We start from the raw sequence: 69,382 nt of genomic DNA, 5'->3' as shown, positions 1-69,382 counted from the left end.
CTGTGGTCTGTGGTGGTTTACTCCGTGGTCCGTGGTGGTTTAGTCCGTGGTCCGTGGTGGTTTAGTCTGTGGTCTGTGGTGGTTTACTCCGTGGTCCGTGGTGGTTTACTCCGTGGTCTGTGGTGGTTTACTCCGTGGTCCGTGGTGGTTTAGTCCGTGGTCCGTGGTGGTTTACTCCGTGGTCCGTGGTGGTTTAGTCTGTGCTCTGTGGTGGTTTACTCCATGGTCCGTGGTGGTTTACTCCATGGTCTGTGGTGGTTTACTCCGTGGTCTGTGGTGGTTTAGTCCGTGGTCCATGGTGGTTTAGTCTGTGGTCTGTGGTGGTTTAGTCTGTGGTTCGTGGTGGTTTACTCTGTGGTCTATGATGGTTAGTCTGGGGTTTGTGGTGGTTTACTCCATGGTCTGTGGTGGTTTAGTCCATGGTTCGTGGTGGTTTACTCCGTGGTCTGTGATAGTTTACTCCATGGCCTGTGGTGGTTTAGTCCATGGTTCGTGGTGGTTTACTCCGTGGTCTGTGGTGGTTTAGTCCATGGTCTATGGTGGTTTAGTCCATGGTTCGTGGTGGTTTACTCCGTGGTCTGTGATGGTTTAGTCCATGGTCTATGGTGGTTTACTCCACGGTCCATGGTTTACTCCGTGGTCTGTGGTGGTTTAGTCCGTGGTCTATGGTGGTTTAGTCCATGGTTCATGGTGGTTTACTCCGTGGTCTGTGATAGTTTACTCCATGGCCTGTGGTGGTTTAGTCCATGGTTCGTGGTGGTTTACTCCGTGGTCTGTGATAGTTTACTCCATGGCCTGTGGTGGTTTAGTCCATGGTTCGTGGTGGTTTACTCCACGGTCCATGGTTTACTCCGTGGTCTGTGGTGGTTTACTCCGTGGTCTGTGGTAGTTTACTCCGTGGTCTCTCAGCTGCTCGTTTCCAGTAGAGAGCTAGTGGAAACATTCATGGTAAAGACTGGGAGCCCAGCAGACCAGAGAGAATGTTCTCTGGAGGTTTGGTTTGTCCCCCATGGTCAGAAGGGAGAAACAGAGGTGGGTAGAGCCCCAACCATTGGATTCTGAAGCACATGCTGATGACTCTGGCCATACTCTTGGGCTTAGCTATGGCTTGTGAGAAAATTCATCTTTCAGAATGCTAAGGCCCTGGGGCCCCTGGCCTCCTCGGTGGGGAAGGGTCCAGGAGGAGCCACAGAGGACAGAGGCGCTGGCCTCTCACAGGCCCTGGACACCTGGCAGGTGGAGAGCAAAGGGACCACAGCACCACCAGGACATCAGAGCTCTTAAACAACCTGTGTGTTTCATAGAGGGGACTGTTTATCTTATTTATTTAAATATTGTTTTTATTTATTTATTTATTTATAAAGATTTTTATTTATTTATTTGACATAGAGACAGCCAGCTAGAAAGGGAACACAAGCAGGGGGAGTAGGAGAGGAAGAAGCAGGCTCGCAGCGGAGGAGCCTGATGCGGGGCTCGATCCCATAACGCCGGGATCACACCCTGAGCCGAAGGCAGACACTTAATGACTGAGCCACCCAGGCGCCCCTAAATATTGCTTTTAAGTAGGTATTTTTAACCATTAGAATTTAAGGGGGAAAATTTAAGAGGTTTGTTGGGAGGTGGAGAAAAACTGGAAATTTTATTGACTCAAAATATGTGCCATACCCAACATTTTTTTTATCAGAATCACTTTTACTCGAGTCTCTGTGTGTTAGTCAGGGTTCCCCAGGGAAGTAGAACCCCTAGGACATGTGTGCATATATAGATGACACAGATATTGCTACACAGAGACAGAGACAGACAGACAGAGACAGACAGGCAGACAGAGCCCAGAACCTCCAGGTAGGACAGACATAGTCTGCAGACCAGGAAAGAATGGGTCTTGCAGGTTCAGTCAGTACAGAGGCAGTGTCCCTCTTCCCCGGGAACGCGGTCTTCTCCTCTTAAGGCCTTCAAATGGTTGGGCTGATTTATTTGTCAATGGCATCTAGAAAACACCCTCATAGCAACAACCAGCCTAGTGTTTGAGCATCTGGGCACCAAGGCCTGGACAAGTGGACACATAAAATTAACCACTGAACTATACCGAAAATGTTGATGCCTTCATTTTCCCTGAAAACACGAAGTGCTGGGGGAACCCAGAGCACCCGCAGACGCTCGGGCAGCCTTGTCCTTGGACGTGTTTGCACTTTGGTGCAAGACTCACCCACAGCAAGGGCACGGCTGGGAAGCCACGAATTCCGGGGCTGGTGGCTCTGCAGGTGGCTGCAGGTGCAGGGCATGTGCAGAGGGGGCCCCCGCGGCCCATATGGGGCCCTCCCTCCGGCCTCCTTGGTGGTGGACTCTGATCAAGAAGCCTGGGTCAGGCGGGTGGCCCTGGGTGTGGAGGGAGCCCGGGCCCCAGGAGGGCTCTTTCTGGGCTGCTGGTGGTGCTTGGCATGCTGTCGTGCTCCATGTGGACTGCGTGTGGGGCTGGCCCTTCCACGGACTGAGGACACCTTTCTGTTCCCTTGCAGCACTGTGGCCACTTCCCAGCCTCAACTCCTGGGGACCCCCCTCTGTCCGAGGATGTGCAGCCTCCCCGCGCCCCACCTCTCTGTGCTCCAGCCCACTTCCTCCCGGGGGAGAAGCCTCCCCCCTACGCTCCATGACACACGGGGGTAGATGGAAAATTAATTTAGTTTTGGTTTGTTAAAAAACAAAGCAGCCTCTATAAACCCTGCTTCTGTGGCCAACCTCCTAGAGACATCAGGGAAATGTTCCTGAATTCTGTGCCCTCTTTCCCCTCCTGGGCACATCTGCCAGCAGAGGCCAAGACCAGTGGTGGGGACAGATCCCCAGGTGGCCGAGGCCCCCCGGCAGCACCTCGGCTCGGCTGCCCAGAGTGTAAGCCAGACCCCAGACATATCCCATATTCCCAGCCTCCCTGCGCTGGTATTCTGTCACCAAGTACTAGACAAAATTTGCTGTCTTCCTATCTCCCTAATGAGCTCATTGTTACGACTTTGCAAAGGGAATCTGGCCCTGCATGCCCGCGTGAGGGTCATGTTTTAAGGGGATGTGTTGTATGTGGACGCATTTATATGTGTGTCCCAGGGAAGCACAGGGGCTCTGTGCTCAGTGCTGTGCTCCCTCTGCATGCACTTGCCGGGGATGAAAGACACTTTGGCTCAAATATCAAATGCTGCTTGTAGGGCGTGTGCTTTCACTGAGGTCTGTGTGTGCTTCTTTTCCAAATCTGCCGTCACACCTGCAAAAAGACTTGCCCCCTGAGGCTACGTGCTTCCCGTTCAAGGTGTCTGGGCTACGAGCTGCCATCTTCCAAGGATTGCTTTAGAGGCTGCCCAGTCAGCTGTGCAGGGAGCCCCATATGGGGCCCCCCTTGCCTGCAGAGCAGACACCTGTAAGACCCAATCTCTCTGCTCCAAGTGACCACAGGGGCGGGTGGCTTCTGAGGCCCTTCAGCCAGAGCCTGGGGCTCAGCTCTGCCTCCTGCAGACCAACTGCCATTGACCGAGACACACCTGGGGCAGCAGGTGGGCACCCATCTGGGCGATGACCAAATCCTGGTTGAGTGACAGGCCAGAGTCCTAACTTACTGTCCTGGATCACTGGGGAAAAGAGATAAGGAGAGGTGGGGCCGGGAGGGGAAGAGGAGAGGGGAAGTGGGGAGGAGGGAAGAGGGGAGGAGAAGTGGGGAGGAGAGAAGAGGGGAGGGGAGGGGAGGAGAGGGGAGGAGAAAAAAAAAAAAAAAAAAAGACCCGGTAAGGAGACGCGGTCTCCTGCTCCCCCTGCTGGCGCCAAGGAAGGCCCAACAGCCATATTCTCAGCGCAGTGCTGACACCTCACGCTGCTGTCTGAGCACATCGAGAGCTTTCTCTGAAGAGCTGAACACACGTTCGCACGAGGAGGCTGTACTGGGACATAGGGCAGGCGGTGGGTCAGCTGTGCGGCCCCGCTAACTGACCTTAGGAAGGCTGTTTGTCACAGACAAGGACTCAAAGCCTGGTCTCCGGTTCAGTCACTAGGAGTGGGATCAAGTTAAACTTGGACTCCGGAGCCCTGACCGGGTCACTCCCGGCCAAGCCCTGGCCTGCGCACGACTTCCTCTTTGCAGACGTGGGCGGTGCCCACCCTGTGGGTTTGCACACGGGAAACAACAACACGCCTTGTCCTTCAGAGGAAATCCCTCCTCTTCGTGCAGGGCTGGGGTCAGGGAGCGTGAAGGCGACTGTCTGGGCACCGAGGGCTGGACCCCAGGCCGCGCCCTGAGTCCCCAGCAATCGCTCCTCTGTCCGGAGCTCAGGAACCAGCACAGTCTGGCCAAGATAGGTGGTTTGGGCAATCCAAGGGCTCGGATCTGTTTTGTGAGCTTGCTGTCCTGTGGGGGTCTGGAGACGGAAGAAGGGCCGGCTCCACGGCCTCCAGGGTGGGTCCCAAGCACCGCGGGCCTGCAGGGAGCCAGGTCCTGTCTCCTGGGCCTGGGGCTCCCGCCTCATCGGGGTCCGTCCTGCCCGAGAGCCGCTGAGCTGCCTGGCGGCCTGGGCCGACAAACCGCGCCACCAACCCTGGACGGCAGCCCGGCGCCAAAGCACAAGGACAGCTCCTGACCTCCACACTCAACCGGGGTCAGAGCCACGCAGTGGCGTCCATGTTTCCCAAGACTGTTCACACCACATCACCCAAACCCACTTCTATCTTTCCTGGGAGCCCAAGAGCTGATAAAAAATATTAAACTCCCAGGCCAACACTTTTGCTCTCGCCCACAAGAATGTCTTTATCCCTTGCCCCAGCCACAAAGAATGTGAACAATTCAACTCCCAGCCTGGTGGTGGCTCCAGGTCCCCTCCCCCCAGTCCCCGGGGCAGCTCCCCACACTCTGCATGCTCCGTGTGACCACATCTGACCCCCCAGTCCCCAGGACAGCCCCCCCACACCCTGCATGCTGCATGTGACCACACCTGACCCCCCAGTCCCCAGGGCAGCCCCCCACACTCTGCATGTGACCACACCTGACCCCCCGGTCCCCAGGACAGCCCCCCACACCCTGCATGCTGCATGTGACCACACCTGACCCCCCAGTCCCCAGGGCAGCCCCCCACACTCTGCATGTGACCACACCTGACCCCCCGGTCCCCAGGACAGCCCCCCACACCCTGCATGCTCCATGTGACCACAGCTGACCCCCCAGTCCCCAGGGCAGCTCCACCTCCCCTGGCACATGGCGCCTGCCCATGCCGGGCCTGCAGTGTGTTCTGGGTACTATTCCCTGAGGGAAAAAATCTCTGCCAAAGCCTTTGCCTTCACAGTGACAGACGCTGGCCAGTCTGTGCCTGAGTGTAGATGCTTTGAGGGCCTGGCTGGCAGCTCTGATGGGCACCACGCCGAGTGGGTCTCATGGGGGCTCTCCCTCACCCCTCCCTTGGCTCAGCTACCACACCTCTGTCTCGATCACTGAGTGTGGTTGGCACTCAGCAGACCCGGGCTGGAGGCTGCTAAGGGGACAGGGCTCCCTGTTGGTGGAAGGCAATGTTCTAGAAACAGATGGTGGTGATGCTTGCGCAGCCTTGTTAATGTACAAAACCCCTGAACTGTCCGTTGTTTAAGAGTGAATATTGTGGTGTGTGACTTGGCTCTCAATGAAAGGGGGGCAGAATACCATGATACCATGCGTGTAAAGGAGAACCAGGAGTATAGCACGTGTCCAGTTAACAAGAATAAGACCATCACCACCACCGTGAAGAATGACCCCTCGCTGAGTGGAGATGCCCCATGAACTTTAGGGCACATGTTGTCTGACCTACAGGAAGAAGAGAAAGTCCAGGAGGCAAGGCCCTTACTCAACTAGTGGCTTCCCAGGTGGCAACAGTTATAAATGTATGTATTTCCTTTTCTCGTGCCCTAAAGGGATTTAATTATGAAATTTAATACACACGCAGAAAGAATGTTTAAAGCAAAGGTATAAGGTGGTGCTACTGACAGAGAAGAGAAGGTGAGGCTGGCCAGGACGAGAGGCCCGCCCTCCCACCTCTGCCACAGTGCGGGATTTTGTGTGGATATGTTTTCCTCTCCTTTCGGTCGATACCAGGGAGCGTGATTGCTGGATCGGATGGTAAGAGTGTGCTTGGCTTTGTGAGAAACCACCAGACCGGCCTCTGGGCAGCCGCACGGTTCTCTACGCGCCCCCGGCCGTGCGTGAGCACTACTGCTGCTCTGCTCCCCAGCGCTGGGCACGTGGGAGACCAGGATTGCCAGCCAGCACGCCCCGCTGTCGTGCTCATCTGCAGTTCCCCGATGACGATGCGAGGAGCATTGTCACATGCTTATTGGCCAGCTGAGCAGCTGCTTTGGTGACGTGTCTGTTCAGGTCTTTTGCCCATTTTTATTTGGGCTGCTTGTTTTCTTGCTGTTGAGTTTTAAGAGTTCTTTGTATATTTTGGGTACCAGTGCCTTGACAGATGTGTCTTTTGTAGATACTTTCTCCTTGTCTATGGCTTGTCTTCTCCTTCTTCTGACACTGTCTTTTGCAGAGCAGAAGCTTTCACTTTGCTGAGGTCCAGCTTGTCCATTCTGTCTTTGGTACAGTGTCTACCACGTCATCACCATGATCCGTTCTGGGTTACTTGTGAAGGTGTGAGGTCCGCGTCTGGATGTCCAGTTGCTCTAGTGAAGGTGTGAGGTCCGCGTCTGGATGTCCAGTTTCTCCAGCACCATTTGTCGAAGAGATGATCTTTGCTCCATTGTATTGCCTTTGCTCCTTTGTCAAAGACCAGTCACTGCATTTATGTGGGCCTGTTTCTGGGCTGTTTGCCCCACTGATCTGTCTGTTCTTTTGGTGATACCGGTCTGTGTTGACCGTGGTAGCTTTGCAGTGGGTCTTGAAGTCAGATATTGTCTGTCTTCTAACTCTGTTCTTGAAGTTCTTGATTTTAATGCCACTTAATTTTTAAATCTTTTCCTTCATCATCGGAGCATTTTGTGTTTTATTTAAGAAATAGTTCTCTACCTTAGGTCATGGTAACTCTCCTCTGTCACAAGGGTCAGCAATGCTGGTGTGTGAAGGGCCAGATAGTAAATATAATTCGTTTAGAGGGCCAGTAAGTGTGTAGCAACTACTTAACTCTGACGTTGTGGAGCAGTCCAGGTGTAGACAACAGGTCATTAATGGGTGTGGCTGTGTGCCAGTGTGCTTTACTAACAGAAGGGGGGTGGATCCACGGGGCCCACAGGCTGTGGTTCCACATGATCTGGTGCTTTGTAGATGACTTTCAGATTTAAATAAATACTCTACTTGTGTCAGGTGAGGTAAGGCCAAATTTCCTTTATCTGTAACGCAGTGGCATTCAACAGTGATGATTTTGCATCTGGGGGACATCTGGCAACGTCTGGAGACATTTTTGATTGTCATGAGTGCTGTGGGGATTGGGGTATAGATACTGCTGGCCTGAGTCCCTAGACGGCAGGGATGCTACTAAATGACCCAGAAGAGCCTTTTTCATAAAACGCACATTCCCTATCAATAGTACTCTAAAAACAAACACAGGTACTGCGGCTCTTCTCTACAGCGTGTTCTATTCCCCACTCCACCTCCATAGCACAAAATCACATGGTCTACTGTCCTCCTTCATGAGGCAGAATCAGGATCCGCCAGCTCCTCCAGCACAGCGTACAGTCAGAATCACCCCAAATTCATCTCCAGGGTGCACAGTCAGAATCATCCAGCCCCAGCTCCGTGGCGCACAGTCAGAATCATCCAGTCCCATCACCAGGGCACACAGTCAGAATCACCCCAGCCTCAGCTCCATAGCGCACAGTCAGAATCACTCCAACCCCAGCTCCGTGGTGCACAGTCAGAATCATCCAGCCCCATCTCCGTGGCACACAGTCAGAATCATCCAGCCCCAGCTCCAGGGCGCACAGTCAGAATCATCCAGCCCCAGCTCCGTGGCACACAGTCAGAATCACCCCAAATTCATCTCCAGGGCTCACAGTCAGAATCATCCAGCCCCATCTCCAGGGTGCACAGTCAGAATCATCCAGCCCCATCTCCAGGGCGCACAGTCAGAATCATCCAGCCCCATCTCCAGGGTGCACAGTCAGAATCATCCAACCCCATCTCCATGGTGCACAGTCAGAATCATCCAGCCCCAGCTCCAGGGCGCACAGTCAGAATCATCCAGCCCCAGCTCCGTGGCACACAGTCAGAATCACCCCAAATTTATCTCCAGGGTGCACAGAATCATCCAGCCCCAGCTCCAGGGCGCACAGTCAGAATCATCCAGCCCCATCTCCAGGGCGCACAGTCAGAATCATCCAGCCCCAGCTCCGTGGTGCACAGTCAGAAATACTCCAACCCCATCTCCAGGGTGCACAGTCAGAATCATCCAACCCCATCTCCATGGTGCACAGTCAGAATCATCCAGCCCCAGCTCCAGGGCGCACAGTCAGAATCATCCAGCCCCAGCTCCGTGGCACACAGTCAGAATCACCCCAAATTTATCTCCAGGGCGCACAGAATCATCCAGCCCCAGCTCCGTGGCACACAGTCAGAATCACCCCAAATTCATCTCCAGGGCTCACAGTCAGAATCATCCAGCCCCATCTCCAGGGTGCACAGTCAGAATCATCCAGCCCCATCTCCAGGGCGCACAGTCAGAATCATCCAGCCCCATCTCCAGGGTGCACAGTCAGAATCATCCAACCCCATCTCCATGGTGCACAGTCAGAATCATCCAGCCCCAGCTCCAGGGCGCACAGTCAGAATCATCCAGCCCCAGCTCCGTGGCACACAGTCAGAATCACCCCAAATTTATCTCCAGGGTGCACAGAATCATCCAGCCCCAGCTCCAGGGCGCACAGTCAGAATCATCCAGCCCCATCTCCAGGGCGCACAGTCAGAATCATCCAGCCCCAGCTCCGTGGTGCACAGTCAGAAATACTCCAACCCCATCTCCAGGGTGCACAGTCAGAATCATCCAACCCCATCTCCATGGTGCACAGTCAGAATCATCCAGCCCCAGCTCCAGGGCGCACAGTCAGAATCATCCAGCCCCAGCTCCGTGGCACACAGTCAGAATCACCCCAAATTTATCTCCAGGGCGCACAGAATCATCCAGCCCCAGCTCCAGGGCGCACAGTCAGAATCATCCAGCCCCATCTCCAGGGCGCACAGTCAGAATCATCCAGCCCCAGCTCCGTGGTGCACAGTCAGAAATACTCCAACCCCATCTCCATGGTGCACAGTCAGAATCATCCAGCCCCATCTCCAGGGCACACAGTCAGAATCATCCAGCCCCAGCTCCAGGGCGCACAGTCAGAATCATCCAGCCCCATCTCCAGGGCGCACAGTCAGAATCATCCAGCCCCAGCTCCGTGGTGCACAGTCAGAAATACTCCAACCCCATCTCCATGGTGCACAGTCAGAATCATCCAGCCCCAGCTCCAGGGCACACAGTCAGAATCACCCAGCCCCAGCTCTGTGGTGTACAGTCAGACAGGATGGAGCTTCATCTGTCACAGACCCCTCTGCAGCCAGCCTTGCCTGGTTGGCCAGTGGTGAGGGTGCCTTCCTGCCTGGCTCCACTGGGGAATGGACTGCGGTATTCAGCTCTTTACAGGCCGTGAGCTTTTTCTTGGCAGTCGTTAGAATGACCCCTGGCGCCCAGTGGAAGTCTGAGGAAACCGCAGCAGGAAACACATTTGTGCCTAGCTTCCCTGGACGGAAGACGAACCCATGGTGGTCAGAAGGCCCTTGCGCCATGACCTCTGTTGTGTGTGCCCACGGGGTCCTGGAGCTCAGTGTGTGTGCTCTCAGCTCCAGCCGTCCTGGCCTCGAGAGATGGGGGCTGGCCAGGGGAACATTCCACAGGAACATTCCAGAGCTGCCTCCACAGTGAGGGAAACCAGACAACACCACGGGGAATGGTGCGGTGACAAGCTGAGAAACGGATCAGGCCCTAAAGCTGCATTGGGCTCCTGAAGTCTCATGAGGGTAGCTGGTGGGCAGCATGGGGCTCTCCTGGAGGCCACAGGCAGAACTCGCATCCCACACTTCTTGGACCTGTAATCAGCTGCTGCTGGAGGCTGTCTGGGTTGGGGTGAGGCTTCCTGCTTCTTGGGCAGATGGCGTGCAGGCCGTGGTCCTCCTGGTCAACACCAGAGCCCCCAGGGACCGAGCTTTCACTCTCCCATGGAGACCTGAGGCTGTGTCCTGCAGCTCTAACCCAGCTGCCTGCCCACCCCAGAGCCAAAGGAAGGGGCCTGGGTTTGGGGTCCCCAGGGTACAAGGAGGCACACACATCGGCCCTGGCTGCAGAGTGAGAGTGGGGGAGCCACAGGGCTGTGGGTGTCCCTTGTTTCTCATGCACCAGTGTGGAGAACCAGCTGAAGACCCTCTTAGACTAGTTTTCTCAAGTCCCGAGTCAACAGAACTTCCGTAAGACGTCGCCAAACGTTTAGGGAAACGATAGAAAGGACACAGCCAGGCAGGCGGTGGTGGTGTCCAGACGCACAGGTGGCCGTGGGCAGGCCCGGAAGAGCCGAGGACACAGTGAATGTGTCGGGGACCCCTGGTCGGCCTCAGTGGCCAGGTCTGCCGGGGCCTGTGGGACTTCCTGTGTCCTTGCCACGGCATCTGCAGCCTCCTGCCATTGTCTCCAAGGTGAGCAGGCCTGGGGAGGGGTCCCTCCTGGTGGGTGTCTGAGATGGCCAGCCCCTCCAGAATCCTGGAGACCCCTTGAAGGGTGGGCCAGCCATGGCTGAGGACGGTTGCTCACCTACTCCCGCCAGGGCACATTCCGGGCCGTTCCACTTGCCGATCCAGCCAGGCAGGGCCCCTCGTGCAGTCCTCGAAGCCATACCCTGCTTTCTAGAAATCCGGAAGGGAGTCTCTCCTCCTCCACGCTGCAGGGCTCGCTTTGATACTTGTATGCGTGTTCCTTAGCTCTGGGTGCTCTCCTCAGGCTTCTGTCCTTCCGGCTCACCTCTGGGTCAGGTTGTGACTTCTTGACTCATGTTCCGCTGCCTGGAGGGCCCCAAGGCACCGAAACCCAGACGGCTCCGTGCTTGCAAGGCAGCTTTCAGAGATCACTCTGTACTGGGAAATGGCAGCACTATGGGACACTTGGCCACCACCCGCGGAGCAACATCTGAGAGGAAACACACCCAGACCTGCCCCACAGCCTCAGAACATTCTCTGGGGTTTGGGATCTATGAAACAAGAATCTCCGTCTCGGAGGAGTCATTGAGCACAACCCCCAGTGGGTCCCGGAAACTTCTCTGGTGCGTTGGGCATGGACGCCTGCCGCGATGGTGGCCACCCGCCCTCCTGTGACTGTTGCATCAGGCAGACGGACGTGCCCGGCTGTAGCTCCAACCTCGACACTGGTCTCCCCCCACCCCTGCCCAGGCCTATGTGACCTCTGTGCGTTTTCGTAGGGTGGTCTTCCTGCGGTCAGAGGGCTAAGGGTCTGCCCCACCCTGTGACCTGCGTGTGCCCATTCCAGGGGCTCCAGCCGGAAGTGCCTCCCAGAAGAGAGAGAACAGGGATTTCCTTTTCATACAGAGAAACTGGGGCCTGCGAGGTGAATGGGTTTGTCTGGGAGAAAGGAGCCGGTGCCCACCTGCCTTGTGCCAGGAGGGGTGACCAGGCCCCCTGCCTCTGCCTGAGTCGTGTCCACAACACAGAGAGCAGGGCAGCGGCTACCAGAGCCAGGAGCTGGGTAGGGGTGCAGGGGAGGGTGCCTGGAGCTGAGGCTAGCGCTCAGGGCCCCACGCAGCCAACACCAGCTGCTGGGCACCCGCGAGCAAGGAGCAGAGCCCGCAGCACAGTTAAAAAGGGTTCTGTAAATATTTTATTTTTCCATATTTTTAAGCCAGAAAGAAGCATTCGGTAATAAAAATAACAGAGAATTATTTTCCTGGGTCTGCTCTGGCATGTGCCAGCCCCTGGCCTCCACGTGCTGGGCATGCTGGACGCGCGGGGGCTCATGGCTGAGGCTTTGGGGGGCTAATATCAGTCCCTCAACTATATACATATATGTTACAAGGCAAGGAACAGTCTCAGAGGAAACTCAGCCTGTGGGGGGCCCAGCATCCAGAGCTGCTCTTGCGGGCGGCTGGGGGTGACCGGCGCTCTTCATGCTGGCCTAGGGGGTGGCCTGCTCGACCGGGGGGCAGGAGTGGGATGTGATGTCACTGTGCTTGTAGGCGGCCTCGTCCAGGTCCAGCGCCTTCTGGTTGACCTCCAGTGTCATACAGCCGCGGTAGAAGGCCGTGACTGGTGCTGAGGTCACAGGCACATCTGGGCGGTGGGGAAAGAACAAACACCATCTTAACAGGCGAGCCACCCTGTCCGTCCGGAGACAGGGCTCCCCATCCTCCAAGGCCCCCAGCACAGGGCTCCCGGGCTCCCGAGGGCCCTCTCCATCCCTCTCTCTCCGGCCCTGGCCTTTCTCCTCGGGGACACGGATTCCTTTCTGCCCAGAACAGCAGCAGCTCAGCCGTGTGCCCGCAGGCCGGCCCTGAACACCTGCCCGGCCCCCAGGAAGCTCAGGCAGACAGTCGAATCAGTTAAATCAACCTGATCTCCTTCTTGGCCCAGATGAGTCACTCACGCAGCAGGGCTCCCACCCTCCCAGCCCCTCGTCTTCAAAGGTTTGTTTGTTGACACTGAATGGAGCTTGTGTCTGCTGGCCAAGACGGGAACCCTGGCCTGTGCGGCAAGTGGAGACCTGCTCTGAGCCGTGGGGGCCGTGGGGCTGAAGTCAGCGGCTGCTCTTGACCCCCTCTCTACCACTTTGCCCCGATCGCTCACAGCCACGGACAAGCGCCCTCCACCTGCTCAGACACGGGTCCCCGGTCTCTGGAGGTGGCTGTATGTCGCCCCTTCCTGGGCAGCACGGCGGCTGGAGGTGACTCTGTCCTCGGGACCAGGGCACCTGGACTCCAGCGCGGGCCCGGCTGCTAGGCCTTCCCCACGGGCTCAGCCAGAGCCTCTGTCTGATGCACGCTTGGGCGGCTGCTCTTGGAAGACGTAGGGACAGCAGGCTCGGGCCACTGCTTGTCCCCAGGAAGCGTGGCCACAGCCTCAACCCCTGAACCACTCAGTTGGCACCGACAGACACTAAGGCAGCATGATGGCAGCCAAGAAACGCCCCCGCATTGTCTCTTCCGCTAAAATACAAGTTCTTCCTCTACAGCCACGCCCAGGCTCAGTCTGGAGCCAGCACGTTGGGGGTGGTCAGAACCGCGGGTGCCCCCACCCCAAGGGCGCAGCCGCGGGAGCCCTACCTGGCAGCCCGCCCACGAAGGTGAGCACAGAGCCTTGCAGGTGCCTCGCGAGCACAGCCAGGCGCTCCTGCAGCCCCGCCGCGTTCACTTCGCTCTGGCCCTTGGTGCCGTCGACCTCCAGGGTGGCCTCATCCTTCCGCACGGAGACGGCCACTCGGTGCTCCTGGCCGTCACAGACCTTGATCTCCATCAGGGCCAAGGTGACACCCTCCACAGCCAGGATGACCAGCTGCGGGGAGACGCACACCTGAGCACGAGGGCCTCCGTGGGGGCGGGGTCTCCTGCAGCCGGGCTCTGCGTTCTGTGCGCACTGGTGTGGGACTCAGTTTCCACGTGTGAGAGGTGGACAGAGGACAGACAGGGACAGCAACACCATCCCAGGCCAGGCATCGGGGGCACCATACTCCCCAGCCATCTAAGTGCACGTGCTGCCCGAGTGTCCGTAATCCAGAACACAGGACATGGCCACTACTTCAACATGAAAATGCCACATAAGCCACAATGGAGGGGCCAGAGGTGCTGGGGCAGAAAGGCAAATACCCCAGGAGACCGTGCTGGCCCACGTGCACTGGGTGTTCATACCAAGCAAAACTCGCCTCTCATAACGTGGACCAGAAACACTCTGACAGCAGGGGACAGACATGCAGCAGGGGACAGACACACAGCCCGACAGCAGGGAACAGACATACAGCCCAATAGCAGGGGACAGACACACAGCCTGACAGCACAGGAAAGACATACAGTCTGATAGCAGGGGACGGACACACAGCCTGACAGCATGGGACAGACATACAGTCTGACAGCAGGGGACGGACACACAGCCTGATAGCATGGGACAGACACACAGCCTGACAGCAAGGGACAGACACACAGCCTGACAGCACAGGATAGACATAGAGTCTGATAGCAGGGGACGGACACACAGCCCGACAGCAAGGGATAGACACACAGCCTGACAGCATGGGACAGATACACAGCAGGGGACAGACACACAGCCCAACAGCATGGGACAGACATACAGTCTGACAGCAGGGGATGGACACATAACCTGACAGCATGGGACAGACACACAGCCCGACAGCAAGGGACAGACACACAGCACAGGACAGACACACAGCCTGACAGCATGGGACAGACATACAGTCTGACGGCAGGGGACGGACACACAGCCCGACAGCATGGGACAGACACACAGCACAGGACAGACACACAGCCTGACAGCATGGGACAGACACACAGCCTGACAGCATGGGACAGACACACAGCACAGGACAGACACACAGCCTGACAGCATGGGACAGACACACAGCACAGGACAGACACACAGCCTGACAGCATGGGACAGACACACAGCCCGACAGCATGGGACAGACACACAGCCCAACAGCAAGGGACAGACACACAGCCTGACAGCACAGGATAGACATAGAGTCTGATAGCAGGGGACGGACACACAGCCCGACAGCAAGGGACAGACACACAGCCTGACAGCATGGGACAGATACACAGCAGGGGACAGACACACAGCCCAACAGCATGGGACAGACATACAGTCTGACAGCAGGGGACGGACACATAACCTGACAGCATGGGACAGACACACAGCCCGACAGCAAGGGACAGACACACAGCACAGGACAGACACACAGCCTGACAGCATGGGACAGACATACAGTCTGACGGCAGGGGATGGACACACAGCCCGACAGCATGGGACAGACACACAGCACAGGACAGACACACAGCCTGACAGCATGGGACAGACACACAGCACAGGACAGACACACAGCCTGACAGCATGGGACAGACACACAGCACAGGACAGACACACAGCCTGACAGCATGGGACAGACACACAGCACAGGACAGACACACAGCCTGACAGCATGGGACAGACACACAGCCCAACAGCATGGGACAGACACGCAGCACAGGACAGACACACAGCCCAACAGCACAGGACAGACAGTGTGATAGCAGGGCATGGACACAGCGTCGTTCGCTCTCCGTGCCCCGGGAGGGTCGGCAGCGCCCTGTGGGATTTCTGCTGCTTGTCTGCAGCTGGGGCAGGTCCAGACAGTGTGTGGACCGGTGCCTGGTGGCGGGGGGGTCTGCTGCGGCCCTGCTACTGCCCTGTCTGGGCTGCCTAGCGCTGGATAGGCTGGCGGGGAAGGCTGGCTCCAAGCGCAAGCACCCTCCCGGTCAGCCAGGTCCACCCACTCTGGACAGAGGTGAGCGGATGGAAGCTCCTTCCTCTGCCCCTTGGCTGTTCCCACACAGCGGTGGTCAACCTGGTTGGGTGTGAAGGGCCGGCTGGACACGGGGCAGCTGCACTCAGGGCTTGGCCTGCATCACCCCGGGGTTTGGGCCAGGCCTGCACATCGAGTGTGCAGGAAAAACCGGAAATCTGAATTTGTTAGTGAAGCGGTCTGACAACAGACGTGAGCGACTGACGCCCGTTGTTCCAAACCGCTACTGTCTGGCGGGAAGTCTCGGACCGTGTAACTGCTCCCAGGCCACGCCCACACGGCTCTGCCCCCAGGCTGCCGGGTGACCTCAGGTCCACAGTGTCCTCAGCCACGTGGCTGTTGGACTCGCGAGGGCCGTGCGGCGCTGGGGCAGAGCTCCCCGAGGCAGACTCTGGGGACCCGCCCAGGAGGGGAGGCCTGGGGCCGCGGCGAGTGGTACCTGCTTTTTGAGCTTCTTGGTGGAGTGGTAGTCAACCAGGGCCACGGAGAGGGCCACCACGTGGTCACCGCCCACCAGCGCGAGCAGCACCCCTGTGTCTGTGGCGGGGCGGATCCGAGCCATGACCTCTATCTGCCAGGTTGCTTCCGTGCCGACGTCCGGGGATGTCCGAGCTGCGATGAGGGCGGCACGTCAGAAGGCGATCCAGGCGGGGCGGGCCGCGGTGAGTGGGGGTGGCAGCCCTCGGCCCCGCCTGGCTGCAGAGGCCCCGGGAGAACCAGGCCTGAGCGCTAGAGCCTGTCCCAAGGAGCTGACACTGGGGGACGCGTGGGCCCCCGTCCTTGCTGGCTGTCCCAGCGCCTGCCCCACCTGGTGCCCCTGGTGTGGCCACCGGGCCACACAAGCCTGCGGGAGCAAAGGCAGGTGTGCCCCGTGGGCTGCGGTGCCCGTCCCTGGCATCCCCCCTTCCTCTTCCACAGGACACACTGGGGCACCCGGCCCTCGACCCCACTGCATCTCACCTGCGCCCTTCGGGCGGCTCGACAAAGTTGGACGTGCTTGGAAGACCTTAGAAGGCAAGCTGCAGGAGCGCCATTCTCAGACCTCACGGCTTCATGCCGCGGGCGCAGCACTGCTGCCATTCTACCGCCTCAATGGAGCAGCTCCTCATTTAGGCACTTTATGTATACATACGTGACGTAATGCGATATGATGTGGGAGCGTCCGAGGGAAAGATGTATAGAATGTCCCTACGGATCTCGCGCGGAGAGTTCCAGAAAACACATTTCGGCAGAAAGGGCTGGATCGTGGTTCTCTGGGGCAAATACAAGCACATTTCCTCCATACACTTGAATCGTCTGCTGACAGCAACGCTTGAAGACTCCCTCTGCCCCACAGCTTGGGCCTCAGAGACCATCAACATCCTGACGAAGGAGCCCATTGGGGCTGGTGATGCCGGAGCAGGGCTGCGTCCGTTGGAGCTCAGACACCCTTGCTGCAGGTGGGTTGGCGCCGAGATGAACCATGACCTGGGTTCCTGGCACTTTCCACCAGACTGCAAGCACCCTGAATCATCTGCGGGTCCCCCGACCCTGAGTGGGGTCTGCTACAGTCCATTCCTGATAATTGTCCGCTCAATTGAATGCACGTAGAACTGGAAAAAGCAGCCAGAAAACCAAAAACAAAACCAAAGAAACCAGCGATCTTCTCTGTGGCCAAGGTTTGCCTTTATTTCCGACAGAGGAGAGGAGTGTTCCTGGCACTGAGTTTTCCCGTGATGGGACCAGGTGCACGGTGTGGTCGGAAGTGCTTCAAGGCGCCAGGGCCTCGGCTGTGCTGGGGGGGGCCTCTCGGTGGGGAGTGGAGTCTCCCACCTCCAACTGCTGCTGGGTGCAGACCCTGTGACACCCCAAGGAGGCTCTTCTGAGTTATAAAATGGTATCGTTGGAGGTGTATTAAAAATGCACAGGGTTCTGAATACCCTTTGGCCTTTGCTGTCATAGGACTGACCAAAGCCAGCCCACAGACACGTACGCAGACCGTGGTGTGCACAGTAAAGGGCCACGGCCACGGCGAATCCTGCCCAGGCCTGTGTTCCAGGACAGGAAGTGTGGATGATGCTTCGAGAAGAGGCCACACGTGTTTTACAGGATGAGATTTTATGTTAACGTTGTGGCGATGCTCTAGGTTTTCCTGCAAACCCATGAAGACTAAAGGACTAACACCTGTGTTGTACCGGGCGGCTCTTCTCTCAGAAATACCTTCAATGGCACAGTGATGCTTTTGACGGTCAAAGCAAACATAGAAGGGGGGGTGGCGGTCCCAGGTCTTGCGAGGACGGCCGTCTCAGGAAGGAAGGAGGAGCAGGCCCCATGTCCTCCGAGCTGGGGGGTCCACAGGTGCTGGAGGGGATGCGTGCAGTGGGGGCTGTGGCAGGGGGTGCTGTGGCCTCTGCCCTCTTGGCCAATGAGCCCAAGGAGAGGGAGGGTGGGTGCTTAATTTAACATCAGCAGCTCGCCATTTGGGAAGAGAGGGGCTGCAAGCACCACGTGGAGAGAGGCAGGGCAGAGCCAGAGATGGGAGCCTACCTGCACCAGGGCGTCGGCCAGAGGCGGGGGGCAGGGAGGCCCCTCAAGAGCCACCAGACAGACAGGCTCTGGACGTGGGCTGCGTGGCAGGCACCTGGGCCACTGAACCCGCCAGAGACCCCGCATGGCCGTGCACCTGGGCATCTTCCTGGGCCAGGTACACGGCTCTCCTGGCTCTCCAGACAGAGTGACAATTATGGGCTCCAGCTCGTGAGTGCTCAGGAGACAGGGTTAATTTTAACCCTAACTACGGGAGAGAGTAGGGAGAACCCCTTGAGCCCAGAGTCAAACCACAGAACTGCTCAGCTGTCACCGCGGACACGTGCTGTTCACGCCGGCATCCAAGAGCCGCGTTCCCACAGCCTGGGGATTTGGAACATGAATTCATGCCACGTAAAGTTGAAGTGACTGCTCCTTTATGAGCCGTTAGCATTATTAGTTTTTACCGTAAAGTGAATTTGATAATAAAAGAGACTTGTGTTTCGTGTTAAGAAAGGACAGGCCCTGCGTTCCAGAGGTGGGAGGGCCTCGGCCAGCCCCCTGCCCCTGCAGCTCTTCTCGCCAACAGCTGCGTGGCCAGACGTTTGCTGGGTGTGGGCTCAGGGCCGGGGGCCCTCGACTGCCTGCCCCACCTCCTGTCTGCTGTGCGTGGACGTCATGGGAACTTCAAGAAGGTCCGTTCCTGCAGGTTTGTCCTTTTTCTCCCGCATGGCCCTCGACGCCGGCCTGGCCAGACCCAGCTCTGCTGAGAGCCCCGGCTTCCTGACAGCACTGCAGGGCCGGCACCACGCCTACTCCTCCTGGACGGCCGTCGGCCTCCGGTCCTTCTCTCCCTGCAACACCGGAGCTCACTGGAGTCCGCGAGGCCGTCGTCTGCCGTCTCTGGACGCTGCCCCCCTGTCCACTGCTCACAAGGCTCTAGTGACTGCAACGTCAAGCACGTTCTCGACAGCTGCTCCGCCAGCTCGGACAAACCTAAGCCCATCTTGTCTGAGGACATCGGCAAGCACCCCTCAGATCCTTCACGTTCCGCCTGCCTACCCACCCCAGCTGTCCCAGCAAGCGGGGAGGACGTCTGCTCCCGTCCGCCATTTCTTCCTCGCTGGCTCCCTGGAAACCCTGACTGGGAGCAGCCCCCTGAGCGGCGGCCCCAGGGCTGTGGGGTCATCAGCTCATCCCGGACACTGCTGTCCGAGGAAGCTGTTTCCTGCTGTGTCTGTTTGCACCACGCCCTGCGTGAAAGCACAACCACGGCCATGCCCACGCCGGAGCCGAGACTTACTGTAATCCAGGCTGAAGAAGGCAAACCCGCTGCCGGGGTAGAAGGACCCCTTCTCCGTCACAGAGAAGCACTGCATCTTGGGGTTTGCTTTCACCGTCTCCTGGATGGTGGTGTCTTCACCGTTCAGCCAGTTCCAGCTCCTCATACAGCCGTCCAGACGGGGGTTTATCTGGAAGGACAGGAAATCCCAGTGGCTTCCTGGGACCACAAAGCCACGTAAAGGGCTCCCAGACACCATGATGGGAGGCCACGTGGCTGTTGCCACCCCCGTCAGAGGGACAGGATGCATGGCTCAGGCATGTGGCAATCTGCAAAATACACGAGTTCTACTGTGGAGACGAGCTCCTCGCTGGACAGAACGAGTCCTTGCAGGATACCCAGCACTCACGTGGGTCCTCGTCCCGAGCAAGGTAGGGATGTTGTGCAGCCTGTATGGACACCCCCCTTTTCTGACTGCATTGGGTTTGCCCACTCAGAGCAGAGTGCTGACCGTCCACTGTGGCTGTGGACGAGGGTGTGGACAAGGGTGCACGGTGGTGCCCGGTATGTCCAGAAACGTGAGTCTGGGGGCTGGGCAGCTTAATTCCAGCACGCCATGCCCTTGCTACGTGGTTTGGAGCAAACCGGATCCCCCCTGCCTGGATCTGTAAAACGAGGAGGTGTAAACAGCAGCCATGGGGCCCCCGCAATGGGGTCTGACACCCCAGGTCATGTGCAAGACGTCCTCCTCCACCCCTGCAGGGAGCACTGGGCCCACACCTCCCACCAGAGGACCCTCAACGTGCCCGTGGCCCGTTTCTCCCATTTGTGTGGGAATCACCCTCACAGGGTGGAGGAGTCTGGCCCCCGCCACCCACATGCTGGGTGACAGGGATCCGGGGGTGGTGGGGCCGAGGCCAGGCAGGGCTGCGAGGGACCACTAGTACTGACCTCCCCGTCAGGCTTTCTCCCTGTGGAAATCCCGGCAGGGTTACCCACCCAAGTGATCTAGGGAATGTCCAAAAAAGTTCACTGTTCCTTTTGTTAAAGAATAACTTCGTTGTGCTTTACTCCACTGCAAAATAGGCATTTTTCCTATCGCTTCAGAGGAAAACGCAAGCGAGTCTCACAGGGAGCCGTGGTGCGTCTGGGGAGCCGCTGCCTAAGCACGGCGAGCGCTAAACGTGGCATCTCGAGGCCACGCCTATCCTCCGCGGGAGCCTGGGCTCCGAGGCCGCGGCTAGCGACGGTACTCACGGGCTGGACCAGGTCTTTCTCCTTGAAGGGAATGCCTCCCACGGTAAGGTTCAGATGGTACAGCCCTCTGTCCAGCTGAAACAGATCCCCGGCCACCGCGATCTTCATAACGGCGTCCTTGTTCACCTTGATGACCAGATTCCGGTCCAGCTCCTCCACAGAGATCTGGAGAAGACCAGTGCTGTGAGGGGAGTGGCCTTCCAGAAGGAAGGCTCAGGGACCAACGTTCATCACCTGCACACCTCGCTCTCCCCTCAGCTAGCGCACCCCCTCCAGGCCCTGATGGGCCCCCAGCACTGGCTTCTCCTTCACCCCTCCTCCTCCAAGTGAAGCCCTGTGGGGCCACTTCTCTGGCCCCGTCCTGGGGCTTCTCTAAGCCCCGCCGGGAGCTGCTTCCACCTGACATCACTGCCTCCCGCTTTCGTGCTCCGCTTCCCCGACGCGCTGGGGTGCCCCGCTGAAGGCAGGAGGAGGGCACGTTTCTGAACCCAGCAGGTAATTTGGTGCCTGGCACAGACCGGATGCTGCGTGGGCCTGTGGATTCACTCTAGAAGTTTGCACTTTTTCCTCCTTTCCGTGCAGGAGAATTAAAAAACCCATGTCTCCACGCTGTGTGTGTGTCCTCTCAACCCTCCAGAAGTCTATGACTTTCCTCTTTGGTTAACGTGGGGAACGTGGAGGTGCTCGGGTCAAAGTGTGGTCAAGAGGACACGGTGTCTGTGTTGGGGCCGTAGGAGAAGGAGGGGGTGGGGAGAGGGAGGATGGAGGGCTGCCTCTGAGCTGACCTCGCCCTGGGCGGCCGGTTCATGCCTCGGGTGGGCATCTGTGCCGACCGCAGGTCATGTGTCCCCAGCTTTCTCACCTGGGCACTGCCTCCAGCACCACCCGGGGCCCCTCCTGCTGCCCATGCAGAGCGCCTGCCCCTGACCCCGAGGGAGGCCGCGTCCCTCCGGCTCTACTGTGTTATCTGAGCTTTGCTGCTGGTGTCCCTCCCGCTGGTCTGGAAATACTTGTGTTTCAGGAGCCCAGGAAAGAAGGCAGTGGGCCTGACTCACAGGAGGGAAATTAGCAAACGTCCACATTATTCAGAATTTCCCATTTTATCTGAACTTCCAAAGAGAAAAAGAATGCTCTTCTCTCTCAAGTGCTTACTTCTAAAAGCCCATTTCCAACCAGGGGCCTCTGAACTTCTGGAAGGTTCCTGTGTGTCACAAGCTGCTGTGTTCTGGGCATTGGAGTGCAGGGCAGGGCAGGGGTCTCAGCAAGACCTACAGGTCAGGCTCTGGGTGGGCAGGGCGTTCTCCAGAAGGAGGCGCCTGCATGTGAGCATGCCTGGGTTTCTACAGGAAGGGCACAGGCCCCAGGAGCCGGGTCCTGGGATGGCGCGGACGCACAGAGACAGGAGCCATGCCCAGACCTCAGCCCAGGGGCCCCAGCCTCAGCGCCATGGACATTCTGAACTGGACAGTTTTCTGCGGTGGGGCATCCTGTGTGCTCCAGGGTGACCAGCAGCCCCCACAGCTCTTGGCAGCTGTGACCAACAGAAATGTTTTGGGACACAGCCCCGTGTCACTGGGGGAGTGGCCCTGCTGAGACTGCAGCTCTTGCCCCATCAGCTGCGAACTTCCCGGGAGCAGGGGCCTGAGCGGGGTCCACTAACTGCGTGCAAACACACAAGCAAATGCCGGGCCCTTCTCCAGGAGCCCCCGACACCGGTCCACCTGGGGGGCAGTGGTGGCCACACTCACTGTCTGCCACATGCCGTGGTTGATGACGGGCCCGCTGCTGGTGACGCGGCCAACGCCGAGGTAGCGGAGCTGCAGTTCCAGCCGGCCAGCCCGCAGGCCCAGCACGATCCAGGCGCTGTCTTGATGGCCTCCAGCAAAGAAGAGGACACCTTCGGGGTCAAAGGTCCTGAAGTCGAATTCCGCGACCAGCCTGAGTGCCAACACGAGAAACAAACAGGTGAGACACCGGCTGGCAGCTCGCGGACTCCTGCCCCAGGAGATCCAGACCAGCAGGGGCAGAGAAACAGGTACGCGGGAAGCCCGGGACTCTTTCCTGGAAGCCAGAAGCAGCACCCCGCAGTGGCGGGCACCCCACGCGGGCACCCATGCTGACCCGGAGGTCCAGAGCTGGAGCTGTGCTGCCGTTGCTGGGCAGGGACTGGGCCGACTGCCAGGACCGCTGGGGCGCTACCCGGGGCATGGCCGGGGGGTCTGCGGTCCCAGGGAGCATCAGGCCAGCGTCCGTCCGGCTCCCGTCTGCTCTGCTCTGCTCTGCGTAAGCCACCTCTCACCTGGTGGGCTGCAGCCTCTTGAAGCGCAGTCTGATCACCGGCGTCCCGCTGAACATGCGGCCCAGGTACAAGGACTTCATGCTTTTGGCCATGTTGAAAGGCACGCAGGGCAGGATATCCTGTGGAACGGGAGTGAGGGGTGTCAGGTGGGGTGTACCCGGGCTCAGCCCCTCCTAGTCCCACAGGGTCTACGTGGACGCAGTTGAGCCCTCCCTCCGCCGCTGTGCTGGCCAGGCTCTGACCACAACCCAGAGAGTCTGTTACAGCCCGGAGACCCGCAGGTGCGAGCCGAGCGCTGGTCGGCCGGCCGGAGTCAGGAGGCTCTGTGCACGTGTCCTGGAGCCTGATCACGAGGACAGGGAGGGCAACGTGGGCTCTGGGCTCAGGCCACCTGGTCGGCTGTGGGTAGGGAGCCGCCCTCAAGATTTCATGCGTGGGACAGGCACGCCTCCCGTCCCGTCACCGGCCCCACAGACACCAGGCCTTCTCGCGGCACCGTCTTCCTGAGAGGGTGGCTGTCCTGAGGACATTACCTCGCAGGTGTTCATGTCCGGGGAAAGCTTGAGGCCTCCACGTCCGTCACAGTGGCAAGTGTAGCCCCCCGGGGAGTTGACGCAAGTCTGCTCACAGCGCCCCTCCACACACTCGTCCACATCTGCCACCACAAGGGAGATGGGCAAACTTCACCACGTGCAGCGCCCACACCATCTCTCCGATCACGCCCGTGGCAAGCTCGCCGTGAAACTGAGCTCCAGAGCATGTGACTCAGGAGGCACCCACCCCAGGGCCCACCCTGCACTCCCCCAGCTCTGCGGCCACATGCAGGGCTGCTCGGCGGTCTCCTCCTCTGCTTCTGGTTGGGTTGGAGGAACAAGCTCCCAAGTCAGTGCACAAACCATGTCTACGCGGTGCTTGGCTTGAGGGTCTGAAGGTTCTAGTGCTGTTGGCAGGTGTCCCTGGGGCTGCTTCAAGGGCCCAGGGACACCCTGCAGGGAGATGGAGGAGGGTGTGGAGTGTGTGGAGGCTGCGGCCACCCCACCTCCCTCTTGGAAGGGAAGGGCAGGAAGACTGGTAAGAGAACATGCCCTCTTGGTGCCCCCCGGACACGGGGTGCTCGTCAGCTGTCTCCAAACACAGCAGGTTGACCTGAGGGTTGGTGGGAGGTCCATCTGCCACAGCGGCACAGGGGCCCCTTCTCTTCAAATCTTTACTGTGTCCGCAGCAGTTTGGAGAAGGTGCCTCATCGCATGAAGAGGCACCTGGGGATGCATGTGTGTACGGTATGCACACATGGGTGATGTGTGTGCACATGCGTGGGCATGCACATACATGTACATGAGCTCATGTGTGTCCACAGGTGTGTGCACATGCATGTGTGTGCTACCCGCGCACGTGACGTGTGCATGGATGCGTGCACGTGCACACACGTGTTCGCAAGTGCGAGTGTGCACGCGCATGTGTTACCACGTGTGTGACATGTACATGTGGTGTGTGTACATGGATGTGTACACGAGCACACACGTGTTCACAGGTGTGAGTGTGCACGTGCATGTGTTACCCACGTGTGTAACATGTACATGGATGTGTGCACAAGCACACATGTTCGCAGCTGTGCACACGTGTGTGTTATCCACGTGTGTGACATGAGCATGTGCTGTGTGTGCATGGGTGCGTACACGAGCACACGCGTGTCCACAGGTGTGAGTGCGGCATATGGTGTGCGTGCGCATGCCGGTGCCCGTGGGCAGCAGTGCAGGGGTACCTTGGCAGGTCTTCTCCTGGGAGCTGAACGCATAACCCTCGTCACAGAGGCAGGAATAGGAGCCTGGCAGGTTCCTGCAGCGTGCCTCCCCGCAGGCATCTCCATTTGCACACTCATCCACATCTGCAAGAGAAAGCAGAGCCCTTGACCAGGGCTGTCTCCCCAGTCGCCACGGTCACAGAGGTGCTGCAGTGTGAGCCCCTGACTTGGGCAGCGCTTAGCGCAGCTCCTGGGCTGACTAGGGCCTCCTCCGCTCCTTCCGTCCTCTGCTCTGCAGCCCCAGGCTCAGGCTTGGGGGGTGTGAGGGGCATTTCTGACCGGGGTCCCAGGTGACAAGGTTGATCTCAGACCACTGGACAGGGCCGTGCTTGTCCAGGGCTGAGCACTGGAGCACAGGAAGGTGAAGGAGGAACCCCCGGGGGCCTTCCAAATGGAGGTGCCCCCTGTGTCCCTGGAGCCCCATGCGATCGCTCCCTGGGCTCCACCTCCACTGCACCCCCACACCCGGTCTCTCTGATGGGGATCAAACGCCACAGTAGCGGTCAATCACCGAGGCTCTTCTGAGGCTCCAACCACAAGCCCCAAACCTCTGCAGTTAAAGACCCATTTCCTCCAGGGACAGGAGTATTTATAAAGTGCAATTATTACTTCAAAAAACACGGATTCCTCAGACGGTGACCCAACACCTGCTCACGGAGCCTCACAACTAACCCTAACTCGTTACAAAGGCATCTTACCAGCACACACGGACTTTCACACGTGAAAACCATAAAATGTTACTGCCTGGCCATAGGAAAAAGCCAGGGCAACAACCCGTGTCCCCCCAGAGGCAGTGTGCAACGCCACTGGGTTCACTTATCCGTCCGCCCCGTGTGAACACCGCTGACCCTGTACCTCAGCCCCACAGCCAGGCTGAGCCAGCCCCACGTCCAGGAGCTCGGGAACCTCGCTCCCGTCAGCAGGTGGGGCGCGGGGTCCAGACCGGCACTGGCCACACCAGGGGGGACACCGTCCTTCTGGGCAGGCACCGCGCTCACACTTGGGCTGCAGGACATGAGCCGCCCCGCACAAAGGATGCCTCGTGAGCGTCAAGCTCTCTGATCACAGCCCGCGAGGCGCTACGGCGGCAGCAGGGACACCCTCGGCCTCCGCCAGCCTCTGCGGCTCCGCAGCTCACCAAAGCCCCTGCAGCGCTTGTGATGGCGGAGAGGCTGTGGCGGGAGGGCCCGAGAGCCCGCGCTTCCCCAATCCCCGGGCGCGGCAGGATGGCCTGCGTCAGCACCAGGGAGGCCTCCCGTCCTTGCCTTGTTCCACCAAGGCCGCCCCCTCCCCACAGGAAACAGCACACAAAGCTCTGGACCCCCCTTGCTCACGTAGCCCCATGCCACCCTGTCTCCCACACCGGCCATCAGCCGCGGCCACGGAGCAACCGTCCGAGGGCCTCCATGACCCCAGCCTCTTTGCTCTTCCACCCTGCATCCTGCCAGCACGTCGCCCACTGAAGACGCTGCTGACCGTTCGTCACAGAGCATGGTGACCAGGAGAGCCGATGTGGCAGACAGGGCACTGGCACGGGGCACAGAGAGCCTGGACCCAATCCTACTGTGTGCACTGCGGCCAAGAGGCCCTTGGCCCCCAAACAGGCCCTGTTCCCTGTCTCCCCCCAACCCCGGGCCCTCATCCGCTCTCCTCCGAGAAGAGGGCCCCAGCCGGTCCACCTGCCTGCCATGTGCATGGAGATCCCTCCCAGCCAAGGAGAGATGATGGGGAGGCCCGAGCCCCTAGTCTCAGGATGCTGGGGGGCTGTAGACATGGTGCAGTGACCCCACTCCCTCCTTCCCAGCATCTCAGGGTCTGATCGAGGAGGACAAAGTGGGAAGTCCAGGCTCTTCCGCACCACGGTGACAAGGTCCTCATGCCCCACAGCCTCCCTTGGCTGGGTCTGGGGTCCCAAGGTCCCCAAAGAAATAGGTGACGGTCAAGAGAAAGGGTGTGTGTGAGCAGGTATCAGCAGGCAAACCCTGAAAGCTGGCAGCGGAGGTGGGGCACCTGCCATCATGCTCATCGTGAATCAATCACGCTATGGAGAGCACCTCTCGGCCTGCTGGATCGGCAGGTGCAGAACCCCGCCCCGTTGTCCTGCACGCAGTGCTGGGGGAAGGGCACCGAGGTGCAGGGGACCCCTCAGGCTGTCTCACACATCACAGATTCGGTGAGCAGGTGGGAAGTAGACTCCTGTCACTCAGGGGCTTCCGAGGAGGCTAGAGCAGGACTTCCCGTGGGCACTTGGCACCACCGGCTGGTGGCCCCGAGAACTCTGCTGGCAGCCACAGGCGCCCCACATGCAAACCATGGGCTGCAGAGAACAGGGAGGGGATCGGATGCCTCTGGGCGCGGTGTTCAGTACATGCACCCAATATGGGGTGCCCTCGGCGGCTCTCAAAGATACCCCTTCCTCCGGCCATGGCCGCACAGGGTCTGGCCTCGGTGACGGCTGGCAGCTCTGGGAAAGGGGCTCCTCGTCCTGTCCAACTCAGAGCTTCACCCGTGGTCCCAGCCACTGCACGACCCTTGCTCCCTCAGCACCTCTGTCCTACCCCCAGGTGGCGGGTAGCCCTGAAGAAAGGTCCCAGATTCTCAGGGACACACCAGTGGTGCATGTCAGCAGGTCTGTGTCGGAGGGCGGGGAGGGAGGCAGAGAGCCCCCGGTAAAGTGGGCTGCCCCTCTGTTGCCTCCCGGCCGGCCATAGCTTGAAGACGTTCTGGGGTGGTCAGGGCATGGGGCCTCGGGGGCCCCCAGACGGAAGGAGGGGTGTGGGGCCTTCTGCCTAGTTCAGCGGCCATCTGCCAGAGGGAAGCGGGCGGCGGGGCCCTGGGGAAGCAAGCTGGGTGAGTGTGGACAGGCGCCCAGGCAGCCACCGCTGGGTCAGAGGAAGCCCCTGCACTGCCGCCTCGGCCCCACGGTGCGGGGCTCCGTCCGAGGCTCCGTCCTGGGCGCGGATCACACAGACGTGTGCAGCGGCCTCCCCTTCCTGGGGGACGGGGGAGGTCTCGTCAGCTGGGCTGGCCGGTCCACAGATCCAGTGAATCATCCTGTGTCGAGCGCTGGGGCAGCTCCCGGGGCCGCTGACATGCCCGGACATGTGCTCTGCAGGGCGCCCCTCCACCCTCTTCCCGCCCCTCCAGCGCCCGCGGCCTCTCGCAGAGGCATGGATGTGACTGCCAAATTCAGCAATCTGGCCATCGGGCTGACTCTGGCAATTTGGCAACTGCACAAACAAAACGGGGGCAGAGTGTGGGGGGGCAGGGAGGCAAGGGAGAGGCTCGCGGCCGGGCGTTACCTTGGCAGGTCCTGCCGTCGGGGGAGAGCGCGTAGCCGCTGTGGCAGGCGCAGTGAAAGCTGCCAGGCTTGTTGGAGCATATGTGGTTGCAGCCCCCGTTCTGCTGGCCACACTCGTTGACATCTGGGCACAGGACACGGAGAGACTGGGGAGTGCCCACAGGGCGCGCGCCGTGGGCCCAAGGGCAGAGGGAGACACCGCTACGCTGTGGGCGGTGACGGTCCATGGTGCCCGCTCCGCGGCGGCCAGTGCGCACGGGAGGAGAGCGAGTGCTGACGGACGACGGATCTGGCCGGACTCGGCTTGGCCAAGCCCCACACACGCGGCCCCCCCGCCCCGAGGCGGCCGGCACCGCAGTGAACCAGGTCCTGGGGCATTTTTCCTGATCCCCACCCCCCCACTGCAGACAGGGAGGCTGGCTGTGAAACTCATCCCCACAGGCTGAGCCCCCGGGGGGGCCCTATGGCGGCTCCTACGTCCCAGTTCTGCCTGAGCCAGGCCGCCTCCAGCACCCGATGCGTCTCCAGCTGGACAGCACCCAGTGCTTGGAGGCGGAAGCAGCGCCTTCCCACACTAAGTAATCCTGCTCTCGGGGGACTGGAGGGGCCGGGGGTGTGCCTCCCCCTCCTGTCCCTCTGCCCCTGAGCCACCAGCCTGGACAGCCTGGGGTTCCTGCCTCAGCTGGAACAGGGCCCCTGTGTCCCCGGGGGTGTGGATGGCTGGCAACAGAGAGATGGGCCACAGCCACTCCCCCAGGACCCCCCCTCCTGCTCCCACAGCTGCTGGGCCCCCTCACCTCTGTCACAGAGCCGTCCGCCCCAGCCGGCCCTGCACTGGCAGTAGAAGTTGCCCATGAGATCTTGGCAGACGTGGGTCCCCACCTTGTCGCAGGGGTTCGGGGAACACTGGTCAGGCAGGTCTGCATCAAAAGAAGGGAGCAAACAGTCGGCTGGGAGGGAGCAGCTCAGGGGCGAGCACAATGAGGCGGCCCAGGCTGCCTCCTCCGGGCAGGAGGGCGGTCGTGGAACAGGCTGGCCAGACCCTCGCCCAGTTCCAGGAAATCCAAGTCAGCTCGGAGAGAGTGGCCACCTGCCCATCGGGCCAGGCGCAGCGGAGGAGAGGACTGGGCCTGCCCAGGCCCCACACGCTCTGACCTCCCAGGGAGCAGACCCACAGACCCCCCGCTAACCCGAGGGGTCGCATGAGGAACACGCCCCCACCTTCCCAGGCCAGGCGCCCTGTCCACTCAAACCCTACCATTGACCTCCGCCAACACCCACCCCGGCCAAGGCTTGGCCGCTGCAGGAGCACCCCCACCCCTGTCACTGGATGGGGGGCTGCCCTGGCCCTTCCAGAGAGGGGCGCCAGCTGGCTTGCTCTGACCCGCTTGCTCGGGGTCGGTGTACCCGGCCCAGAGGGTCAATCACCGAACAACTTCCACCTGCTTCGGGGACTATGGATGAGACCGTCACGTGGAGCGCCTGCCGGGGGATCGGTGTGTGAAGAGCTTCTCACGGGCCGCCGAGGCTGCAGCTCCCAGGGACCATCGCTGACCACAGAGGCTGAGGCCGAGCCCCACCCACGGGCAGCGGCACGCTCCAGGGTGCTGGCGGAGGGCAGCAGGGCTCCGAGAATCCTCTGCCGGGCTAGGGCCGCGCCCGGTGGGCCTGGCAGGGAGGGACGCCTCTGTCCCAGGGCCGCTCAGCCGGAAGCCACAGGGGCAGAGAACCCCAGGCCGGCCGGGCGGGCGGAGGAGCGACAGGTCACAGGGAGAGGGCCAGCCCTGAGGCTCCGCAGCTCACCCCCGCCCCCCGCCCAACCCCAGGTCTCCAGGGAACCTCAACAAGGAAGCTGATGCCCTTGGGCGCAGACCGGCCTCCACCATGCCCACCGCGCCGTTCACACGGCAGGCCCACGAGATTTCCGGCTCCTTGTCCCTCCCAGCCCCGTGCGGGTCTGCCCGTGCCTTCGTTGCTTGACAAGCCGTGCCCGGCCTTCCTGTCACGCCCGTGTGGACAGTAAACAGCTCCCAGCGGCTCTGCGGGTTCCCGTTTCTGTCCTGTCCTTCAGCATGGACACGTGCCTCGTCCAGCCCCCGGACAGCACAGGGCCCGTGGCTGAGGTCCAAACCGAGGGCCAGCGCAAAGGGGAAGGCGACACGCTGAGCGCCCTCGGCCACCGCAATCCTGAGGCAGGCACCCTTCAGCTGCAGGGACAATCGTGGCAAATTCCGCTACTCCGGGTTGTTGTCAGAGCAGGGCAACTAGGTCACTTCCCCAGCAGCCCTGTGGACCGTGGCTTCCCAGGCCAACTGGCTGACACACATCCCCAGGCACGGATGGGGGCCGGCCAGGCCGTGGAGGGCAGGCGACGCCCGGCGCGCCACCCGGGACTGGCTCAGACCAGCTGCGGGACATTCTCACCTCGCGTCCCCCTCTCCAGGGCCGCAAGTCCTACAGGACGCTCGTCGGGTACAATCACTTCCGTTATATTTACGAAGTGACTGGCCCATGGCAAACCGTGCAGTGGGTGGGCTCCCCGGTGACTGGGATGGGACAGTACTCCAGCCTTTCTCTCTGCCCTAACCAACAGAGCCACTGAGAGCTGAGCTCGGGCCTGTGTCTGTCCTGCGGGGAGGCTGGCTAGGTGGGCACTCCGCTGATTTATCTCTTCTTTCTTAAAATGACTGACATCTCCAGCCTAACGCCAGGTTTCGGCTCCGCGCTTCTGCCACAGGGCTCCCTCCCTCCCGGTCCACGGCAGCCGATTCCCAGCAGAGCCACGTCCTGGCCTCACCGGCCCTGCAATCCCAGCCCCCCGGGTCTCCTGTCTGCCTTTGTCGGCGTGACACAACGCTCCGCCGTGCTGTGTCCCCTCGTCCCACACAGGTCTGCGGCCCTGTCACGAGGGCCCCACGTCTCGGGGACTCTGTGCAATGGCGTGCGTCCAAACAACTGGGACCGCGTCCGTCAACTGGCTCCTTCTGTGGCAAGTGCTGACCAAACACAGTGTCCCTGAGGGCTTTGTGACACTTGCACAGCTGTTTTTGGCAGAGCGAGGGAAATGCCTTCTACCCGTCAGCAAGTAGGAATTGGGTGCAGGAATGAGGAAACGGGGTCTGGGAACAGAGTGTCCCACAGCGGCCAGGAGCCGGCAGGTCAGCCCTGCGGTCCCCAGGCCGCCGACTGGCTGCACCGCAGGTGACGCTCTTTAGCGAGGAAGGGCCGGGGAGGGTGAGGTCAAGCCCAGCGCCAGCACCAGAGATGAAGGACTGTCAGGGCAGGAGGGGTCATGTGCCGGGGCCTGGCCAGCTTGCTCACAGTATCAGCCTAGAGAGGCCCCCGAGGGGGGAGGGCAGGGGATGGTGTGTGTCCCCACTTGACATATTTGGTTAAAAAGTTATTTCAGAAGTGCATAATCGTGCATTTGCGTGAGGCCTGGTTAACTTTGGAATCTGCCTACAATGCCTACCTTCCTTTCATAAAACCTCGGGGTCCCTGCATTCAGGGACAGCACTGCTGTGAGGTTCCCGCACGACACCTACCCCTAGAAGAACTGCACCGGGGCGCGTACTTGTGGGGTGTTTCCCTGCAGGACCGAAGGAGGGAGGAAGGGCCGCATCCGAGTGTCCGACACTCGGCAGTGCCCGGCACACTCCTGCAGCCTGAGTCGACACACTGGGGAGGCGCAGGTGAGGACAAACCACGCGCTTCCCCGCCCGGCCGGGCCTCCGGACACAGGGTTCATCTCAGCCTGAGGCGGCTGTGCTGCTCAGAGCGGGCACGGGACTGCCCCCGACAGGACGCCGCTCTCAGCTGCTGTTGCTCCCCACCCTCGAAGTTCAAGGGTAACGGCCGGTTCTAACCTGGACAACAGGCTCCGGTACAGGGCCCGTGGCACCAAAGGGAAGGGGCCGGCGCCATGAGGTTTACCAGCAGAAGGTGGGGATGGCGGCGGGAAGGAAGCCCCAGTCCTGGAGCCCATCAGGCTGAGCACTGAGAGGTGGGCTCTTTGAGGCTGTCGTGTCGACTTTAACTATATCGGACAGTCGGGCCTCAGCGACGCCATGCTGCCTCATGGCCACCGAACTGGACGGTTTTCAGGAGGGAACCAATGAAAACAGCGTGAAGTTGCCAGCACTGTCCCAAGGCCTGGGGGTCTGGCTCCGGGGGCGGGGGGAAGGGCAGCGTCTGCGTCCTTCCTGAGTGGCAGGCCTCGGGGCTTGTCCGCAGTAAGGATGGCGCTGCATTTGTGGGGTGCCTCAGGAGTGACAGGCACAGACAGCACGTGGTCACGCACCCGTGGAGGACGACGCACCTGACCCAGGGGGCAGGACGGAGAGGCCGAGCATGGGAGACAGCATCCCAATCAGCCGGGAACTCACGTAGCGTGGCAATGGCACGAGATCTGTCCTCTAACGCCAGCTCAGGAACTCCCCTTCCGCACCCCTGGCCGCCCGCCACCGGAGCAGAGAGCTCAAGCCCATTCAGAGCCAATCTTTGCTGTTCAAATTCGAGTCCCTCTCATGCCACGAGATGTCTCACGTGGGCATGACGTGGCCCAGGATTGCTGCAGCCTCCCTTTGAGCAAGACCTCGATGATTTTACGTAAGTGCTGATGGAACAAGGAGCTGCTGTCTGGAAGACAACGGTCCTCATGCTGTCAGGAGGCGTGAAGCACTAGGTAACTTCATAATCTCTGGAAAAGCACAGTCTAAAACCCAGGAACTAAAACAATCTAATCAACTTGGATACATAATTTAAAGGAAGAAATTGGTTTAGCAAATTGACAACAATAAAAAAATTTCTAAAAACAAACCCGAAATGACACAAAGCTAAAACTGTTATGACCCCACTCCCTAATGTCTGCCCAAGTCCCCAGTGAGGTCTCTTCAGCCCTTGGAGAGGCCGAGGTCACAGGTTGACCCCAGGGAGGCTGAGGTCACGGGTTAACCCTGCGGAGGCCGAGGTCACAGGTTGACCCCAGGGAGGCCCAGGTCACAGGTTGACCCCAGGGAGGCCGAGGTCATGGGTTGACCCCATGGAGGCTGAGGTCACAAGTTGACCCCACAGAGGTTGAGGTCACAGGTTGACCCCACCGAGACTGAGGTCATGGCCCCAGGGAGATAGAGGTCACAGGTTGACCCCACCGAGACTGAGGTCACGGGTTGGCCCCAGGGAGTCCGAGGTCACAAGCTGACCCCATGGAGGCTGAGGTCACAGGTTGATCCCAGGGAGGCTGAGGGAGGGGGCTTACTCTGGCTGCCCATGATGCATTGGCATGGGTTCTGGCCACCCTGAGTTAACAGGCACTGCTACCCAAAATCACAGAGGCCAGTCTGCTCTGCACCTGCTACGGGGTCAGAGGGGAGCAGGGGGCCGCACGGCAGCGCCACCTTCCCCTGCCCTTCCTGAGGTAAATCAATCATCTCCTCTGCTCGTCTGGGCCGGGGCCTGGGCCTGTGACTGACACGAGTCAGACGCGGCCTGTGGCCAGCACCGGACAGGTGGTGTCCAGACACAGCAGCATCACCCAGCCAGGCCAGCCAGGCCCTGTGAGCAGCTCTGGGTCCTCCCCTGCCTTCTGGGCTACCCGGAGGGGGCAGGCCCCACGTGGAACGCAGAAGAGCCCTGCTTCTGCAGCAGGGGCTGTGCGCTCAGAGCCCGGCCGCCCCACCCACGCGGTGCACATACTGACCCTGGGCTTGGGGCCCACCCGGCAGCTCGCCCTGCGAGGCGCTCAGACCCGAGCCAGGCCCAGAGTCCGTCCAGCTCAGTGGCTACGGCGGTCCAACATGGCTTAAATGCGACAGGACAACAGGCAAAAAGTCCGTTTTACTGTATGATCGTTTAAAATAACATTACTACTGAAAAAAAAGATGCAAGATGAGCTGAGGAAAACTGTGCTACTTTTAGGACAAACGGCAAATCAAGGGCTCCTACAAATTGAGAAAAACAGGCAAAGAATATGAACAAATCACTTGCAGGAAAAGAACACGAGGTTCTCTGAACCACGTAAAGCTCAGCTTCACTCATTAGCGAGAAAAACATAAACAGAAAGACCAGCCATCACCCTTCACTGTTGATATTGAAAGAGACCAAAAAGCAAAACCACACGGCAGCCTGGCAAAGACCCGGGGACGGGGCCGATCATCCCGCTGGATCCGCACTGAAGTGAATGCTGCCGGCAGGCTGGGGGCCGCAGTCCCACTGCTGGGAACCTGCCCGCAGACACACTTGGACGTGTGTGAGATCGGTTTGCAATAATAAAAAACTGGAAGTAGCCTGGAAGTCCCCCAATGCACCTTGGTTACCCAGGGCAGAGCGCCACGGACGTGCGCACTCTAGGCACTGAGCTGGTAGACACCCCGCACGCGGCAGAGTGAGCTGGGAGCACAGCTATCGTAAGCTAGTGTTTGTGCAAAACCAGGAGATTGTGCGTGTGAGTCGACAGGTCTAAGGACATTCTGGGAGCCTAACCGGTTGTCTAGGAGGCACAGCCAGAGACGTGCTCGGGCTTCACACCTGTGAAAGGGTTAGATGTCATACTGCACGTGCTTCTTGCTATTTAAAAAACCAAACCTCACTTGCTTAAGAGAGAAAGTTCAGTGGAAAAGGAGCAGAGCTCAGGCCGGTGCTACAACTCCTTGGGATGATGGAAATATTCAAGACCCCTGAAAACCACAGGAAAGCCTGAAGTTACCCAAACCCACAGGACTTTGAGAAAAACAGGAAGGAGACAAACTTACTTTGAACGCATGAAACAAAATCTGGGCTCTTCGTGTAGGGAGATCCATATTTATTAATGCAGTCTGCAAGAGAGAGACAGAAAGCACGTCCTTCTTGTCACAGGAGACAGGACAGAGCCTAGAGCTAGTACTCGTCTCTGAGACACGTTTGGAAAAGGAGATTATTCACGTTTACTGGGCGCTGAAGCAGGACCACGGTTCAGCTTTAGTTATTACACCATCTTAACACTGGCGAGCAAGCAAATGCCTTCACCGGAAAGGCAGAACTCTGCCCAAAGGTCCGTCCGCCGCCTCTCCAGTGGGCCCTTCCGCTACAGCACCGAAGGTTCACTGATAACACTTGGAGTTTTCTGACCACGACCAGAGAGTTAAACTTCAATTTCAAGTGGACCCCCATTTGGAAACACTGCCCATAATCTGAACTTCATTCTGCTTTGGGGACGTTCCGCACCCACCCCATCCGAGGAGCAGGTGTGCACATGGGAGCGGGGGATGGGCCCGGAAACTTGAAATAGCACGCAACAGTGTTGGGCCATGTCTCGTCCTTCAGTAAGGGTCCCCGGTACTACATCGTGCCCAGGAGGAGGAGGGGCCGGGCAACCGGGAGGGGTCCCCTTTGCTTCTGGAAGCAAACCCCCAGTACTCAGGAGCCAGGCCTGTGCAGGCCAACAGGGAGCCTGGACGTGGGCAGGTTCCTGGCTTTTCAGGGTCAATTATGGGTCCACTTTGCTTGTTGCCAGATATAGACCCAGAAAAGGAACCTCTAAGAGGATATAAAGCCAGCGGAAAATTTACCAAAATGCACTTTACAAAATTAAAAATGAAGACCCTGGAGTAGATTTATCTTGTTATAAGTGATATGCATCCAAACATTTCTTAAAATGGTATTAATTAAAGGAGCAGTTCTCAGGGAAATCAGGGTCTCTTTCTGATGGTCCAGGTTAGACTGGGCTATCATTTGTGCTTTTACTTTCTCTCCCAAGTGCACAGGGGAGCTGTCCAGAGGCCACCTGCACGGTGACATCCCTGCTCGGTGGCCAGGGGTATCTACTCATACATTCCTCTTGTTCAAATTAGACAAAAACGTTTTTTACTGTTCTCAGTTCTGATTAATAATACGGCAAATATCAACATATGTAGCCCACATGAACAAAAGTTCCTTGGGGTCTTCAGTAAGTTTGGAAGTGCAGAGACCCTGAGACCAAAATGTCTGAGACCCACTAAGTCAATCACATTCCCAACAGTAAATTAAGCCTGGAGTCAGAGCAGAGGAGCCGTTTGCAAGCAATGGCACTGGATCGTATGGTGTGAAAGACACAAACAGGTGTTGTGACCAGCATGCCCCAGGCAGTCCCAAACTCACTGCGTGATCAAACAGCCTCCCCTCCAGGAGCAGCGGTACTGAGCCGGCCCAGCTGTCTCTGACACGCCACACACACCCCCTCTAGTCTTTTATGATAACTACGAAGCAGGGATGTGAACTTACCTAAGTATCTTGGATAAAAATAGTCCTGTGGAAAAAGAAGAAAAAGGGGCAACAGTTTACTGGCAGGGCACGAGGCTCCCCAAACAGCCCCCGGCCCAGCTGGGCAGTGGGACCTCACCTTCTTCCCCAGAGGGCGGAACCAGACGCCCAGAGAGGCAGGTGTCTGAGGAAGGCGGGGAATTCTCCACAGCTGGCCCAGTAACAGTGGGAGAGAACCACCCAGAAAGCCACTTTCTGCCACAAAGACCATGGCATGAGGAGAGGAAGTGGGAGGGCAGAGCCCAGGCTGCTGACGCGGCCTCTTCAGAATCGTGTCTGCAAAACCGCAGATGTGATTTGCCCTTCTGGAAGCAGCGACAGTGACGTCACCTAAGGGACCTAGGTGGTGTCGCGTGAAGGGTCTCCTGGGACGAGGAGCGCCGTGAGTACAATCGTCGAGAGCCTCACTGACACCAGGCTCCTCCCAGGGCTGTGCAGACGTCGGTGGGACCGTCAGCACACGGGCACTGATTTGCATTTACTGGATTTGTAAAAGAAACTGGTGCTGGATGAGGGATGGCGGGTGTCAGCGGGGGTCTCTCTGTCCATGAATGCAAATTAAGAGGTCTGCACTATACAAGCTGGTGTCAAATACTAGGAACACCTGCCCTGTGTCGGCCAGCAGCAGGGAGCAGCTGGGACCGTCGCCGGGGTCCGTGGCCCCAGCCTCAGACGCCAGGCCACGGGCTGGTTGAAGCCGCCCCCACCTGTCCACTGTCGTCTCCCGCTTAGGGTCCATCCTGGAGCAGCTTGGCCCTAGAGGCACCCCTGATGGAACCGAGGGACGCACGAGTGGACCCCACCAGCTGCTGGCTGTCAGCCGCACACGGTGCGAGGCTGCGAGTGTACGTTGCTCCAGCTGACCCACGTCGCCACGGCAGGGTCAGTGAAGTGAACCCTGTTATCAGAGATGAGGGGACGGATGTCCACAACATGTTGTGGCCTGTGACCAAGGTCAGGAAGCCAGGACGCGCTCGGGACGGCGCACAGTCCCCCGAAACCACGCCGATGAGAGCTGGCGTTGCATTCGCAGTGACAGGCAGTGGGGATCCCAGGGCTGCCCGCACGCTGGCCGGCCTCGTGCGCTGGTCTGGCACAAACCCCCGTGTCCCCTTCCCTCCCTGGTCACCACAGCCTGGGCAGTGCTGCCGGGGACACTTTGCTAAGACGCCCTCAGATGTGTTTCAGAAAGTAACGTTCTGGTAAAGATGTGGTTTAAAAAGACTCGTAACTCCTTTAAAAGAAAAGTCACGGTCAGACCAAGTCTGTTATTTCAGCTTGTGTGAAGGTTGTGAAGGTCCCGTTCAGGCAGATGTGACGGAGGCCAGGTCTGGCCAGGGCGGGGGCACCCTCCACACCAGCAGTCAGAGGCCCCGACCGCCCGGTCTCGCTTCTTTGTGTTGTTCCAGTCACAGACTGGCAACTCCCCGACAGGAAAGGCAGGAGAGGAGGGGTGCTCCGACCAAGACCCTGGAGCTGAGAGCAAGCAGGCAGTGACATCTTCTGGGTTTGGAGGGACAACAAAGGCCACAGACTTTGTCACAAAGGGAACGGCTCTGGTTCTGAAGGAAAGATTAGGACGGATGCATGATGTGTCCACTCAGAAAACCAAGAATCAGACTGGAAACAACGAGGAACCGTGAGCAGAGCACCCAGCTGTCATAAATGGTGGCATTATCACAGCTTTCCAGAAAGCTCTATTATATTTTTCTAAACCATGACTATTACTAGTCATGTGTCATATGTTTAATAATGAGTTCTATTGCTGTGGAAAAGCATCACTGATAGAAAAACCACGTGCACCTGGGTCCCTTCCGTTAACCCCACCCACGGGGACGCGGGCTCTGAAACCACGGGGCCACAGCCTGCTGACAATTTACCCTAGTTTGTGTGCTTGACTTATCTGGCGTGGGGAGGAGCTAGTGTGGCTGCTAACCTAGGGCAGAGCTGGTTAACCCCGAATAACCCAAAGCTGGGATAGATACACCTGAAACCTCTACGCGCTCTCCCGAGAGAAAGACACATTTCCAATCGTCCTCCAAAGTTCTGACCAGAGAGCAGGACCTATGGAAATCTCCGTGAGTGAAGGGCCCCAAACACAGAACGCAGAGCTGGCCCCACCTGCACCACAAATTTGCCACACGTGGACTGTGGCCCGAGGTTAGGAGCAGGGTTGACTCTCATGAGCATTACCCCACAGCGATCCACGGAGCACAGGCCACAGTTCAGACAGCCAGATTCAAAACCAGGGATCAGTGACCTACAAACTTACCCTCTTTCTTTTTGGCCACATAAGGAGCAAGGCCTGGCATGGGGCTGCATGAGGGCTGGGGCGGGTCAGGAGCAGGGAGTAGCCAGGACCACCGGGGTTGGAAATGGGGCCGTTTGTCACCTGGCAATCATTTTTGTCAGCGTCTTGCTTCTGCTTTACTTAAACAGTTAAACATAGAAGGGAGTGAGCAAAACTGCAGGCCACTGAGCTAGGAGCTGAAGCTCCCCGAGGGGAAGGACAACATCTGTCTGCCCAGTAACTGGCCTGGTGTTGACTGTTCCCCTGAAGGCCCCCAGGACCCATTGCCAAACAGGTGAATGAATGCTAGCTGAATGGAAGAATGAGTGAATGGGTGGATGGATGGGTGGGTGGGTGGATAGATGGAAGAATGGATGGATGGGTGGCTGTATAGGTGACTGGATGGGTGGCTGGATGGGTGGATAGAAGAGTGCGTGGATGGATGGATGGAAGACTGGATGGATGGTTGCTTGGGTGGATGGGGGGATAGAAGACTGTGTGGACGGATGGGTAGATGGATGGAAGACTGGATGGATGGTTGCTTGGGTGGATGGGGGGATAGAAGACTGTGTGGACGGATGGGTGGATGGATGGAAGACTGGATGGATGGTTGCTTGGGTGGATGGGGGGATAGAAGACTGTGTGGACGGATGGGTGGATGGATGGAAGACTGGATGGATGGTTGCTTGGGTGGATGGGGGGATAGAAGACTGTGTGGACGGATGGGTGGATGGATGGAAGACTGGATGGATGGTTGCTTGGGTGGATGGGGGGATAGAAGACTGTGTGGACGGATGGGTGGATGGATGGAAGACTGGATGGATGGTTGCTTGGGTGGATGGGGGGATAGAAGACTGTGTGGACGGATGGATGGATGGATGGAAGACTGGATGGATGGTTGCTTGGGTGGATGGGGGGATAGAAGACTGTGTGGACGGATGGGTGGACGAATGAATGAATAGGAAAACAGAGTCCTACAATTTTCACTGACTTGGACAAGGCACCAGATTCTTAATTTTATTTATAACATAGATAACCACATTGGGAGAAAAATGTAAATCAGTGCTCTTAGCTTGTCTCTTTCAAAACTTGGAAGTATCGGTACTATGGTTCCTTAAGCTTCCAAACTGCCAGTGCATTTTTTAAAACGTAGATCCTTGGATTAACTGCCACTTGCCTAGGTTTCCTTCTGCTATTCATCCCAAGGGCCCTACCCTCCCAGAGGGCGATGAGCCACGGTGCATGTGAGACTCAACGACTGAGTCGTCACCACCACTGGCAAGGACCGCCCGTGAGTGAAGCAGCCCTGTGTGGTGCTCGCTCCCCATCTATGGGAGAGCGCCTGGCTCCAGGAGGTTCAGCACGCTGGTCCTGGCCGAGAGCCCACCTGCGAGAGCTCATCCCCGTGTAAACAGTGGAGCGCTCCAACGAACCCAGCCTTCCCGTCAGACGCCATTCTCCCACGCTCCTGTTCCCTGAGGGTTATAAACACGGGAGCCTGTGCCCAAGGACACGTTCTGTCCACTTTCCTCTAATGTGAGCTGAAACCATAGGACAGTGTTTCCGTGACAGGACCTCCCCCGTCTCTGCTCCTTAATTATGTCGTCACCCGGATCGCCCCTTCACTAAGAAGGGGACCGCAGGAAAGCACAGCAGAGAGGTGGCTGGTGAAATCCTTGAGAATTCCCATTTGTGCACAGAACCTTCCCTCAGCCTCTGCCCTGCATGACCACTGGGACCCCAGTCTGCCTGGCAGGGTCTGCGCCCCCAGAGCCCTCCATGGGGCAAAAGTCAAGCGCAGCAGGGAGCTGCCCACCCTCCCTCCCCCCGGGGCAGTCACCTGTGGGCTGTCGACCTGCCCCCTCCTCCCCTACCTCAGCACAGTCCTTTCTGGAATCCCAGCTCCACAAACACTGTGACCTGCCCAGCCCACAGCTCCGGAATCCCCTCCGAGGGCCATCCTGCGCACTTCTTCCCCGACGCCTTCTCTGAGGCTCGGTGGGGTTCGTGCTGGTCTCTCTACCCAACCCCACACTTGGAGAGCAGAGCTGCCTTCCAAAAATGGTCAAAAACCACACAAGCCTAGTCGGTCAAAATGTACATTATCAAGACAGAAACATTACCTGGGCTCAGAGCGTGGACTGAGCACGGTCACCCTGATGTAGCTTATGAACAGGACCGCGTGCAGCTGGGAAGATTCTAGAAGTTGGCAACTGACAGCTCGTAAATACCTTCATGTCCAAATCTCCTTTAACTCTTTGAGCTCCTCAGAGGCCAGTGAGGTCCTTGCAGGGACGCGGTGAACCGGGGGAACCGAGACAGCTTCCGGCACTGATGCTGCGGGGCGCCCTGCACGCGGCTCCCCCAGATTCCCGCCCTGAGAAGCGTCGGGGACTTAGGGGCCGCTTGCGGCCAGCGCGGCTGAAACACGCCTGCGTCAGCTCAGCGTGACTCTTACTAGGACTTCTATCTGGATTTGCACAACGTAACAGCAGTTACACGTTACAGCATAACAGCGGCCGCTCATTTTCAGTAAATTAAGAATGTATTACTTCCTTTAATAAATAACGGCCTTTTGCTTCCAAAAATCTTTAAACTACTTAACAAAGCAGGCTGAGACTTGTGTGTCACATTAACTTTGCTTATTTACATGATACAAATATAAGGCGTTTTCCATGAGAAAGGGGGAGAAAAACTGACTAATCCTTTGACCTTAGTGTTGTCTTGCTAGCAAACTTGACTTCTAAGGGAAGAACTTGTCAAAGTCACGACAACTTGAATTGCTCTTACTGAGGCTTTTGCTTTCCGGCTTTTGCCCTTCCTGGAGGAACTCGCAGCCGAGGTCTCGCTGTGTTTGTGACGGCTCTCAGAGAGATTCCTGCTATCAGCGGGCGAGCTCAGGCCCTCAGCCTGCATGACCCCAAAGGGTTCTCAATCCCCTAGGCCAGAACCTCTCAGTCTGTGCATGTTTTTCTAAGCAAAATCCTTCTTTCCTTTCTTCCTCCCAAATTCATCTCCTAAGATTCTCTAAACCGCGTGCCTGCTTAAGCATTCCACAGGACAGAAGGAAACACGGCACCCCTGCCCTTGCTGGGCAGCTCCCCAGCCCCTGTTGAGCCCAGAGCACCTCTGGGCCAGCCCTGCAAGGGGAGCAGGCCCCGGAAACACTCCACAAGGCCGTGGTGTTCCTCCTCCCTCCTCAGACGCTAATGTGCATGCTTGTTGTTGGGAATTCCTGTGGGGACAAAATCCTGGGCATTACCACTCAGTTGCAGGGCTGAAAGTTGAGGCCTGCAGCTGCATACGCCCCCACAGCCCCCAGGACCGTCCCCTGGTGCCCAACACACACTGGCACGACAAGGACAGGGGCCTGAGCCAGTGGGGCCCCAGGAGTGGCTACAGCCTGCTAGAAAGCTGGGGTTTGGGGGCCCTTTTCATAATCAGTTCTAGGATGAAATGTAACCACGTGGGAGTCACCGAGTAGCAGGCCGTGCAGACACTTCTCACCTCTGAAGGTCAGCCACTTCAGTGCTAACATGCTGACCTTGGAGCCCAGGGACCTGAGTTTCCATCTGCGTCCTCCCACTGAAGAGCTAACTTGGGTAAGTCCCCACATAAATTCTGGGGCCTCCGTTTCAGGAGCATCTGGGATGAGGGCCCACCACCACGGCCTATGATTCTGTGACAGACGCTACTGCGAAGTTTGTTCCTGGCTTAGGAAAGGGAAGTTTAAGTGCATTTTGGTGCCTGTCTGGATTCACGCGAACTCATGGTGTTTCACTATGCGTCTGGCACCGGAGAAGCGCGGCGCGTACGCGGAGCAGCCCCGATCACTCATCGCAGGAACGCAGCAGCCGCACGCACTCCGCTCAGACCAAGGTGATTCTTCTGTCACAAACGGCGGGTCTGCCTTGGAACCTAGGGTCCGCTACACAAGGGGGCAGGGGAAGCACACACTCACACCCCTGGCTCCCGACATCCTCCAACAGCAACGTCCTAACAGGTTCCGGGTCGCCCAGGGCCGCACCTGCAGCCGTCAGTCATGCCAGCCGCGCGGCGGCCCAGCCTCAGCGGCCCCCGTGTGCACGCGTGCGGCTGCAGCGGTGGTCGGCACGGGCCGCCCCCAGGGCCTGGCAGATTCCTGCTGTCTGATTTCCACAGAGCTCAACGTTCCAAGAACAGGCCCTCACAAACCAGGTCAGATGGCAGGTTTGGGGGACAGATGTGGAAAAAATGTGTGTTATTACCATGGGCACTAACACCAGGAACAAACAATTCTCAAGTTTGAAAAACGAAGTCTGAGAAAACAAATACTAGTCACAGGTCATATCTCATCTGAACGATAAATCATTTGTGATGTGGTTCCCGAATTCCTCCACTTCTAAAAGTTATAACACTTTCAACGAACTGTACCGGGTCAGGGTCAAAACCGGGTTTGCACGGGGCCCCTGGACGCGCACCGCGGGGGCACCGAGCGTTGCCGACGTCGGACACCACCCCCTGGGCCGCGACAGAGGCTGCATCAAGAAACAGCCCCCACTTCGGGCCTTAGGGAAGAGGAGAGCAAGGGGGGCCTGCCAGCGGTGCCGGAGCAGATGGACGGCCTGGGAAGTGTTTGCAATGTCCTGGCCCCAGCTACTTGGAATCTCAAGGAACAGGCCATAAGTACCGGATTCTCAAAAGGCTGTTTTGTTCCTAAATAACAAAGGCAGACGTTCAGTGTTTTCCAAAAATGTCTTTAATTGCTTTTCTGCAGATGTTGGGCCCACTGGCAAGGACGACGTGCCATCCACAGGGCCTGGTCTGTTATTAGGGCTGGAGACCCCAGTAAGTCCCTACAGGCTCCTGGGAGTCAAAGGAGTATGGGGCAACAAAGTGGGGCGGCAGGCCTGCGGGTGCCGGTCCTGTCTCACCAGCCTGTCCACCGGCTTCTGGGCGAAGCAGGAGCCAGCTCAGAAAAAGCAAAACCAGTCCCTGGGACTGGCTTCCCCAGGGCCTTCCAGGGGCAGAAGCCCAAGAAGGAGAGGGGCCAGGAGGGAAGGCCTCAATCCACAGGGGTCGGTGGGAGCAGGAGCTGCTTCCCCTGAGAACCCCAAGGAAGGAGATGGGCCGGGCCTGCGCAGGGCACCCCCAAGGCTGCATAGGGAAGAGTGTGTGTGGGGGGGCTGTGCACACTGGGGGCTGCTCTCAAGGCAGTGGTGGGGCATGGGGGCAAGGGGGCAGCTAGAGGCTATCCTGGAGGTCACAGCCATAGGCCACCCCAGCAAGGGGACTTGAGGGAGAGGCTTTCATCTCCATAGGGACGCCTGTCCCCAAGCTGTCCCTAAAGAACGTGGCGTCTCAGGAAGACAGGTGTCCTTGGAGGCCAGGGCTGCAGCACTTTGAAGCTGACTGCGCCCCTAAAGCCCTCCACCACCACCACCGGGTCCCCCCCCAGAGACAGAGACAGACATGGAGAGAGACTGGGGGTGGACTCGCGGGAGCTCAATCACAGGCCAGCGGTCACCGAGCTGTGAGGCCCTCCAGGTATGCCTCCGGCCTGCTGCCTGTAGCTCCAGCTGAACGAGGTGGTGGGTCCGAACTAGGGCCTGGAGTTTTTCTTGTACCAGCAGGCCGCAGCTGGCTGCGAGGGCCAGACACCCAGGCGCTGTGAGGTAGAGAAACACATCTGGGCGGCAGGTCAGGCGGGGCTGGCTAAGCCTTTTGTCCAGAACCCTTTCCGGAAGCAAAGCCTGATTACGGCGATGGCATTCGGCGTCTGGAACCTGCCTGCCTTAAAGGCTTTAAGTAGAAGGTGACTCCGCTGGGCTAGCCTCCGGTGAGCTTAGAAGAAGCCCGGAGAGACAGCTGGGGTCTCGTGTGGAAAGCTGGACCGCAGACAAGCGAGCAAGAGGGAAATGCCAGGCAGGGAGAGTAACCGCGTGAGAGGAAAGAGATAAGCAGGGAACCTAACTCCGCCGGAGCCCTGCAGAGGACGGCTGGTGGTGGCAACAATGGGGCGCCTGGGACACTCCCCGGGGACATCTGCCCCCAGGAGGGAAGCGGGCGGGTAGCCAGGATGCCTGGGAGTCAGGAAGGCCCCCCAGGTCCCCTTCCTTTCCAGCATAGGTGTGTGATAACCCTGGAACCAGGAAGGAGCCATTGTGCTAGAAGCTACCTGCTGTGAGGGTCACATCCCTTCCCAAAGAGGAGGAGAGCCTAGTCTGGAATAATCCAGAGCCGGCAGGAACACCCAGCACGCAATCAGAGCTCTCGCAGAAGCCTCCGAACCCTGGAACGTGCGTTTGCAGCCCAGAGTTGGCTCCAGGTGCTCAAGCCCGCCCAGCCTGGGGGGCAGGGCTCAGCTCCCCCCCTTTCCCTCCCTGGGGCTCACTCACCAGTGTGCCCCCAGAACCCTGGGAATGGACCAGGGGGGCAGCACTGCCTTCACCATCAGCAGGAAATCAGCAGGAAAGAGCGGTGTTATGAACTCCACCAGAGCCAGAGCCATGGCTGGGGGTCGTGGATGGCTCCCGCTGAGCCGGGCCCTGGAGACAGGCTGGCTGCTTCCAGAGCACCCCCCCCCCCATGGTGGTGAGGGTGACCCCTATCCCTAGCCCGGCTTCTCCCAGCATTCCACATGCCAAAGGGCCAAATCCAGACAACAGAGCAAACGGTCTTCACTACAGTCTATTCAAGAACAGGTTGAAATGAAGGGTCTGCAACCCAACTGACCTTGGGGAAAGACACCAAAGGACCTGGGAAACTGGTAAATAAAGGGGAAGACGCAGGGACTACTGCAGCTAGGAGCTGGTAAGGAGGACAGAATCCTGGAAAGTTATGGATGGCTTTGCTAGGAGAGAGGTTGACAAGTCCACGCTGGGCTGGCTGTAGGGATGACAGGCCGAGGTCGCAAGGGTGGCCGTGACGTCCCGGGCAGGAACTCGCCCAGAGAGCATGGGTTTGCATTAAAACCACGGGATCATGAGTGTGCTTTCCCTTTCTTGCTTTTGTAGCAGACATTTATAAATAAAGTTATAATTAAAACATAAAAGCCGTTAAAACCAGAGAGGGGATTAAAGCTCTGGGAAGAAGGACACTGTGGTTAATGCACAGTATGTCCATCCAACAAGGAAAAGCCAGGTCAGGGCCTTGCTGTCCTGGGCGAGTGTGCCTGGCTGGGCAGGGGCTGGTAGGGGTGGGTGGTAGCCTCGTTGGCCCAAACTCTTGTCCCCTGTGAGCCCTATCCCATGGTCTCTGTACAGGTCTGGGTTGGGGGAGCGCCCTGCCCCCATCACACCATCCCACAGTTGCCTGGTGGCCAGGCACTCGGCCCTGCTGCTAGGCCCTCAGCAATCCTCTGCAGTGAATGACTCATTGGGCCACCAGGATTCATCATTAAAGAAACTGGAAAACAGGCCAGAGAAGATCAGTAACCCTGTTCCTTACAGCAGCACTGAAACCGTTCTGCTGGGAACTCGGAGGGCAGTGGCCCTGGGGAAAACAACCTTCCGGAAGCGGCCCCATGGCAATGACTTGCCCAAGGAGAACCGCTCGGGGCTGGCCAACCTGTTCAAGCTTGCTTCAGAAAGGGCCGAAAAGGGGTTGTCATGCCCACTGATGAGAAATACAAGTGAAAATAAAAGCCTATGTGGGCCACACAGAGCCATCCGTTTACTGCATGCAAGGTTTATCTCATCCCAGAATTCTTTAAAAGAAAAATTCTGGTAGAACAAAAAACAGCTGTGAAATCACCCTGACCTCATGGTACAGAGTCCATCCAATTTCCACACTCCACTTTCCAAAGGCATTTGCCCTAGGACAGATACCCATGCAGGGTCCCCTGGGTCCCCTCCTGCAGGAGGGCAGGCCCCTGCACAGATGCTGAGTGCACACGGGCTGCTCCCTGCAGCTGGCTGCCTGCCGCCCCACATTCCCCAAGGACATTATTAATAGAAATGTGTCCTGAGCCAGCACAGCCAGGCTCCTGGAGTCACCAGCTGCTTCCAAAGAGCACCTTGCTGAAAGGCCCCATACACGGGTCACCCTGGCCGGGCCCCTGACCCCAGCCCCCCTGCCCACCCCCCTCATACGCTCCGGTCCTATTCCTGTAGTGGTATTTTGGGACCTGCTGTGGCAAGCAGTTCCACACTCCACATCTCTCAGTTCCTCTTTCAAGCACACACTCCATCCCCCCTCGAGGAGGGTCAAGGGGCTGTGGGGGGTCCACATCTCACTTCCAGTCCATGGGGGGGAGAGGTAAGAAGCTGTTTGGGTTTTTAAACATCGTATTTCTTTTACATCCTAAAAACATAGAGGCGTTGTATATTCTGTATTTCCTTTAAAGGGCTGCCTTCAGGGGGCCTGGGTGGGGCAGTTGGTTGAGCACCTGACTCTTGGTTTCCCTTAGAGTGGAGATCTCAGGGTCCTGAGATCCAGCCCCGCAAAGGGCTCAGGGCTCAGCTGGGAGTCTGCTTGAGATTCTTTCTCTCTCTTTCTCTCTCTCAAATAAATAAATCTTTAAATAAATAAATAAAGTGGCTGCCTCCAGAGGCCTGCTGAGGGAAGATAACTGAAGGTCTCAAGAGGACCCACTTACACATCTGCTAACAGCTGTGGGGGCACCTGGCGTCACCAGGACGAACGGGGCTCAAAAGGTGTGGAGGAAGCTTGAGGGTGGGGCTGGGGGTCCTCTATGACCCTGTGCTTCCACCACTTCTGAATGGTGTTCAAGGATTCTGGGTGTGAGACATGACCTCAGCACGGTCCCCCCAGCATGAGTGGCTCACTGCGCAGTCTGGAAGGCAAGTCTGCGTGGGAGGCAACCCCGGGCTCCCCAGCAATGCGCATGGATCAGGTGTTCCCAGTGCAGCGCTGCGGGGACAGCGCTCCAGGTACTCTGGCGGCCTTAACGCGCCGCAGCACGGTCCCAAACAGCCCCGAATCCCAAGGCGCCCGCGCGCTCACCGTCTCGGGGTCGTTCTCGAACACCTCCCGGGCCTCCTCCTGGCTGCACAGCTCCTCAATGCACTCCCTCTCCAGGTGGCCCTGCTTGGCCTCCTCGAAGACCTGGTAGGCGCGTCGCTGCCGGGGCCGCAGGAACTGCGCCGCCTCGCGCGCCCGCAGCATCACGGCTGCCCGAACGCGGGCGGGAGGACGGCGCCGGGAGAGAGCGGGGACGGAACGGGGACACGCCGTCAACCCCGCCCCGTACGCTCCGTCCTCCCAGCCGCCTGCCCGGGGATGCTGCTGCAGCGCGCGGGCCCGGGGACGCGGGGCCTGGGGGGCGCGGGGAGCAGGCACCGGCGCTGCCCCGGCACCTGGGGGCGGCGGGGTCCTCTGCGGGGGGGAGGGGGGCTCCCGGTCCGGCCCCGCTTGGTACTCACTGTGCGCGGACTCGGAGGCCAGCAGCAGCAGCAGCAGCGCGGCGCCCAGGGCGGCGGCGGGCCCGGGCGGCGGCGGCATGGCGGGGCCGGGCCGGGGCGAGCGCGGGGCGAGGGCCGGGGGGACGAGGACCGGGCCGGGAGCGCGCGCGCTCAGAGCACCCGGGAGGCCGTGGCGAGCCGCGGGCGCCGCGGGGCGGTGGCTCCGGTCATCCCGTGCAGGCGGCTCTGAAGGTCACATCCCGGCGGCGGCGGCACCTCGGCGCTCGCGGCCGGGGCCGGGGCGGGGCGCGCGGGCAGGACCGGCCTCGGGGCCGCGCGGGGGCGGGGCGCGCCGGTTCCCCCCTGCGCCCGGCGCGGGAGCAGGTTTTCGCCCCGGAGATCAGAGACCCCGGGGGAACGGGTCCCCCGGACGTGGCTGCTTGGAGCGGTGCGTCCAGGACCCAGAGCTGCTCCCAGATCCGCGCCTGGGGTGTTTAATCGGGGCTGGGGTCAGCGGAAAGAAGTCACGGCCAGGTACGAGGTGACCGGGCAGGTGCCAGATTCAAAGCCCGGTCTCGCCCCCCCATCGCCACCCCCAACCCAAATCCACCGCATCGTTTTTGGATCCTTCATCCTTGAGCACGTTTTCTCAAGGCTCAAAACCACCGAAGAAAAGACAAACTTCGGTCACACCGAATCCCAGCGAGGCCCAGGGCGTGAGATGAAGTTATTTCCTTTTGTAATCTGTTTCCCATAATGATGACATTGAAAACCTTGAGGTTTCCCAGGAGATACTTAAGCTGAGAGCAACATTGTGCTCGTTCTCAGAGACCAAGACTTTCTGTCTCTCCTCCGGGATGTTTCGCAAAGTCACGGGCAAAACACACACACAAACAAAACCAAAACACAGCAGCCCGCTCGGGGGACCCACGCGGGCAGGGAGCCCAGCGGCCTGGACCCCGCCCTGCGCAGCGCCGGCTGCGGAGCTGACCCCTCCCCCGCACCCCGGAATGCGCGCTCATGGTTCTTGTGGGCTCAACGTGGAGAGTCCGGACCTCAGTTTCTCCTCACCTTCTGTGGTGGGGGAATGAATGTCCTTGCTGTGGATTCTTTGAGGTCAAGGTTTGAAGGTGGGGTTAATGAGCATTAATGTGTTAAATTGGGGAGGTGAACTTTGATGAGGGCGCTCTTCAAAGAGCATTAACAATTTAATAGGTAAGTCATCTGCACCTGTGATCCCTCCGCCAGCAAGGGATGAAAGCAGCCTGCAAAGCCGTGAGCTCAGAGCAGTACGCTAATTTTCCTGCTGTTCTTAAGGAGAAGCGCTGGTTTCAAAAATCTGGGAGGGACGATGCATTCTGGAGTGTGTATTTACACAGATCTCTAACTAATTAATTGCACTTCTGTTAGGGTTCCAGACCCTTGGCCTGTGGATAGATTTCAGGAAGTGTGTGCAATCATTTCTCACTTGTGTGTGTTTGGTGAAGAGAGTTTATAGAGTTCTTGGAATTCTGAGTTTGATCCCAGTAAGAGTGAGTGTTATGGCCTCTCTGTGTCCCTCTGGGAGGGACGCTGGGCGTGGACTCACTGCTTCAGGTGACCACGCATTAGCGTGATCCCTACCAGAAGGGGCCTTGACCTGTTGGCCTGGCCCTCGAGCCCCTCCTCCCTCTTCCCCATTCCCCCCCCCCCCCCCGTACTGAGTTGGTATCTCAGTAACCCCAGCACCTCCCATAATGTAGAGACTTGGTTTAATAAAACGCCTTCACACTCACTGGCCCATTTGGATCACTGCAGGACGCAGAAAGCAAGTGCAGGGAGCAAGGGAAGTGTCTGACCCAAGCTAACTCTGTTACCAATGCAGAAAATTCGCTCTAAGGCGGAAATAGAAAATAGACAAGGAACAATTTGGATAATGATCTCCAAAACTGGGTGGGGCGCCTGGGTGGCACAGCTGTTAAGTGTCTGCCTTCGGCTCAGGGCGTGATCCCGGCGTTATGGGATCGAGCCCCACGTCAGGCTCCTCCGCTATGAGCCTGTTTCTTCCTCTCCCACTCCCCCTGCTTGTGTTCCCTCTCTCGCTGGCTGTCTCTCTCTGTCAAATAAATAAATAAATAAATAAATACATAAATAAATAAATAAAAACAAAACTGGAAAGAGTTGTCAGGCCCTATATTATATACCCTGAAATATCAATGACGAGGGAGCTCACCTCCACAAGGGGCAGGTTAGACCCAGGGCGATAGACGCTCTGTATGGACCACCAACCCGTCTGTGGTCAGAGATGGAAAGCCAGTGGGTCCTCTAGCCAGGGATAAAGTGGGATGGAAGTGTGGAGGTGGGGTCAAAGTGGGGGTATGGGAAAGACGTGTTTGTAGGGAAATGAAAGCTCTGCGTTCTCCCGTCCACCATCACATCTGTGGGTGATGATGGTTTCAAAGCACTGGGACCATTCACTGATGTCTCCACTCAATAAATTGAGTTGAGCGCTTGCCAGTTTGTCTTAAAAGGGAGTGCGCTGGGTGCTGACCAGATCAATCGTGTTAGGTTTTCTTTGTTTTTAAAGCAGCTTTACTGAGGCATACGGAAATATGATAAAGTGTAACAAGTTTTGACTACCTGGGATGAACGTATATATCTGTAAAACCACCCCCCACACTCAAGATAGGAACGTTGCCATCACTCAAAAACATTTCCTCGTGGTAATTCCAAAGGTGGTAATTCTTCCCTCCTGCGAGTCCCTGCCCCCCTCACCTCCATTCCTAGGCAAAATCACTGGCCCACTTCCTGTCACCGTAGAAGAGTTTGCATTTTCCGGAATTTTACATAAAAGGAATCATACAGCATGCACTTTTTTCCCGGCTTTTCACTGGCGTATCTATTCTCAGATTCACCTGCTTTGTTGCCTGTATTGATAGTTTATCCCCCCCCCCTTTTATTTTTGGTCAGTAGTATTCTGTTGTATGGATATGCCATAACTTGTTTAGCACCTGCCTGCTGCTGGACATTGGCTCGTTTCCAGGTATTGATTATTATCGACAAAGCGGCTGTGAGCATTTGTGTATAAGTTATTGTATACACATAAGCTCTTATTTCTCTTGAGGAAATGTAGAGGACGTAACATTGGACTGTGGTAGGTATTTAACTTTTTAAGAAACTGACAAACTTTTTCAAAGTGAATTACCATTTAATGTTTCCACCAGCACTATGCGGGTGTTTGAGTCGCTCCCTACCCCACCCACACTTGCCGAGCTTAGTCTTTTTAATTTTAGCCATCCTAGCAGGTCTGCAGTGGTATTCCCTTGTGACTTGAATTTGCATTTTTGTAATAACTAAGGATGCTGAGCAAATTTTAACATGCTTATTGCCATCCAAATACATTCTTTGGTGAAATGTCCATTTTAATTTTATTGTCTTGTCTTTTACTTGGGCTCTTTGCTTTTCCAATTATTGACGTGTTTTCCTGAGTTTTGAGAGTTCTGTACATCTTCCAGACACAAGTTCTGTGTCAGATTGTGATTTGCAAATATTTATTCCAGTCTGTGACTTGGTTTTTCATTCTATTAAACAATGAAACTCTGCTCTTTCTCTTCTTAATTTTGAAGTACAGGTTATTATTTTTTAAATGAATACTGCTTTTCATATTGTATTTGCCTAGCCCAAGGTCACAAATATTTTCTTCAAGAAGTTTTATAGATTATTTTTAAAGATTTTTTATTTATTTATTTGACAGAGAGAGACAGCCAGCGAGAGAGGGAACACAGCAGGGGAGTGGGAGAGGAAGAAGTAGGCTCCCAGCGGAAGAGCCCGATGTGGGACTCGATCCCAGAACGCCGGGATCACGCCCTGAGCCAAAGGCAGACGCCTAACGACTGTGCTACCCAGGCGTCCCAAGAAGTTTTATAGATTTAAATTTTACATTTAGAACTATGATCCACTTTGAATTCAATCCCACATATTTCACATTTTTCCATCCTGTTGTAAATGGGATTTTACAATTTCAATTTCTGATAGTTTAAATATTTGCTTTTTGTATATTTATCTTTTATCCTACAACTTTGCTTAACTAAACTATTAGCTTCAATGTTTTCTGGTAGATTCAGTAGAATTTTTTATATAGATGATCACATTGTCTATAAATATAGCAAATCTCCCTTCAAGTCTGGATGCTTTTCACTTCTTTTCTTGCCTTATTGGCTGTCCAGCAACCTCTGCTACGACGTTGACTAGAAATGGTGACAGTGGATCCTGATGCTAGGTGGACCCAATTCAGTCTTTCACCATAAGTATGACGTCAGCTGTAGGAATTTCATAGGTGCTTTTCATGAAGATGAGGTTCCGTTTCTAATTTTCTGAGTTTTTTCATTAGAAATGGATATTGGAAAAATAAATAAAGAAATATAAAGAAATGGATATTGGATTTTGGCAAATGCTTTTTCTGCATCTGTTGAGACAATCATATTTTTTTGTTTTTTCACTCATTAATATGCGAATTACCTTGATTGATTTTCAAATGTTAAGTCAACCTTGCATCCCTGGCAAGAACTTCACCTCGTTATGATGTATTGTTTTGTCAATATTTGAGAGTTTGTGAGAGTATTTTCTTTCTTTCTTTCTTTCTTTCTTTCTTTCTTTCTTTCTTTCTTTCTTTCTTTCTTTCGGTTTTATCATTTATTTGATGCCCTGAGAGAGAAGGCACAAGCAGGGAGAACAGCAGGCAGGGGGAGAAGCAGGCTCCCCACAGAGCAAGGAGCCCGACGTGGGACTCAAACCCAGGACCCGGGGATCGTGACCTGAGCCGAAGGCAGACGCCCAACCAACTAATCCACCCATGCGTCCCAACAGTATTTTCTTGTCTTGTCTTGTCTTTGTCTGGTTTGGCACCCAACAAACGCTGGCCTCATAGAATAAGTTGTTAAGTGCTTCTTCCTATTCAGTTTAATGGGAAGAGTTTGTGTACAATTTGTGTTACTTGTTCCTTAAATGACTGACAAAATTTATCAGTAATGCCATGCATACCTGGAATTTTCTTTGTGGGAAGGTATAAATTCAATTTCTTTCACAGACCTAAGGTTGTTTGGGTTACCTGTTTCTTCATGAGTGAGCTTTGGTAGTTTGTGCCGTTGAAGACATTTGCTATTTCTTCTAAGTTGTTGCATATATTGGCATAAACTTAGTCATAATATTCTTTTAATATTTGTAGATCTGTAGTGACAATACCTCTCTCATTCTCAATATTGATAATTCGTGTCTTTTATCTTTTTGTCTGCATCATTCTGGCTAGAGTTTCAACAACTGTATCGATCTCAAATAACCAGCTCTTGGTTTAATGTTATTTCTCTATTATTTTTGTTTTCTATTTTATCATTATCCAATCTAATTTTTATAGTTTTCTTTCTTCTGTTTACACTGCATTTTCTTTTCTTTTCTTTATCTAGTTTCTTAAGATAGAAGCTGAGGTCATCAAGTTGAAGTCTTACATCTTTTCTAATACAAATTCCTCAACTTACAATGGGGTTATAGCCTGATAAACCCAGCATAAATTGAACATAAAAGTTAAAAATGCGTGTAATACGCCCAACGTACTGAACATCATAGCTTAGTCCGGCCCACCTTCATCTCCTCGTGATGATCAGCTGAAGACCTGGGGGGTCTCTGCAGCGCTCTCTGCACGACCCCGTCCTTCGCAGGCAGTTGGCGGCTCTGCACGGGTGGCTTCTCGATGCCCAGCAACCTCACCTCTCCATCTAGGTAGTGACCTGGGCACTCCCAGGGTCCACCTCATCTATCTCCTGTCCCCCAGGCTTCACTCCTTTGTTATCTAATTTCCAGTGCACATGTCTGGTGGTTCAGTTGTTCCAGGCAGGAAGGTAAATCTACTCTCTGTTACTCTGTCTTGTCCAGAAGCAGAAGTCCCCATCATATGTTAATGAAGGTTTTTTTTTTTAAAGCATGTTTTGCAACCCCCCAGTTTAGTGGGGTTTTTTTAAGACTTACTTACTATATTTATTTATTTATTTATTTATTTATTTATTTATTTATTTATTTCTAGAGAGAGCAAGAGCAGGGGGAGGGGCAGAGGGAGAGGGAGAGAGAGCATCCCAAGCAGACTCCCTGCTGAGCGTGGAGCCCAACGTGGGGCTCGATCCTATGACCCTGAGACCATGACCCAAGCTGAAATAAAGAGTTGGATGCCCAACTGACTAAGCCACCCAGGCACCCCTGGTGGGTTTTTAATTTAACAGAGTTTAGTGTTTTGTTAAGCAGTGGTTTTAGCACAGAGGGTATCAGAGTTTTATTGGATAGGAGTCCTTCATTTCTACAATATCTACTGTGGACTGGATCATGATGTAAAGTATACTTATTACTGTGGGTTGTGGTAAGAGTCTGGAAAACGCTACTTCCCGTAGTGAATGAAGATGGTCAGACCTCATGAAGATGAAAGTCCTTTCATGGATAAGTCCTCCGGGGTCTTCCCTGACGGGGACTGACTTGTGCCAGTTTTTCAGGGAAGTTTCCAGTTTTAACATCAAAAGTCCTAGGTCCCAGACCCCCTCAGCTTGGAGTATCCCAAGAAGGTTACTCCCCACACTGTCCCCTTGGGGATCCCTTTGCAGCCTGTGACTTACAAGGGATTTTGTGCCGAATGTTCCCACGTCCGTGGTTTTATGGAATGCCATAGGGATCTTCGTGTAGAAGCAACATCTGTTTCCAGGCAAGGTGGCTTACTGTAGCCTGGTCAGCTCCTCCTTCATCTGAAGCATACAGCCTCAGACTCGCCTGAGGCCCAGGCCTGGTCCTGGTGAGTGCGCAGCAAAGACGGCAGGAAGGAGGTGCACGGTGGGAGGAGAGGGACCTTCAGCTGGATGGATAGAGTACCGCCTCCACTCCAGTGATCTCTGGCAAAGCACTTTTCCTCACCCCAGATTTCCTTACCTGTCACGCGCCTGGCTGGCTCGGCCTGTAGAGCTTATGACTTTTGATCTCAGGGTCATGAGTTTGCGCCCCATGTTGGGTGTAGAGATGACTTAAAAAAATTCCCTTATCTACAAAATAGCATACTCTTCCTGACTCTTGGGGCATGGTGTGACAATGAAATGATGGTGGATGGGAGCTCCCTGTCTGTGCTCCCCTGGCCCAGCTATAGCCATGCAGCTCCCACTCCTGACTCCCTGCTGGTCTTATGAGAGAAGAGAGGAGCGACAGCGTCTCTGTTGGCCTAACAACGTAGATGGTAGCTGGAGGGGCTCCTGCCAACCAATCCAAAGACATTCCTATCTTCAGGTCAGCACAGGAGAACTGCTATAGTAAGTAGCCCGCACAGGGGAACCTCGTGGAGGCTGAGGACCACGGGCAGGGAGTGGGTGCAGCTGGACAGACAAGGACAGTCAGGTGGCATCCCCTCCGTGACTTGCAGGTCTGGGGGAAAAGCATCGTTCCGATGTGCCTGCCCTCTCATGTCAGCGCCCAGGGGTAGCTGCCCTGAGACTGGAGCATTTCAGTGACACGTGTATCAGGGCCAGTCCCACATGTACACAAACCCAACACAGATGTGCTTATGCTGCAAATGGGAATGTGCTGGTTTGGGTCACTGACCAGCCCAGGCCTGTGCTGACCTCAGGGTTCTGGCGACATCACGGCCCAGCTTCTCGCTGTCCTGCAGTTGTCGTTTCCTGTGTGAGTGGTAGGGACCGTGGGGCTGCTGAGGCTGGCCACACCCTTGCACCCAGAGGCTCCTCGGGCAGGCCTCCTGCTGCGATCAGGGCCGCGCTCCCACTCCTGGCTGCGTCTGTCCAGCTCCAACTGGGTCGTGCTGTTTGACCAACAGCCCTTCAGGGCAGGGAAGAGCTCCTAAAGGGAAAGTGCCGGCAGGCAAACTGCAATGGGTGCCCCTTACCTAGAAGAAAAGTGGTTTGTATTGGAGGTGCAGGTAAGTGCACCGTAATATGAAAGTTTACATTTTTAGAGCTTCCAGAACAATAACTTTTTCAGAAAAATGTTCCCCTCTGGCTGATAAAAATATTTGTTGGAAAAGTATGTAAGTTGGCTTGGATGTGTGTTTTAATGGCTGGAAATGCAAGCGTGATTTTGTGGGGTTTGCTCTGCCCTTTGCTGCAGTGACCGTCTGACGGAATGACGGTTCACGCGAGCTTCCTCGTCCGGCTTCTGCTCTCCCTCCGAGCCCCACACAACCTTGTGTACACTTTCACTTTTATTACTGTGACAAAGATACACTTCGCAAGGCCCACTCGAAAATGGTCACCTTTCTGTACCCAGTTAGCATCTCCAGTAATTACAGTTAGGGAAGTAACTGAATACACTTCAGCAGATCTTAGATTGAGGGAAAGTAGCTTGACCCTGCTGCTGTGGGCCCTTCTCGGTCTGGCTCTGCTGTGGGTCCCTCACGTCTGACTGTAGGAAGGGTCCAGGAGGGATCTGCCCTTGTCTCCTCGGCATCAAGGCAACCTGGCCCCAGAGGAGGCGCAGAGAGGGCCGGTGGCAGACCGCAGTGGGCGGCCTGGGATATCAGCCCGCAGGAAAGCGGGGAAGGCGGTTGGGAGGCGCCCGGGGGCTCAGAGCAGCCGTTCACTGTTTGCTGGTGTGGAGAGGACGCGCAGGGCCTGTGGACGCCCGGACCCCGCCCGTGGGGCAAGCTCGCACACCTGTCTGCGCATCCGGGGTTTGCCTCACCCCCTTCGGCCCCCCCTTCCTGTGGCCCCCAGTATCGCAGTGTGATCTGTCCGGTTGCTCTTTGTTGAAATACTGACATTTCCGGGACTTTCAGGATGCCGGGTGCCAACACTTGGAGCCTGTGCTGTCCTAGAATGTTTGAGACGTGGCTGCCGGTCGCCCCACTGAACCCGGCCGCTCTTGCCTGCCTGGGGCAGAGGCAGGCCGCAGTGTGGGCGGGTCGGGCCCCTTGAGCCCTGGGAGTGCTTGGTTCCTCAGCAAAGTGATGCCTTACATTTGTGCAGATCTCCACGTCCCCTGATTTATGTTTCCTGCTCTTGACCTTGACGACATGGGCAGGAGGCAGGAAGACGTGGGATTCTCCCCAGCCGACAGATGAGAGACCCGTGGCCCGGGGCCACACGCACACACACTTGCCGGTGTCATTAGCAACCCGCCAGCTCGGTGGCAAGCTAGATTCTTGATCTCCGGCGACCCCGTTCTTTGGGCGATGACCCCGACAGCTTTCTCTAGTGTGTGTTGTTTTATCTCACGGTTCCCATGATGCACAATCAGCCTCCTTCCTGCCTCATCAAAGGTCTGTGTGCTGGTGGGTCGGGGGTGGGGGGCAGAGGTCCTGTGTCTGTGAGACCCCGTCTCTCCCTGCCTCAGTCTCTCCGTCCATAAAAGGGGCCAATAGCGCTGTCCTGAGAACGGGAACTGTGAATGCAGGTGGAGCCCTTGGTCGAGGCCTGGGCATCGTCAGCATTCAGCCACGTTACCCGTTCGGTGACCGCCGTTCTTACTGTTCTCGTCACACTGCCCTGCTGGGCAGGCTTGTGAAGAGTGAGAGTCTTGGGGACTGGGCTACTGTGGTAACGAAGTAACCAGTCGTCGAATGCCAGGTTTCAGAGTAGACGTCAGTCTCTGCTCCGGCAGAAACCCTTCCTGTTACCCTAACCGTGACCCGGGAGGGGCAGAGGAGAGGGAGAGAGAGAACCCTAAGCAGGCTCCACGCTCGGCGCAGAGCCCTGTGGGGTGGGGGAGCTGGTCCCACGACCCTGCAATCACCACCGCGGCCGAAGTCAGTGTCTGGCATCTAACTCGCGGAGCCCCGAGGCGGGAGCGCACTCTTCACGCCCCACGCGTCTGCTCACGCTCCGCAGCGTCAGTGCAGGGATCTCAGTGCAGGCAGCCCGGGGGCCACAGGGAGATGTCTGCAGGTGGTTTTGGGAGTCATGCCTGGCGGGGTGCTGAGTGGGGCCCGGGTGCTGCAAACACGCCTCCAGCAGCCGGAACGGCCCGCCCCAGAGGAGAACGAGCCCGCAGGGCAGGCCTTGCACTGCGGTGCCGGAGCCGCGGGCCGGGGTGGGGGCACCGGTGTCACGTGGTGTTTCCTGCGTCTCCGCGGGCACAGCGCGACCATCCGCTTCTTGTGTTTTCTGTGTTACATTCAGTGCGACTCAGTAACTTTCTCTACGTGCCCATCTTGCCGGTTCTTTCCACGAGTGAAGGGCTTACGTCTGTGCCGACAGCCCTCAGGAGCGTCTCCCTCCCACGAGCCTTTCTCGTCTCCCAGCAGGAGTGGATTCTGCACCCGGCGCGGCTGCTCCGGCGTGGACGCGCCAGACTCCTCGCCCCCGAGGCTGCATCTGTTCCGACATGGACGTGCTGGCTGGTGGAACGCAGCTGGAAGACATCTGAGGCCAAGAGAACTCCGTGGGGCCACATGAGGCCTCCCCAACCCAGAGATGGGGCTCAGCCACCGTGGCCACGTACCTGCCTTCCTTTTCTCGGGCCAGCGACGGGCCAGGGCCATGCTGAGAGCAGGGACGCGCCACAGCTGGGCTCACAGCTGGGACATGGAGCCGTGGAATCTCGGGGAGTCAGGTGCTGCCTGTCAGGACAGGACGCCGGGAGTGCTGCCACCACGCTCAGGACTCGGAGACTGTGCTCACGGGTGGGCTCGGGTCGGCTTCGCTCGAGTCCTCTTACCTGAGGTGCTGAGAAGGGGGCCACGCTCGTCCCAGTAAGACGCAAAGCCCGTCATTCTGGGCACACGACAGCTCAAGAGGCTTCTTGATAATGTTCTGAGGACAAGGTGCTCCGCTCCTGTGGCTCCTGGAAAAGACGACCTCGGGTTGCCCCAGACGAAAGTCAGACCACTGCTAACCCGAGTCTGCAGCCCAAGGGGATGGACTCCGAGCCTGACGCGCTCACGGCTGCCGGTCAGTGTTAGGGTGTGTGGCCTGTGACCCAGGCCTCCCAGGCTGGGCAAACCAGAACAGACACACACCCACACGAGCTGGATTTGTCTTAAGACCGGTTTGCTGGGCCTCCTGGGCTCCTCCGACTGCCGGCCCTCCCTTCACGCCTGGCCTCCCTCCTCTGGTCCCCCTTCCCATTCCACATGGTTTTCCTCTGGGGGTCAGGGGAAGATCGGGGAGAGAGCAGAAGGAAGGGCACGTGTGCTGGCAGAGTCCTCGTGGAGGCGCCCAGAGGGGACCCCGGGGGCGTCACTCGGTATCGCTGTGATTCGGGACCATCACTGGCACGTTGAGGACAGAGCCGGGGGTGCTGAACGCCCCGCCCGACACAGACGAGCCCACTCACAGACTGTCCCACAGAGAGCGTCCTGAGTGCGTCCGACCAGGAGAAGAAGCAGGGAAGGAAGGGAGAGGGGTGGTGTTCCCAGCGAGGGCATTTGGACCTTCTTGGATGGCAGGTGGGACCCATCCAGCCCACCATAGGGAACAGAAGCACCAAGGGGACTGTGTTGGTTTGGACGGGCAGATCCTTCCAGCCCCCAGCTGACTGTGACGGAGTTCTCCACGTGCAAAACACAAGTGCCATCCCCTCAGGAATTTACAGTTCAAGTTTCTTTGAGGCACCAGAAGGAAGGAGACAGAACACCCACTGGGTGGGAGAGCCCGTGGGAAGTGTGGGAAACCAAGGCCTGAGGGGGCAGTGAAGGGTTGTGCAGTCCACCAAGACGGGCCAGGGCAGGGCACGCCTGGACTCTTGTGGGGACTCGGGTTCACAGGCCTGACAGAGAGGCTGTATCTCGGGAAGTGTCCTCCCGGCGGAAAGCCGTGAGCAGGTGTTTCTGGGGGAGTCGGAACTGTAGCCTCAGAACGCAGGGCCTGGGGCAAAGCTGTAAGAGGGAGGGAGGGGCCGGAGTCTTGGGACCCACATGTGAGCCCTGTGTGCAGAGGCCCTGGCCCTCGGGCCTGCAGGCTGCAGACGGGCCTGGGATGTGCAGCGGTGTCTGCACTTGCCGTGTTTTGTGTCACAGTAATCATAAGCACCGCTTACACGTGTCCGCTAGCCCTCCGAGGGCGAGCACTGGCTCTGGCCTGGAGAGGGACTTCTAGGACACAGGAAGGGCACGGCCGTGAGGAGGCCCTGCCCCCGGAGCGCTGCCCTGGCTCCACGGAACGCCTCCCCTGGGCCGTCCCTCCTGAGTCCTGTCCTGTGTGGGGCACGTGGGACACGCTAGATGTCTCAGGCTGAAAAGCCCTACTTGCAAAGGTGATTAGGATGTTTTCTTTGCTGGGGAGAATTACTGGTTACTTTTCGGATTGTTCCATCTTCTGTCTGCAAGAGCCGTGAGGGTCTTTGAAAGTCATGTGACCCCGTTTATTCATCTAGGAAATTAGGCCAGTAGGACAACTGCCTCTGGACGCAGAGTTGGCTCATTGACTTTCCAAAATCAGGAGGTGATTTGGATTTTCTGCAGAAAGCCCTGAGTGAGTTCTGAGCCCCAGCCCAGCGCACGAGGCCGCCCAAGCGTTTAGGGCTTTGTCGTCCTCAGTCGTCTCTGGGACGGTGGGCTCGCAGAGGGCGCCTGTCGGTCTCCCTGGGAGCATTTGGGGCCATGAAGCTCTCTCTCCCGCAGTTTCCCTGATAGAAACAAGGGAGAGCAGCATTCACGAGAGAATTTCCAAGTCCCCGAAACTCTCAAGAGCCTCCCTTCTTTGATGAGGGAGCGGAACCAAGTAGGCGGGCCTGTGCGGGGCCGGGGTCAGGGTCCATGTGGGAGGGAGGTGCGGGCGTCCGGTGGGATGAAGTCAGCTCGTGCCTCCTTCCTGCACGTCACCCGGCGCATCTTTCCAGGGGGAAGAACCTGGCACAGCCCTGCGGGGGCAGCACCCTTCCAACCACGGCACAGCGGTGAGCAGGCCATCCGGGAGGGCCAGAGCGTGTCATGACCTCAGCTTTGAGGACACTCGTGACAGCAGTGGACCGTGGGTATAAGTCCCGGTCACTTCGCGCCAACAGAGACAGAGCGAACAGAGGGGCGTGTCTCCCACAAGTGCTGACACGGGCCCAGCCTGCTGAGGTTGCTTTAATTAAATTTAAAAACTGCTTTGGCGTAGAGCTGAAAAGATCTGAAAATATAACTTTGGACAGCAGCTGTATGAGCTTTGACATTCACCCAGCTGTGCCCCCCCAGACCTGGTTTGTCGTCTCTGAGGCCGGCCACCCGGCAGTGATGTTCCAGGCTCCTCGGTGACCTGCAACCCCCCTCCACAGCCAGCCGGACCATGTCCTCAGGAAGGTCGTGCACACGGGACCCGCCAGCGTCTCAGGGCCGCCGCAGCCAAGGACCACAGCCGCGGGCGGGAGGGCGGGGTGCCTAAAACAGCAGGAGCGTGCGTTTCCGGTGGTGGAGGCCACCCGTCCAGAATCAAGGTGTTGCAGGGCTGTCCTCCCTCCAGAGGCTCGAGGGGCCCTGCCTGACTCCTCCAGCTCCTGCAGCTTGCTGGAGCCCTTGGCTTGGAGGCACGTAACTTCAGGCTCCCTCTGGTGTCTCTGCCCTCTTTCAGGACGCCTGTCCTGGCGGGTTAGCACCCACCCCGCTCACCCGCTCCAGTGAGCACACCCCCTGCACCTGAGCTGCGGAGGGTCAGGGTCTCAGCATGTCCCGTGGGGGCACATGCAGCCTGTCCCACTGGTTGGCAGGATACAGAGCAGGGACAGTCCGGGCACGTCCCGAGGACAGCAGAGCCAGGAGTGGACCCATCTCTGGATGCTCCGGCCCAAGCTGCCTTCGGGTCATGGTCTGTCCTTCTGTCTCACGGGTCCGTGACCAAGTGTGGTTTCCAAGTGTCACAACCTGACACAGACAATGAGAAGTGTCAGAGATCTGTCAGCTCACTAATGAGGGACCAGCAAGTCGGCACAGCTGGTTGGAACAGGCTTTCAGGAAAGTGGGTGCTCACCTGTCGGAGCGAGGCTGCTGGGTCGGACACAAACTGGGTGATGTCCTTCAAGGCCATTACAGATATTAAACACAGGGCTCCTGGGGGGCTCCGTCGGTGACGCGTCTGCCTTTAGCTCAGGTCGTGATCCCAGGGTCTTGGGATCGAGTCCTGCTCGGGCTCCCTGCTCAGTGAGGAGCCTGCTTCTCCTTCTTCTCCCTCTGCAGCTCTCCCTGCTTGTGTTCTCTCTCTCTCTCTCTCAAATTAAAAAAAAATATATTAAATATATATTAATTTATATTTTGATATATTTACATTAATATTTAAATAATAAAGTTTTATTTATTGATTATTAAATAGTTATTTATAAGAACCCCCACCATAAATATTTATTTAATACTAATTTATTTAATTATTTATTTATTTGATATTAGCTAATTCCATTTATTCATTATTAGTTATATGACTAAATAATAAGGTGTTTTAAATATCTACATACTTTTTACTATTATATTTTCAATATCTATTTAATAAACATCTAGGAGTAACTGTACAGATACATCCATATTTATAGAAGTTATCTTTTCTGGTGGCAGAAATTACTTGCCTCTTCGCTGGACAAGGTCTGTGAGTCCACATGTAACCTCGGGTCCGAGTCCGCGATTCATGTCCAGTAGTGAATGTGTGACAGGGCACTTTGCTCGGCTGGTGACCTAGGCCTGGGGGTGAGCTCGGGAGGGGACCCCAGCGTGACAGGGAGGCCAGATCCTCTTCTTGACGTGGACAGTGACCCTCCTCCAGCGCACACGTCGGAACGCATCGTGGGGACCCCGTACCAGCGGCCAAATCGTGATTCAGCCAACAGGAGAGTCCGCTTACAGGCCGAATGCCCTCACGAGGAGTTGACACGTCACCAGGTAGCGACTTCACGGCCGTGAGCGTGGAGACGCCGAGACCCCTCATTTCCACAGAGGGTCTGTCTGCCGGACAATTCTTTACTTGAGGCTGAACAGAAAATAAGGGGACTCTTGTTGCAGTTTCGAGAGTCCGCGAGAATAGATGTGTGGACCATGGCGTCTGCAAGACACTCCAGATGGGACCAAAGAGCGTGGTCCAATTTTTAGAATTTACAGTGAGGAACCCGCCCCCACCCCACCCCCGTGACCCGTGACCCGTGACCCCGTCATGGACGATGTGCAGGTGGAATTTGCTCCTGTTCAGTGCTCGGGGCCCCTCAGACCTGCAGCTGGGCTGTCCCAGGGCTGCGAGCAGGCGCAGGCCCCCCGGCCCCTGCCTCCGGGCTCCCGCGGCCCGGCTCCCGCGGAAGGACAGCAGCACGTCCCAGGGTCCACCTCACCCCCTGGAGTCTGTTACTTACAAGCGGCAGCGACTCGATCCTAGAGGCCAGCGCCTCCCGTTTCCTTCAGAGGCCGCGCGGAGGTCCCCTCGTCCTCGGCGCACAGCAGGCCTGCCCCCCTTCCAGGTGCGCAGGGTTTGGGACGCGGCCAGTGAGTCAGGGTCGGGCAGAGCGCAGGGCGCAGCGGGACTGGGGCAAGCACCGACAGCTGCCCATCCTGGGGACGGGAATCAGCTAGTGATGTCCAGGGACTTCACCAAACACACTGGTCGACGTTGGACCCGCTGCGGCCGCAGGCGGTGCTGGTTCGGGATGTTCAATCTGCTCGTGTGTGTGAGGGCGCAGAGGCTGGAGCCAAGGCGACAAACGCCAGCTGCTGCTGCTTCTTTCTCCCCCCTCCCCCCTCCCCTCCACCCTCCCCCTCCCCCTCCCCCCTCCCCTCTTCCTGTGCCGGTGCCCTGCCGCTGGCCGCTTCCCTCCCTGGGGGGCTGACGCCCCTCTGGGCTGCGCGAAGGTCAAAAGATGCAGAGAGATTCTGCAAGAAACCGTGCTCCGCGCATGGCAGGCTCTCGGAGCGCGTGTGAAACGCAGGAGGAGCGCTTCCCCTGTGCGCCCCTGTCAAGTAGGGGTGTGGCCACGCCCACCGAGCTGTCTGGATTTTCTGGGCCGGGGCTGAACACATTGTCTCTCCGCTACTGCCCTGCTCATTTGCCTTTCTCTGCGTGCAGGCCCAGGAAACGATGAGTCCTGATAAAGTCATGAGGGGACTACGTGCCCAGCGTTGGGCAGGGCACTGGACGCAGGAACCGTGGGGTCGGAGGGCCGCGGGGGCTCCCCCGCCACTGTGTTTGTGACTCCACCGTCTGCTGTGCGTCCGGGGCTTCAGTCGCACTTTGCTTCTGTTGATTTCATGGCGCAAGTGTGGGTCAGAGGCCCGACTCGGTGCTGAAGCAGCTGAACAGAATGGGAATCCAGTTCTGTGGGGTCTGCCGTCCCTCTCTAGTCCCTCCTGCCACAGGTGGTGGAGCGGGGGCACCGCCACCTTGTGCATGGACCGGCATCTCCACCCTGCCGCTGGGACTGTGTCCTGTCCCTGCCGGGTCGGCCGTCGGGCCGACCAGCCAGCCAATCCTAACTCGACTCCCTGTTTGTGTGTGAGACATCTTAAAAAAATAACTCATTCAGGTGGAGTTCCATAGAATCAGTCATTGCACTATGAACAGTTCAGGGCATTTAGTGAATCCACAAGGCACCTCTCCCTAGTTCGGGAACATTCCATCACGAGCAGCCACTCCCTGCCCCCGCCCAGCGCCTGGCAGCCCCACGTCTGTGTCCCGTCTGCAGACTCACCTCTCCTGGGCCTTCTCGGAACAGCATCCAGCGGTGTGTGGCTCTTGGGTGGCTTGTTGCGCGCGGCCGACGTTGCCCAGATGCTCCCATGGTGCCGACTGCGCCAGAGCTGTGCTCCCTTCACGGCTGGGTAGCACTCTGTTGTGTGGACAGACCACATCTGGTCTGCTCGGTGACGGAGGGACATCTGGCTGGTGTCCACTGTCCGGCTGTGGTGAGTAGCGCCGCTGCATTTCCCACGCGCCACGCGTACATCCACACGCTCGTTTTCACGTCTTGTTTTCAGTCGATGGTTAATTTTTTTCCAGAAGCCCATTTTGAAAATATTATTGGTGCCTTTATTTCCATTCCGTTAAAACTCATACAGCACCTCAGTCATGTGCAGGACACAAAATCAATGCGCAGAAATCAGCTGCTTTCCTGTACGCGAGCAACGTAACCGTAGACAGAGAAGTTAGGGAGTTGATTCCTTTCACAGTCGCAACAAGAGCCGTAAGATGCCTAGGAATAACCCTAACCAAAGAAGTAAAGGATCTGTGCTCTAGAAACTCCACAACACTTATGAAAGACATTGAGGAAGACACAAAAAGATGGAAAAACATTCCATGATCATGGATAGGAAGAATAAACATTGTTAAAATGTCAATAATACCTAGAGCAATCTACACTTTCAATGAAATCCCTATTCAAATACCACTGGCATTTTTCAAAGAGCTGGAACAAACAATCCTAAAATTTGTATGAAACCAGGAAATCCCGAATCACCAAGGCAATGTTGAAAAAGAAAAACAAAGCTGGGGGCAACACGTTGCCTGATTTCAAGCTATATTACAAAGCTGTGATCACCAAGACAGCATGGTACTGGCACAAAAACAGACACACACACCAATGGAACAGAATAGAGAGGCCAGATATGGACCCTCAACTCTATGGTCAACTAATCTTCAACAAATCAGGAAAAAATATCCAATGGAAAAAAGACAGTCTCTTCAATAAACAGTGCTGGGAAAATTGGACAGCTAAATACAGAAGAATGAACCTCGACCACTCTCTCACACCATACACAAAAATAGACTCCAAATGGATGAAAGACCTCGATGTGAGACAGGAATCCATCAAAATCCTAGAGGAGAACATAGGCTGTAATCTCTTTGACATCGGCCACAGCAACTTCTTTCATGACACGTCTCCAAAGGCAAGGGAAACAAAAGCAAAAATGAACTATTGAAACTTCATCAAGGTAAAAAGCTTCTGCACAGCAAAGGAAACAGTCAACAAAACTAAGAGGCAACCCACAGAATGGGAGAAAATATTTGCAAATGACACTTCAGATAAAGGGCTGGTATCCAAGATCTATAAAGAGCCTCTCAAACTCAACACCCAAAAAAACAAATAATCAAGTCAAAAAATGGGCAGAAGACATGAACAGACACTTCTCCAAAGAAGACATATGATTGGCTAACAGACACATGAAAAAATATTCAACATCATTAGCCATCAGGGAAATTCAAATCAAAACCACACTGAGATATCACCTTATGCCAGTTAGAACGGCAAAAACTGACATGGCAGGAAACAATAAATGTTGGCGAGGATGTGGAGAAAGGGGATCCCTCCTACATTGTTGGTGGGAATGCAAGCTGGTACAGCCACTTTGGAAAACAGTGTGGAGGTCCCTCAAGACATTAAAAATACAGCTACCCTACTACCCAGCAATTGCACTACTGGGTATTTACCCCAAAGATACAGGTGTAGTGAAAAGAAGGGGCACCTGCACCCCAATGTTCATAACAGCAATGTCCACAATAGCCCAACTGTGGATGGAGCCAAGATGTCCTTCAACAGATGAATGGATAAAGAAGTGGTTCATCTATACAATGGAATATTACTCAGCCATCAGAAAGGATGAATACCCACCATTTGCACTGACATGGATGGACCAGGAGGGGATTATGCTAAGTGAAATACATCAAGCAGAGAAGACAATTATATGGTTTCACTCATTTGTGGAACATAAGGAATACAGTGGAGGACATTAGGAGAAGGAAGGGAAAAAATGAAGGGGGGGGCAGTAAACAGAGGGGGAGATGAATCATGAGAGACTATGGACTCCGGGAAACAAACTGAGGGCTTCAGAGGGGAGGGGGTGGGGGAATGGGATAGGCTGGTGATGGGTAGTAAGGAGGGCACGTATTGCGTGGAGCACTGGGTGTTATACGCAACGAATCATGGAACTTTACATCAAAAGCTAAAGATGTACTGTATGGCAAGTAACATAACATAATTTTAAAAAATTAATAAATCTGATAAAGTTAAATAATAAATTTTCTTTTTGGAATAAATAAAATATTTAAACGTAACATTGTGAGTTTTAACATACGTCCTTTTAGGTTGTTCAGTATCTTTCTCAAATACTTCAATGCTCTAGGAAAACTATTAGAATGTACATAAAAGTGTCTGTATGGGGTGCACATTTTTCCTTCTGTCTCAGGTCCCAAGGTGGCCTGGCCGGCACTGGTCACAATGGCCAGGTGTCAGGGCCCCAGGGGGAGGCCTGGGGCCAGTGTCGCCGTCCAGTAGACCTGTGCGGTAAAAAGCCATCACCGTCGTAATAACGGTTACAATAATATTGTGTGCTAGGACAGTGGATGTCTTCTCAATGCTCCATAGGGATTGATGACGAAAGAGTCCTTGGGACACTTTGCTCCTTGTATTCATTTGCAACGTACAACTGCGGAAACCATGCTGAGATTCAGGCTGACGGCACACGGGTTATGGGTGCAGCCTGTTCCCCTTCCCTGCTGACCTTTCTCCCCCCTTCCTCCCTCATCAGAGCAGGTCTGGGCTGGGGACATGCTGGCTCTTGACTTGTCCGGGGTCTCGGTCCCTGAGCTGCTGCAGGGGGGCCGGGTCCCCATGTTCCTGACAGTCATTGGATTTGGCCCTGGGTCCACCCACATGGTGGGGGAGGTGGGGCTTGAGCTCAGGCGTCTTGGACAGTAAGGCACATCACGGTGCTACACGGCCCCCAGCCCCTCCTCTGGGCCGTGGGGACCGCTGGGCAGCCCCCAGGCCTCCGCCCACATCCACGGTCCAGAGGCCTTGCCGGGGAAGCTGCTGTGGGGTTATTTGAGGTCATGCCTGCCCACCCAGTCTGCAAAATCAGGGCCACGTCATGCCCAAGTCTCTGAGGCCTCCAGAATCTGCTCTGAGATAAGAGTAAAAGGCAACAGAAGGCAGTAAACAAAGGGGCCGCCTGCCCTGCTGACACTTGCAGGGTGCATGGCACAAAGCTGCAGCCTGTCCCCAGGCAAGGCCTCCAGGTGCAGCCCCGAGACTTCTCTGCTGAGTCCCCGGCGTCCCCAGGTCTCCCGGGCTCCCTGGCCAAGCCTGCAGCGGGGAATGCTGGCAAAGGAAAAGCTTTTGTCCAACCTCGCTTATCTGATTTCACCAGCAGGCAGCCTGTCTTGTGATAACAAATCACTTCCTCTGTTAAACAGGGCAGGGGTGTTTGTAAACGCGGCGGGGGCCAGATGGAGCAGATTTAGGGAGGCTCCTTCCCTGGGAGGCTGTGGAAGGGGACCCTCTCTGCTCTTGGTGGGGTAGGGGTGTGGGTGGTGAAGTCGCCGCCTGAGGGGACACCGTGAGCTGGGCACCACCGGGTTCTGTATCGTTTCTGGGACCTGTATGTCCGGCCTCCCCCTCAAGGTCGTTTGAAGTGCACGGTGTCCTCCGTTTGCTCCCTCCTGAACTCCCCCAGATAACTGCAAGGAGCCTGAAGAGCTACTGGCCTCCAGTGTAGAGGAGGGAAGAGGAGCGAAGATTACACGGACGGGCGGAGGGGACCCCCGAACACTCACGTCCCGCTAAGGCCTGAGGTCCAAACAGTGGCAGGGTCCCTTCTACCACCTCCTCGCTCTTCTTGGTGATGAAGGATATGCCCCGGACGCTCTGCTCACAGAAGCCTGTCCTCTTGGCTCAGGAGTGGCCGCTGAGAGATCTTTGCAGGGAGAACTAATTCACAGGGCAGTCCGGTATTCACACATCTTCGATGATTATTATGGAAACAGTCAAACCCACAGGAAGCCGAGAGACCAGTAGAGCGAGCCCTGTCATCCACTGGCCCTTCCATGATGCCAGCCCCAGGTGGCTGGGTTCGTCTACACTCCACCCACTTCCTCACTGGGCTATTTTAAGCCAGTCCCAGACATTATATTGTTTTATCCCTAATATTTCAGAAAGTATTTATGAAAGATAAGAGCTAAGCCCAACTCCCAGGCTCCACAACTCCATATTTGCACCTAGAATAATTGCCAGTGACCCCTGGAGGTCACCAGACGTCATTGCTCACCCGTCCTGCTGGCTCCGCGACATTTTTAAGTAGCTGTGTTTTCCAGCCAGGGCCTCCAAGTCTGTTTTCATCTTTCCGTCTCCCTTCCCCGCCCTTCCTTTGTGATTTATTTGTCTGCGGTGGGTGGGGTTGCTGCCGTGTGCGGGCTGGGCCTGGACGGGCGCTGGCCTCCTGCTCTGCACTCTCACCAGGACCCAGCCTGCTGGCCTCCCCGGCTGCCGGCCTCTCCGTGCCGTGGGCCTCTCCATGCTGCCGGCCTCTCCGTGCCGCCGGCCTCTCCATGCCGCGGGCCTGGCGGCCACCCCACTATCTCACTGGAGGGCCTGCAAGGGAAGGCGCTCTAATCTTATTCTCCCCTTTTTCGTTATTACTTGGACTACTTCTCTGAGGAGAGAAGCCCTCCATCAGCCGTCTGGCCCCCTGGAGGGCAGTTCTTCTGGGAAGTGAGGGAAATGCTTCCTTCTTCCCCTGGGTTCACCAGCTCCCAGGAAAGCGAGTCCGTTTTTAGCGTCTGGTATTGTTATAGCATCGTTATAAACTCCTGGATTTCACGGCATT

The 69,382-nt window shown here is 57.0% G+C and overlaps 2 protein-coding genes across 4 annotated transcripts; both read right to left on the bottom strand.

Moving 5' to 3' along the window:
* Positions 1 to 11,829: 11,829 nt before the first annotated feature.
* GAS6 (growth arrest specific 6) lies at positions 11,830 to 48,179 on the bottom strand. The gene is made up of 15 exons (XM_045772983.2): positions 47,914 to 48,179; positions 47,495 to 47,661; positions 36,220 to 36,244; positions 34,734 to 34,796; positions 28,782 to 28,904; positions 27,986 to 28,108; positions 24,645 to 24,767; positions 23,416 to 23,537; positions 22,883 to 23,001; positions 22,332 to 22,521; positions 20,584 to 20,748; positions 19,348 to 19,516; positions 15,979 to 16,151; positions 13,291 to 13,519; positions 11,830 to 12,301 (listed from the first exon to the last, which is right to left on the bottom strand). Exons 1-15 carry the CDS (start codon positions 47,990 to 47,992, stop codon positions 12,147 to 12,149), a joined length of 2,025 nt encoding a protein of 674 aa, XP_045628939.2. The 5' UTR covers positions 47,993 to 48,179; the 3' UTR covers positions 11,830 to 12,146.
* Positions 48,180 to 55,997: 7,818 nt separating this feature from the next.
* Positions 55,998 to 68,907, bottom strand: LOC123776742 (uncharacterized). Of its 3 annotated transcripts, XM_087864925.1 has the most exons (5): positions 64,474 to 68,907; positions 63,145 to 64,077; positions 61,788 to 62,771; positions 58,558 to 61,681; positions 55,998 to 58,459 (listed from the first exon to the last, which is right to left on the bottom strand). In XM_087864925.1, the coding sequence occupies exons 1-2, from the start codon at positions 64,787 to 64,789 to the stop codon at positions 63,440 to 63,442; spliced, it is 954 nt and encodes a 317-aa protein (XP_087721051.1). In that variant the 5' UTR covers positions 64,790 to 68,907; the 3' UTR covers positions 55,998 to 58,459; positions 58,558 to 61,681; positions 61,788 to 62,771; positions 63,145 to 63,439. The 3 variants fall into 3 exon arrangements, 2 of the variants coding, with proteins under 2 accessions (XP_087721051.1, XP_087721050.1); XR_015725874.1 differs by having other exon boundaries at positions 55,998 to 61,681; positions 63,145 to 63,444; positions 64,474 to 68,901; XM_087864924.1 differs by having other exon boundaries at positions 55,998 to 61,681.
* Positions 68,908 to 69,382: the final 475 nt, after the last annotated feature.

Source organism: Ursus americanus, chromosome 10, assembly GCF_024610735.1.
Source record: "Ursus americanus isolate L20-20 chromosome 10, mUrsAme1.1.p, whole genome shotgun sequence".
Classification (NCBI taxonomy): Eukaryota; Metazoa; Chordata; class Mammalia; order Carnivora; family Ursidae; genus Ursus; species Ursus americanus.
The sequence above is the reverse complement of the archived record's forward strand: the minus strand, read 5'-3'. Positions and strand labels throughout refer to the sequence as shown.

Excerpts from the sequence above, each read along its gene's own strand:
- GAS6 (XM_045772983.2), bottom strand. The coding sequence starts at position 47,992 with ATGCCGCCGCCGCCCGGGCCCGCCGCCGCCCTGGGCGCCGCGCTGCTG. Across the intron at positions 28,905-34,733 it reads TTTTGTTTCATGCGTTCAAA|ACCTGCCTGACCAGTGTTCC; the intron begins GTAAGTTTGTCT and ends CTTTTGATGCAG. Across the intron at positions 13,520-15,978 it reads CCAAGAAGCTCAAAAAGCAG|CTGGTCATCCTGGCTGTGGA; the intron begins GTACCACTCGCC and ends GTCTCCCCGCAG.
- LOC123776742 (XM_087864924.1), bottom strand. The coding sequence starts at position 64,789 with ATGGGCTTCTGGAAAAAAATTAACCATCGACTGAAAACAAGACGTGAA. Across the intron at positions 64,078-64,473 it reads TCCGAGAAGGCCCAGGAGAG|CTGCTTCAGCACCGAGTCGG; the intron begins GTGAGTCTGCAG and ends CATTCTGTTCAG.